This window comes from Lissotriton vulgaris, chromosome 2_1, assembly GCF_964263255.1.
Source record: "Lissotriton vulgaris chromosome 2_1, aLisVul1.2, whole genome shotgun sequence".
Classification (NCBI taxonomy): domain Eukaryota; kingdom Metazoa; phylum Chordata; class Amphibia; order Caudata; family Salamandridae; genus Lissotriton; species Lissotriton vulgaris.
This window is the reverse complement of record NC_141687.1, coordinates 1,185,716,603-1,185,788,691: the sequence shown is the minus strand read 5'-3', so window position 1 is coordinate 1,185,788,691 and position 72,089 is coordinate 1,185,716,603.

Sequence of the window (72,089 nt, the reverse complement as noted above, 5' to 3'; positions counted from 1 at the left end):
TGTATGAAGAGGTCATTGGCCAAATGCCACATTTTGCACATTCAATTTTGGGTGAAAGTCTCAATGAAGTCATGGCAACACATGACCTTGGATTTGCAAATGTATTATGCGACCCGCCTATTGATTTTAGTCCCACCTTCGTAGGTCATGGCCACAGCACTCTGATTGATTATATCATTTTTCCCAATCAATATTCAAACTGGCTGGAGGAGTTCATTACCCAACCTATAGGGATTAGTGATCACTTGACCCAAAGTGTTAATATTGTACTGCCTGATAAAGGCCTTGGAACAGTTGCTCAGAGTTTAGCTTGGACCCAGGGCTGTGTGTTGGCCCGGCAGAATGGTTACTCAATATGTTGGGCCAAGAGCGACCATGAGATCTTGAGCACTAGGATATTGAATCAAGCAAAAATCCCAATAATTAAGTGTCTACATGAGGATATTTCCTTCTGTGAGCTATTGAGTGCCTTTTCCGAAATAACCAGGATAATTCAAAATACCCTAAAACGTCCATTGAGGAACCAAAAGCCTTCAAATAAAGGGTGGTTTGATTTGCATTGCACTAAAGCCTATCCATTATTAAAAGCTGCCCTACACAAACCAGAGAAGGTTATGAAGAAATTAGGGGGCTTAGGAAGGCCTATAGCTCAGTAAGAAACAAGCGTATGAAATATATTAAGAACAGGCCTGGACAAATTTATATGAGGCTTCCCTACGAAAGGATTGTTCCTTGTTCTGGGAGGTAGAGAAGGCCCCTTTTTTCTCAAATGGTGGGGGGAGTTAGGATCGATTAAGTGAGGACACCTGGGTTCACTTTTTCTCCTCTGTATATGGTTCTGGGGGTGCAGACAGTGTGGAAGTAAATGAGCAAACAGTTCAAATTGACCAGGCTGACTTTGTCCCTATTGACATCCATTTTACACATGAGGAAGTCCAAATGGCAATAGGAGAGAGTAAAGGAGGCAAGGCCCCAGGGCCAGATGGGACTCCGATTGATCTGTATAAGTTCAAGAATGAGCTATGGTCCCCATTATTGACTCGAGTTTTAAATGCTAGCTGCGAGAGTGGTTTTATTGAATCCTGGTCAGAGTCTATGATAATTCCAATTTTCAAAAAGGGTGATAGAGAAAACCTGGCATGCTACAGACCCATCTCCCTGCTAGACTCCCTTATGTAAGTAGCAAGTAGAGTCATATTGAACAGGTTACAACTATGGGCAGAAGAAAATAAGATCCTAAGCCCGGTTCAATATGGATTTAGGGAAGGGAGGGGCACTGTAGAACAGGTTCTTAACTTTAACATGCTACATGGAAAATATACCCAGGCCAAGCAAGGGAATGTATTTGCGGTATTCGTTGACCTAACCGCGGCGTTTGATTGTGTGGCCCACAACAGACTTTGGCAGACCCTAGTAGGATTAAATGTAGAGCCATCACTCATATCATTCTTGAGACAAATATATGTGGGGCCTCTGCAAAGGTGAGGTTTGGACTAAAAGGAGAATGTACTAAGCCATTCCATGTAAAAAAAAACGTTAGACAAGGCAGCGTACTAGCCCCGTTCCTCTTCAGTTTATACACTAATGAACTGGAGGAGTCACTGGTGGCTAGTGTGAAAGACTCTCCGATAATTAATCACAGCAAGATCGTCTCACTTTTATATGCAGACGATGCAGTCTTAATGGCTAGAACCCAGCTCGGCCTACAAAAGGCCCTTAATACCTATATTGATTTTATGGAGGATAGGGGCCTGAGGCTCAATGTTAAAAAGACATATGTTATGTCTTGTGATAAAGGGAAAACTAGGGCATGCTATCTAGTAGCTGGGAAAGACAAAATTGAATCAACAAAAACATTCTCCTATTTGGGGATCTTACTAGAGGAAACAGGATCTTGGGGACCCACAATTAAGAACAGGGCGTTATTATTTAAGAAGTCGATGGCGGCATTGATGATGTTTGCTAATAAATTGGGAAAGAGGCCACCTGGAAATGTTATTGAAAATTATTATGCAAAATCCATAGTGTGGCTACATATGGAGCAGGGGTATGGGGCCACAGTGACGTTATATCAATTCCATTAAATGAGAACGCTTTATTAAGATTTATTTTACCAGTTCCCCTAAGTGCATCTGTTTTTAATTGTCACAGCGCACTGGGGATTCGCTACATTACGGATGTCATAAAAACACAACTGATGCTATTATGGCATAAAGTCTGGACGTCACCTGATCTAGGTTTGAAACTGGACATAATTAAAGATTCTATGGGTTTGGACGAGGCGAGTAAAATCTTATGGTTAAAGTACATCAGTAATCTTTCCAATGAAGAAGTAAAAACTCAGTGACGAAGCATCAACTTATTTTGACCTCAGTCACTATTCAGCCCTATCTTGCTCTGTGTGTTGAGAGGGTACGACAGGTATATTCTGACTAAGTTCAGATTTGATTATTTTTTCCGCCTGGTTACATTCCCAAACACTAACGATTGGTCTAGAATGCTCATTAAATGTCCTTGTGACAATTTATCAGATCAATCACCATTGCATGTGATCTTTTTTTGTACATTTTATTCAACTGAACGGGCAAGATGGCCAGATGGATTAAACTTTTCTGAGGCAGGGCTCATGGCGGCAATGCCGTCCCGGCCCTTTTGTTTTATAATATGAGTATTGTGTTGGAATCATGTTGGGTTTTTTAAAAAGTATATTGAGGAAAAGAAAATGTATTAGCTGTTTTTAATCTGAACATGTTTTGTATATTTCTGAATGAATTGTTGCTTTTATGGTTTTATAATACTGAAATCGAATAAAGCATTTTCTATCTATTTAAAACTGTTTTTTAAAACCATTCAAAGAAACAAGTCTATTGTACAAATTAGCAAGAAGCAGCATTTCAGAAAGAGCAGCATGCAGTAACTGCTGTGTTTCTGGACCTGTGAATATTCTGCGAGGAAGAAGGTTTGGTGTGAAGCTACAAGGACTGACACTCTCTCTGCTGGACAGCTTCTCTGAAGGAATTGCTGCCCTTCTGTTCTGACCAGATTCAATTTTGACTGGGTAAAAACGACAAGACCTGCATCATTTAAACCCAGAGTGACACCACAGGCTAGTTGGCTGGCCTCCGGATGTGAAACCTTAGGAACACAACATGCGTCCAAAAATCTTGCATTTGTACCAGCAACTTAAGAACATTTAAGTCACTGTCTGCCAAATGTGACATTGGCCTACTCCATCAACAAAACGGTCTAGACGGTCTGGCCTACTCCATCAACAAAACGGTCTACAGACTTTGGAGAATTTGTCAAATTGATATGAACTTTTTTGGGATAATGTCAGTCTTGGATAGTTTGTTTTGAATGCAGAACATGAAATGTACAAGAATTTTGTATTTCACATGCCTTACTAACACCACATTACTATGAATTACATTGACTCATTGCAGTTACATTAGCTGCCGTGAGTGCACGTTTTTTGAATCACATGAACTTGTCTTATTTATTAAAAATATAAATGTTTGATTCTTCCTGATCATGGCATATTAAATGTCACTGTAGAAGGAAGATCTCTTTATGTGGAAAAATCCTGTACTTTAGTGATGATTCAGTTAGACCACTTAAACTCACCATAAAAGCCATCCTTGGATGCTCTTAACTTACTTGCTGTGCAAGAGCCCAGGCATGGGTGTCTTAGACCCATTTGCTTCATTTCCTTTGTTAGCATTATTGAACTCATTTTACTATACGTGAACAACCCTGTTAGACCTGACATCTCTGACATGGTATTTCCCCAGACTTTACCCCTTCTAACAAGTGTAAAAGTGCTTGTGCTCTCTACCTTAAGCATGGCAAAATTGGTATACCCGTAACTGGCACATTTAATGTACTTATAAATACCTAGTAAATTGTACTATATGTATTCAGGGCCCGTAAATGAAATGCTACCAGTGGGCTACAACACTGATTGTGTCACCTACTAAAATAGCACTGTAACACGTCTCAAGCCTATATCTATAGCCTATAGTGCAGGTTTTACCTGCCATTGCGACCTGGCAACACAAACTTTTCAATTCTTTTAAGTTACCCCTAAAGTAGGCCCTAAGGGCCCAGAAGGCAGATGCATGGTATTTAAAAAGAAGTACTTACCTAGGTTTTACATGACCTGCAAGCGAAAAACTCCTAAAGTTGTTTTTCATTGTAGCAAAGCTCCTTCTCGGATAAACTAACATTGGGTTATCTTAGTGTACTTAATAAGTGATAACTTCGGTTTGGCGGTAGAAAAACAAAACATTCTTCCACTAATTTCAAATGTAATTTTAAATAATTTTTAATGGTAAAGTCAGAAGTTACTAGTCTGAAAAGGCCTTTTTCAGAATGGTGGTGTTTTTCTACCTAAACCATATGTGCCTTTCTTCCAGGTTCCAGGGTCACATGACTGTAATTGCTCTCATGTGGTCTGGTGTGTATTCCTTCTGGATAAGGAACAAAAAGGCCTTGGGCATGGGACAGGGTGTTCACCTCCTGAGCAGGATGGCCTGTAGGATTGCATTCAGCCCCAAGGGAAGGGACAGAATAAGAAAGAACTGGTTTAGGGGTAGACAAAGAGAGGGAACCCCACACACTTGCTGGCACCGCCCTCAGAACCACTCATCAAAACGCTCCTGGACTTGTGGAAGATTCAAAAGATAGACCACTCTGCTGTTCGAAGAAGGAAGACTGGGCCTACTTGCCTTGAACCCAGGATCCCCCAAAGTGACTCCAAGGGTTAGTTGGCTGACCTCCTGTTTGAGCTACAAGGACACAATTGGCTTCCAGAGGCCAACCGTTCAACTACCCAGATGCCTGCTGCTGGCCTCTGCTGGAGTGAGATCTGAGCCTCCACAGGTCCTGGATCCTTTCCTGATGTCAAAGTGTATTCCTGCTGCTTCAAATCTGCATGAACTGAACTCCAGAAGTGTTGGGCCAATGCTGAGATCTGATAGCAGCCTGGACCTCGCATCAGCAATGACCATTGCTTCTTACGCCAAACTCTAAGCTACGACGTTGACCTCCTCTTCACACCAACATAGACCACCCAAGTCTCGCGCCAATGTGAAGTTGCAGCGGCGACCAGCTCTTCGCCCCAACAACAATCTTTTTGCCACACTCACCAGTATGAAGCTTTGGCTAAGGCTGCTTGCATAGACTGGGACTGTGAGAGGGTAGACTCTATACCGGGATGAACATGGTTCCTGTATCTGAACAGCCCTCCATCACAGTTGGCCAAAACATGTGACTTTGACCAGGTGCAGCATGACCAGATAACTGCGAGTATTGCTTTGTGCTTTTGGCTCTATTTTCACCTACAGCTTAAAAATGTAACATACCATCACATTTGTAAAGCACGCGCCCACCCAAGGGTATCTTGGCGCTCAATAACATATATTTATTGTTGAGCAAAGGTACTACTTTTATCAGCCTAAGCAGGATGAAAGGCTGAGTGGACCACTGAGATTTGAGCCTGTGACCATGAGGTCGAGCACAGGACCCTACACTAGGCACATTAGTCCACTAAGCCACCGGCTATGTGCAGCTCCATTTCTACATACTGTTTTTTTGTCATTTTGGTGTCATTTTATTTATTAAAAATTATTCAATTTTAATAAATTCTTTTGGGACTTTTCTTGTGTTGAACTTTTGTGGTTCACCCTAAGTAGGATTGCATTTATTACTTGAGTGAGGCTTTTACCTGCTCAACTAATAACTTAATTTCTTACACAGCCATTTTGGAGTGTGTGGACAATAAAGAGCCTAAACTTCAATACTACTATGGGACTTCTTTGACTACTAGCAATAGCGTGTTTGAATGAAATGCCATAATAAGGATTGAAATAAATGTGTAGAAATTAAAGGGCACGCATGAATAGAAGAAAATGCTTTAAGTGATGAAAATGTAAACAGGTTTCTAAACTACACATGCTGGGGCTCAAACTGTTTTATTGCAACGTTAAAAGCAATTCATTTAGAAATGTCAGAGAAACAAATTTCCTTTGTGAAACATGAGCTCATGTACAATGAAGATTTAAAAAGAATAAGTACTCTTGAAGCTTGCCAAAAGATGCATTTTCTTTAAAAGATTAATATTTTATAACACAATTTACATATTTTGTTGAAATTCTGCTGTTTGCCAAAAGCTAATTGGTAAAACCGATTAGGATATAGTTTTAAAATGGAAACTGTGAACCTTAGATGGAGAATCAGCAGAAAATCCTGAATGCTGACCCCTTGAACAAACTAGTTTTTCCTTTTCAGGTCATGTCATTGCAAAAAGTTTATAGTTTTTCCTAGAAGATATTTCAAATTCTGTATAACTTACTTTAATTTGAAGGATAGTCTAGTTTAAGTATTTGTGCGAAAACTCAGCTGTAAGGGGGCTAAACGTGGTTCGATATTAGTTGCAACAATTTTAGCATGCATTTTTTTTCTGCTCCATACTGACACAGTGGCCAAGATCCTTTGGCCTGAAGACGGAGGAACTCTAAAAATAGGGGTTTTTTGTTGTAAGTCCTTTGGGTCTGCACTGGTCATCAAATAAGCACTCCCAAATTTTGGGAGCTAACACCTATGAAGGAGCCCAGCTCACCAATACAATTGCAATATGGATATTTTCAGGATGAAAGGTTTGATTCTGAAAGGGTAATTGAGAGAGTCAGTAATTGTCAGTAGACACCTATTGCAGCTGGTACAAAATAAATTAGTTTTTAGAAGAAATGTCAGGTGGGGTTTGATCAACGTGACTCAGTGGATTACCTTAATGCTCTACTCCTGATATTGTCTCATATTCCCCAAGAGACAGATGTAATAGAGCACTGAGGAGTTATGGATGAATGAAGTGAAATGAAAGGAAATGAAATGAAATGAAATGAATGAAATGAAATGAAAGCTGCATCATAACATCAATAGTCACACAGTCAATGCTTTATAGGAAGACTGGAGCAGATATGTACTTTGAATTGTACTCTCCTGGACTAACAGAAGCATCATGAGTGTCCAATATTTTGGTGGAATGCAAGATACATTTTCCAAAAGCAGGCTAGCTTCTTGACAGTTTGATGACAGAAAGAATGTGCACAAAGGGGTACTGCTTCCTCATTTGATCTTTCAGGTGAAATTCAGAGAGGCTGGACTTGTAGCTATGTTGGTGGTCAGAAAGGCTTATTTCTGCAGCACACTTGATTTCGAATGCCTTCCCTGGAATTGTTGGGCTCACTGAAACTCTTCATTTTTGGAAAGATTTTAGACATATCCCTTTCTGATTCCTTGAGCAAATACTGAGATGTATCCTAGCATACATTCTGTATAATATCTGAATTTTCAGATGCTTCTTCTTAATTCTAGTGAAATATCTAGCTGCTTCATTGTAACTTACAACAGCTGAAACTGAGGGTGGGAGTACAATGGAGCTGGTGTGCACTCTATTACATTTTAAATGGTACAGAGTCATTACAAGCATTTATTACAGCGTTTCTTCTTATGTTAGAGGTATCATTTGGAGCTGATTGTATCATTCCTCAAGCATCAGTTGGCTGGTGCTTCTCTAATAATTCCCCTTTTTGACTGGATTGTTTTACTATCACAGAGCTTTCACTCAATAGTGGAGATAACATTTGAGGTTTCTCAATGCTACAAGGGAGGAATGTAGGTACATAGTCAGACCAATGTGACAGATTTAGAAGCCCAAGGCTATTAACTGTTCTGCTGTCATAGATTCCAGGAATTGCTAATGTCAGCACCCAAAAACGGGGGCCAATTGATGACCAGTGCAAACCTAAAGCACTTACAACAGCAGCCTCCTATTTTTGGGTTCATCCATCTTCAGGCAACTGGAGCTTTGCCACTAATATAGAATGGAACCATAATACATTTTCCGTTCAAATAGAAACCTCAACTTTCAGTATCTTAAAGTTCAGTCAATGATCAGAGCTCTGGAATAATTTCAAAGCTTTATTTCTCTTTAAAAGATTAGTATTATTTTTGTCAACTGTATTCCGGTTAGTCAAATTGCAGAAATATCAAAAAAGGTTTTGTTACAGTTAGCATGAAGAAGACAGCATGTATTTCATAAAGGAAATTGTACCTATAGTAGTCTAAGGGCCATATGTATCATCAAACCCTTTTGCGATTCCTAAATAGCGATTTTTAAGAAATCTCTATTTAGGAATCGCAAAATGGTATGTATGAAGAAATTCGGTTTTTTTTAGCGATTCCTTAATCTTCCTTATTTGCGAATTCGCATTTTGCGAATTCGCAATTAAGGAATAATTTCAAATGCATTCCTATGGGCCAGGAGGCCCATAGGAATGATTGCGAAATAATTCTCAAATTGCGAATTCGCAATTTGCTAATCGCAATTTGAGAATTATTTCAAGGGTGCAGGGGTGTCTCAAAGACACCCTGCTGCACCCCTGAAATGTACATGAGTGTGCATATGGGGCACATACATGCCCTATGGGCATGTGTGTGCATCACATGACTCATTAAAAAATGCCAAATTGTGCATTTTTTTAAAGAATTCGCAAGTTACCATCAACTACAAGTTGGTGGTAATTTGCGAATTCTTAACCATAATTCGCAGCCCAAAAATGCTACATACATAGCATTTAAGGAATCGCAAAATTGCGATTCCTTAAATGCTATGGCAAAATAAGGAATCGCAAATCTTTGCTATTCCTTATTTTGCGAATATTTCATACATACCAAAACATGCAAAAAGGCCTTTTGCGATTCGCAAAGGGTTGATACATATGGCCCTAAGATTCCTAACCTAAATAAGAACACACAAAGAGTTCTTTCAGAAAAGAGCTAGATTCTGGAGCATCTAGTTAATCTAGGAATTAACTCCCCATAAAGAACAGTTCCAAAAACTCAGCTGAGTACCCCAACAGGTTGCAGTAGCCACTGTCAATAAATCAAAGAAAAGTTACCACAGCACTAGCTATGATTGACATGAGGAGATAATCTCTTTGCAAAAAGAGTCAGAGTGAAAGGAAATCGCCGTTAGCAGTAGCACACAGCAATCTGGGCAAGAAAGTACAGCAAATGACGCATAAAGCATAAAAGAATCAAAGCATAAGGTCGTACTGGAATGGATTGGAGTAAGATCTCATGCCTCACTAACTGGGAACACATATATATATAAAAACATAAAACATTTGCAACATTCAGCACGGTATAAAAATATAAAACATTTGTAACATTCAGCACGGTTAGTCATCTCTCCTCCAATTTCTTATAGTAAGCATCCACACCAGTAAGCAGTTATCTAAAAGTTTCTAATATGTCTTGGACTAGATACACAATGGAAGGTTCTGATGAGAGCCTATACAGGCTTTATTTTGTTAGCTGTTGCCATTATCCCATTGTGTGGAAAAGAGGCTAGTCTAAAGCAAAGTGAAACATTTCTATCAGTAAGTCTTTATGAGACCATTCAAACTATTTCGTCAGAATGCTTAACATTACTAATAGGCCTGGGCAGAGCTCACAGACTTCTGCTCTGTGGAATTTCACGGAGTTATGTAAAGATTCTGTAGAGTTCCGCCTGAAGCGGAGTGACAACCGGTCCTAGCAGAATATGCGTTCTGGCTGTTGAGTAACAGGAAGAGGATTATCTGCACAGTAACTTGCTAATGGAGCTTCAGTTCTAATGACAGAACTGCGTCGTGGATCCGAGGCTGAGCACCAAATGACCCTAATTACAAAGCAAGGAATAAAATAAAATAGAAGATGCGTGCCATGCTGGAGCCCCCATCATCTTTAAGGAAAGGCTCAGCAGTGTCCCCAGACTCCTTCCAATGCACTGACTTCTTCAAGGTCTTGGAAATGGCTGGGGACCTATCAGGAGGAGCTCTCTCGCACCGCACGCAGGACTGGCAGTGACTGGACTCCCGGTGAACTGCAACTCCACGTACCCCGGTTGTGCTTAATGCATAACCCCTGTGCTTTGTACAGGATGCAACATGACACTGACAGGCCCCTACTACATGCCCATCGCTTAAGCCCTCACTTTTAGCCATCATCGTCCACCCCAGTTCCTCCCCACAGATGGTTCAGCTATGGCCCAAGTATATAGGGCCATATGTACCATTGAAATTCGCATTCGCAAAGGCCGAAATTCTCAGAATTTCGGCCTTTGCGAATGCGAATTCTCAATATGGTATGTATTAAGCAAATTTGTTTCAAAATAAGGAATCACACAATTTGCGATTCCTTATTTTGCGATTGCATTTAAGGAATCGCACAATTTGCGATTCCTTAAATGCAATGTATCATGCAAAAAAACATTGCTAATTGTCCCTAAGGAATCGCAAATTACCACCAACTTCAAGTTGTTGATAAGTTGCGAATTCCTTTAAAAAAGCAATTTTTTTTTAAACAAAAGGTGCCATGTGACGCTCATACATGCCCTTAGGGCATGTATGTGCGCCATATGCGCACACATGTCATTTTCAGGGGTGCAGCAGGGTGTCCTTTGGACACCCCTGCACCCTTGAAAATATTCTCAATTTGCGATTAGCTAATTGCTAATCGCACATTTCCCCTTCATTCCTATGGGCCTCATGGACCATAGAAATGAATGGGAAATTATTCCTTAATTGCGATTAGCAATTTGCTAATCGCAATTAAGGAATTTTAGGAAATCGCTAAAAAGAAGCTGATTTCTACATACATACCATTTTGCGATTTCTAAATAGCAATTCGTTAAAAATTGCTATTTCGAAATCGCAAAACGGAACTATGATACAGATGGCCCATAATCCTAAATATATCCCCAGTTGCCTTTGCACTCACTGCTGTTGTGCATGCTCTGCAATCCTAGGTTCTAGGAGGCTCAAGGCTACGATACCTACTCCGCTCCACATGTGGCCCATTGTGATGTAGAATTATTCTCCTCTGGTTCCCCCTCTTCCCACAAGATGAAGCAGCACAAACCACTTGCAACATCATCAACAGTCAACACTTTCAAACTTTGTCTCGCGCCTTACCGGATCTAGTTAAACACACAAACGTCGTTGTTGTTTCAGGCAGAATGCATGGTTAGACCATCATAACGCAGAGGTTCCCTCTTGTGGAAGAATGCCATGCCTTGCTATGTGCTCCTCATGGGGTGAGTGCCGAGGCGTGCACTGGCAAGCTCCACACTCCAATCGGTGCAAGGAGTACCACAATTCTGCGAAATCCAAGGACAGAGTGGAGTTTGCTGCCCACTCTTAATTACCAATACTCCATTCATTATAAAATATAGTGAATTACACTGTTTAGAGAAATAAGGAATGTATATGGTGTGAGCAATTAAATACATACATTTCTAATAGAGCAGCACATTTTAAATTGATGAACAGTTTTGGAGTCAGTTGATTAGGTCAATAGTTCTGAAATGCATTTCATTTAAATGTCAAACAGAAGTCAAAAGATATTTTCAGGCCTATAAGCACATTAGGTATGATAGCCTACTACTTATTTAAGCTTCACATTGATTTTACACATTCAAAAAAGCATCTTCTTCTACATTATAAAGCTGCATGATTTATTTATTGCATTCTTTTAAGAATAATTTACTATGTTTTTTCTTTGATTAATACAAAGTTAAACACATTGTGTAATGTCAGGCACATTTTCTTCAATGTTAACTAAGATCAATTGGCATGACATTTTTAGACTTAAACAGCACTTCCATTCTGATGATCTTTAAACCATAATCCATTAAGGTTTCACATCAATCATGTTTCAGAATGCACTTTCGTAATCAGTTAAGTCCTATCATTTTCTCTTTGTCCCCGTAAATTTTAAGGAGTTCACATTGTCATCATTCATAATTCCATGCATTCCCATATCGCTTTCATATAATTTCTGTTGGAGATTTACCTGTCTTTTGCATAGGAAATATTTACAACTCAGTAATATGGCATAAAGAAATATTAGCCAAAGTCACACTATTACTATTGCCATTTTTATATTATATTTCAATATACCTTTCCCTGCTATTGAAAACCAGTTACTGTTTGCAGTCAATCCTTTTCCAAAATGTTCACACAGACTTGGTGTTTCCATTTCATGTAATTTGCGTCTAGAACTGAAATGTTTTTTGCATAATTCTCTATTTCTTAGCTTTTGTCAGGTAGAAGCAGTGAGGGAACTTAAGCATCTGGCAAACTCTTCCTTTCTCTGTGAGTAGTATGTCTAAAGCAAGACGATCCTGCAAAACCATAGACCTTATAGCCACTAATTCTATGTTAATAACAAACAAAGCTCCATATGCGCTGGTCACCATTTTATCGACAACTGTTTCTAACTTGCTAATCTTTTCATCATTTACAATTACACCTGCAGGTGGAATCATTGCTCTAAATATATCTCCTTCTAATCCAGTTCCGGTTTCTGCACTATGTTTCAGTTTATGTGCTTGTCTTAAAGTTAGTGCATCTAAGCTTGTAACATGATACATCTTCAGGGTTAATATGGCTTAATGACAAATTCCCTCCTAAGCAGTTGGCAACAGGAAATAAGCCTTTTGTCCACAAATATAGTTATCCCTTTGAATTGCATTGTCGTCTCCCTGTAATATCTGACAAGACCCCCCTGTGAATTCGAATGTGTGTTCACAACTACCAATCCCTACATGTCTTGCCCTTTTTGGTGTTCTCTTTTTATAAATGTAAATCTTCTCTTTTTTTGTCAGCTGTCTAGTCTGAGTTTAGGGTGAATCATCTTCTTTCTAAATTAATTGTATTCTTTCTTCTATACATTCTCTAAAATATCACCTTTTCTGTCTGTAGGTTTTGTCAAGTTAATGTACCTCTCTTCTAAAGCCATTATGTATGCTTTTTTTCCAGGTTGCAACAAACATGTTAAATTGTTTTTATAGGCCTTTACACTATCTATAGGTGTGTGCATGTGGAAAGAAATAATACCAAGCAGCGCCTATCTCTTTTGCTTGTGTTTGCAAATTCATGCTTTTTATCAAGAGTATTCTAGAAAGTACTAAATCATGATAAGAATAGAAGATTTAAAAATGTCCTCATCTATAAACTAGGGAAAACAGCCTTTTCAACGTAACCATTACAACTCATGCAATTACATCGCATGCTGTTGCAATGCAAAATGTGTGCAGCAGTGGGTAGAAGGTGTTGGATATAACTCCAATACCTTCCCTACTGTTGTACACACTGGAGTTGGAATAGAAAATTAATCTATTCCAACTTCCAGCGCTCCCTTGACAGAAAGTCGGGGTAAAGATTTATGTTGCAAAAGTATGCGAAGTAATGGCATGCGTTGCAACGTCACATATTCATAAATTAGTAATGGTAAAATACTATAGGAAACAGCATAAGACAGAGGTATACGATAATATGTAATTTAATCAGAAACACAAGTGTGTAAATAAGCACAAACATAGCAACCCTTTGCATCCATAGCATTAGTGTATTATTGAACTAGTCTAGAACAAACGTTGGTAGAACACTCGTCCTTTTTATAGCTCACAAATGTGTAACTAGTAGAGTTTCCTCCAAGGTTAGAGGTGTGTATGTTAGTAAGATACTTTGCTTTAAGTTGTGACTCAGGATTAAATAAAACCGTATTAGTCCTATAGTGATCATTATCATTGTTATCACAAAAATCAATCCCATGATACACTTACACCTATTTCTAATGCAACACATTCTCTATGAGTCAGACAAAAGCTTAGATCAGTCATTTTAGTGGATAGCTTTTTTTATACACTTAGTGTTCTTTTTTCTTAATAGACAATCCTTAAGCCTTCTCTGTGTTATTTTAAAAATGTAACCCTAATTCTTCTATAGCTTTTTCTCTTGCCTAGGTCAGTCTTCTATAAAACAATTAACTAAAATATTGAAACTATCAGGTATAGTTCATAGTCTTTCTCACTGTCTTTCAGACTTCTTTCACTTCAAAGATTTTCAAATTCATCAGCGATATCTTTTGTCCTTTCAGGGTGGCACTAATAGTTCAGGATTTAAATTGCACAAGTCTTCTAGTGTAACATTTAGAGCATGTTCACATAATAGGACCATTCAGGTGTAGAATATCTGCAACAAGGTACCCATGCTCTTTTGGATCTCTGTCTTACTTGTTGATTTGGATCTATTCCACTTTCAATGGCTGTTTAATTTTCTCAGGTATAATCTCTGGAATCCGAGCTATTTAGATACTTATCCTTCGGTTCTTGTGTTCACAACTTTTTGGCTATTCTTGTTGTGTATTAGTTCTCCTTACTCTAGTGCTTGTTCAATCCAGTGCTTGTTCAATCAATCAATCAATCCGTCACCTGGGTCATTTTTGTCTCCTTGCACCACTCCTTCAGCACTCTCAGCCTATGTTTTGATCTCTGCTTCACTTTTGTCAGAAAACTCAATGCTACTTTGTGTTACTTTAGGCAATTGCGCTTTTCTCTCCGTTAGCTGATATTCACCCCTTTCTTCTTCTTGTGGTTGAGTTGGTACTAATTCTACTGGTCTGGGTGGTCTCTCAAGTCCGGTCTTGCAACCACCAAAAATATTCTCCAAGCATCCAAGACCAAGAGCACTTCTTCTGGACTGTTGACTATTTTGGTGTGTGAGGCATGAATCCAATTTGCAACTCCAACACACTTAACGGCAGTGTTCGTAGTCAAGATCACTTGGAAGGGGTCTTTTCATCTGGGTTCAAGACAAGTCTTTCTGACGTGCTTCTTGATTATTTCCCAATCTCCGGGTCTTGAGTCATGGCACGTTTCTTGGTGGAAGTCTGCTGTGGCAGCTGATACATGATGAGAGACAGAACGAACCACATCAGCCAATTCTTTGAAGAAATCCAATATTATGTTGTCTGTAATATTCACAAGGGCATTTGCTGGCACAGCAGGTAGTCTCATTGCCTTACCGATTAGGATTTCATGTGGTGATAGTCCTGTGTCCTGTCTTGTGTACTTCAAATCCTTATTAACACCAAGTTTGAAGCATCTGGCCATTTCAAGGAGGTTGAAACACACACCTTTGCCAATTTGGACTTGATGGTACAATTAATTTGTTCCATGATACCTGATGCTTTTGGTCTGTAACTGCAACGGTATCTTTGCTCAATCTGTAAGGTTGTACAAAGGATCTGCATCACATAATTGTGCAGGTGTGTTACTCTATCTGACTCAAAAGTAATCAGCATGTCGTACCTAGGGATCAGTTCCGACAATAACAACTTTGCTACAGGCAGGCTGTCATTTCTTCTCATTGGGTAGGATGACACCCATCTGGAGAAAATACAGACAATCACCAGGAGATATCTCAACACACGTTATGTACAGGCCTCTCAATAAAATCCATCTGCATACTGTTAAAAGGACCACCTGACCTCCCTACGTGTGTCACAGTGACATGCGTTCTTTTCCCTGCATTTTATTGCTGACATATAACAGACCTGTGACAGATGTCTTCTGCAAACATTTTGAAAACTGGGGTTGTACCACCTCTGTCTGAATACCCTCACTGTTGCTTCTCTTTTCAAATGTGTGTACCCCTGATAATATCTTATCATTGGAAACAGCAAGCTATTGGGCAACACTGGCCTCATGTCAGCTGACATCCAAATGTCATTGGCATGTTTCTTAAATCCTCCTCTTACCCATCCATTCTGTTCTGCCTCTGACACATTTTCCTGTACACGTTTCAGTTTATTCCACGTGTCAGTATATTTCATCAACATGGCAATAGAACTCTTTTCCTGAGATTCATATATGAAAGCTCCACTCAAAGAACAAGCCAGCGGTGCACAAATCCTTGCTACTAAGTCAGTGTCTCAGTTGCCCATGGCAATGATCCAGATTCCCTTTTGGTGACCTAGACATTTAACTACAGTACTTTCTCCTGGAAATTGTAATACTTCTAACAAGTTCTTGACATGGATTCCGTAGGACCATAGTTGCCCAAAATCATGGACTACACCAACTCGTATTAGCTGTAAGTAGGAATGGTAAATCTAATTTTCATAATTAATCTGCAAGCTCTGGTAAGGGCAATTAACTGTCAAGTTGTGTGGAGAACACTGTCTGAAGCCATGATGCTTCTATAACATCATTTATTATGCACACAGCATATGCCACTCTAAGTGTGCAATCTTTTCCTCTTAGGCATGAACCATTCACAAATAACACATGATCGGGGTCAAATAGTTGGTCATCTTTAATATTGGGGCAGGTTTGATTCCCAATTCTGTGACATCTAGCCAATCATGGTCATATTCATCACAGTTATTTTCAGTTTCATTTGCAGGCAATAACGTAGAAGGATTTAAAATTGTACAATGTTTTAATGTAATATTGTCTTCGAACAAAATACTCTGCTCATAATAGGTCTTTTATTTTAGTCATGTCCTGCGTTTTAGTCCTTGTCATCAATAGCTCTAACGAGTGTGAGACCACAGCAGTTAAAGAGTATCCCATCACTATATTCAAATTATATTCTGGACAAGTACTTACCACGGATACCACTTTTAGGCAACTGATAAAATCTGCTGCTACAGGATCAAGTGTAGTTGAAATATAGGCTATAGGTTTTTGAGCTTCTCTCTGCATTTGTGTCAGCACTTAGACCTCTCTCGCTGCCGAATAAAGTGAGTTATTTCATAAAATCAGGCATTCCTAGCATGACACAATTTTTATTTCTGTTTCAGGAATGCTTTTGTAAATTCATTGTCCCATGGAATCTGATCTGATCGAACACATCTCTGTGTGCTAACCTCAGTTGAGGTTTTGCAGTTAAGGAAAAGTGTGGTATTCACTGCCTATACCAGCCAACAATTCCCAAAACCATTCTGACTTTCTTTTGAGTTTGAGGTGGATTCACCCTTTCTGGAGACACCTTTCTAGCTCCCTACACAGTAGTGTGTCGCAGATATTGAACTTCTATTTGAAAGTATTACAGTTTACCCAGAGACACTTTGTTTCCATTCTAAGCCACATGATTCAAAACCTAAGTGCAATGATGTAATGTGTACATGCATCATGTGTTTCTGTTGCCACAAGCAGTCCATCTATGTACTGAATGAGGGTTGACTTACAGGCATCTGCAGGGTTTCTAGATTTATCAGATTCTGGTTAAAAATAGATTGACTTTCAGTATACCCTTGCTGGACACAACACAACGTTAATACCTTCTGCTGGAACACAAAGGAGAAAATATATCGTCATGCAAAGGTGCTGAGAAGAAAGCTTGGCATAAATCAATGACAGCCAATCATTCTGCAGTACATGGTATTTGAAACAATACAATGGCTGGGTACGGTACCACGGGACAACAGGAACTCAAATCCTGAACTATCCTGTACTTGCCATTGGACTTATGTAAGCCCATCATTGTGGAATTACATGACTCCCAATTTTTTCCTCCAAGATTCCCTTCTGTAACTTATTCCCTACCACTTGTTTTATTCCTGCAACGGTTTCTGGAGTCAAATGATATGGTGGTGTTCTAGGGTAGACAGCATTTGGTACACATTTATTCGAACCAGTTCTACACGTTTGATAAGTCCGATATCTTTTCCTGTTAAATTCCATACTTCTGTGTTCGCAGTTTCTTTCTACTCTTCAGGTAATGCATCAATGGTCAATAAAAAGGATCATTGGTACTTCAGCTTGTTGTTTGATTAATTTGAAATTGACATCCTCAACATGAGTTTAAAACACAACACCATGTGGTGTATAATAATTGGTGCAATTTAATTGCACAGTAGATCCTTCCCTAATAGATTAACAGGACTTGTATTACACACAGATAATCGGTGCTTTTCGCTAAACATACCTATTTTTCCTAGGACATTCTCTGATGTTGGATTCAGCATCTGTGTATCTGTAATTCTAACTACTTTTCCCCAAGAGAGATAGGTCTGTACTTCCACTGTTCTCACAATAGAATGGGTAGCTCCTGTATCACTGGAAACAATACAGAATTGCTATAAACCTCAGCATCTACATATGGGCCACGTTGATCTACCTCTAAGACTGCGCCAAAAACGCAATCTTCCTCCCCTCTCAGGCTCCGTCATTGGGAATTATCAGAACCTGAGCCATCAGTTTCAAATAAAGGGAATTGTTAAGGTTAGTTTTGTATCAGATTTTGGAATGGCTGTGCAGCAGTCTGAAACAGTGGTATAGGGTTTTGAAAGTGAGGCATGGCATTTTGAAATGGGTTTGTGTTCATTTTTGACATTCGATTTAAGTTTAGTGTTTGATTTCACATTTGCGTTGGCACAGGAGCAATCATAGGGACATGCTCCTGCATTGGCATTTGCATTTTTTGCTTAGGCATTTTTGGAACCTACACCTCTTGGGGTCTTTGCATACTTTCTCCAGCATTTGCAGGACTAAATCTACATTCTCGCTTCCAATGTCCAGTTGTAAGGCAAATGTGACAAGCAGTATTCTTTTTTCTACACAACATCAGATCCTGATTCCGGATTTACAGGAGCACCTCTACCCTATCAAACATTCCTTCCCCCTTGGTCCTCCTGAAAACCAGGTGGTGGGGCACCAACCGCCTGCATGTTTCCCTGATTTCCTTCTAAAGGAGGATTTTGAATTCCTTTCCAAGCTAACTTGGTCTGACCAACATGAACTTCTCTCTAATCTTTTTCTTCCTCATATCCAATTATTCGCGACAATATTTAGCATATCGCAGGATCTCATCACAAGATTTCTTTTTCCAGCAGATCACACTCTGAGTTATATGTACACAGAATTCAGGCTTCAATCCTAAAACAAACTGGGAGACAAAAATCCCCATGTCCCTTTCCTTTAGATACTCATGTCCACTGTGCTGCAAAAAACCTGCAATAATCGCTCATAATACTCATGGACTGTTGCCTTCAGCTCTTGTTTAATTCTTTTAACCTTGAGCTAATCCATATATTTTGGAGGTACCCTGCCCTTTAAAAAGGTAACAACCCCTTCATTTTCTCTATTATCACAGGTAATGGTGCATTGATACCCTTATCTTTAGTTGGTTCCTCCTTTGACCATTACAGCGCTGTCTTACATTCAACCCATACATCACAATGACAAAGAATATATTCAAATCAGTCAACAGTACCTTAGACATGTTTATGAATCTCTCTACTTGTGCATACCATTGCAACAGCTTGTCTAGCAATTTTAGAAAATTCTTCGTAAATGCTGTCAAATCAACTCTGCTCCAAGGAACATGCACATATGACCCTCAGGCTATTTATCAAAGAGGATATACTGTCACTTCATTCTCATGTTGTCCATCTTGTGCCCCTCCACTAGCTCCTTCCTTCTTTTTCTTTTCATGGTTCCTTGTCCATCTAATTTCCAATGTTTCTGTATCCTTCCATCTATATATTCATTTAATCAATTCCACAATATGCAAACGCATTCTTGTACTTTTCATTTTTTCTATGGCTAGATCATCTAAACTGTATCCAGTAACTTCAGTACAAATGTATGTTATTGATGAGATCCACCTTGAATTTCTTGGCTATTTTTCTCAATTGTGTGAAGTGTGGCTCAATGATTAGAGCGGCAGACCCTGATGCAGAGGTCTAGCCCGGGACCAGGGTTCAATTCCCCACCTCGGTGGGTCTTGGGCTAAAAAAAAATTCCACGGACCTGATAATTCTTGCATCGGTGCCTATTCCAATCACGGAGTGCAACTCTGGGCAATAGTTTGCTTAATCTCCACAACGGCCCCCACAACGCTAAGGATGCCTGGCCTCCACCTTGGGGGTGCCCAGGTGTGGACGCCTCACAGGGAAAGCCAGGATGGGTTCCACAGCGGTATTCGTACAAGCGCCTTGAGACCCTTGCGGGTGAGTAGTGCGCTATACAAGTATCAATTTACATTTACAATCGCTCATGTATCAATGCTATCCTTCATGTAATTTTCTTGAACAGATAAATTAATTATTTTCTCTGGTATTTAAATGTTTCAATTCGAAAAATCCCCTTATCATCTATTGCAGTTGTACCTTTAAATTTGGTAAATCTAAAGCTTTCTCTTTCTCTGTGCCTGAATTCTTTGGTGATTCTGAAGATTTAGTTTTCTTCTCTCCTATAGCTTCCTCAAGCCATGCAGTTATACACCCTTCACCAGTAACATTTAAATAACTAGGAACATAGGGCCCGATTCACAGAACTAACTTAAGACAAAATCCTAAACTTACTACCATTTTGGTATTCACAGAAGGCACTTACTCATTTTGGTATTCACAGAAGGCACTTACTCATTTCGGTATTCACAGAAGTTAGGCGTCCTAACTCTAGGACTCTTAAATGCCTTCTGTGAATACCGAAAGTCTTAAAATTAGGATTTTTCTCAACTTTACTACTACTAAATTGACAATTTAGTAGTATTAACAAGCTGGCGGGAAAGTGCCTTTCCATTGCGGCGTTGCCGCCATGAAAGGCATGCGGTTTCTGCATGTGGGGGCCTGTTGCGGGCCCCCCGATTGTTGGGGGTGCACATGGGGGGTACCTATGGTACCCCCCTGCATGTGCATGCACATGCACAAGCTGCATCCACAGCATTGTGACAGGCGGTGCTGTGAGCACCGCCCGCTACAATGTACAATGTTGTGGATGGGGGATGCTACCGCCACAGTGGCGGTGGCATCCTAATTGCCGGTGCGGGACCGCCGCACCACTGGCATCAGGTCCCAGCACCACTAGGGTGGCGGGCGGACTGTCGCCATTCTAATAGGTCCCTATGTGTGTAGGAGGGCCTTCACAAAGTGTTTCCTTTCCCTTACATACTGAAATAGTAACGTGTTCTCTCTCCAATTTCTTAAAATCCTTAGAAATGTCATGTTACCAATTTGGTTTCAGCAATTTTTCAAAAATGAAGGTTAATATTGTGTTCTGTATATGTTAATTGCCAACTACTCAATGAAATTTCAGCTAATATTTTGCATGAAACTTATTACCAAATCCAAAGACAATATTAACTTTTGAAAAATCCAATCCCAGCACAATACTGTGACATTACCAACCAATCCTAGCACAAAAATACACCAATCAACCAATCCTAGGGCAAAAGACGTTTAACCTCATTCCTCACAAAGCTCACACTCCCTTACACTTTTTCTCTGCATTCACACAAGCACGTCACACAAGCAAGCAGAAAGGCTTAATTCACTTTCTTTCTTATTTTGTATATAGTTCTGCAGGCAGGCTCTTGTTTTTTTGGCTTATCACTGCTTTCTTTGTTTATTCTGTGATCCTGTTATATATCTACTTTCTTGTGCTTCTTCAGTCACCATCGATTTTGCCACCCTAATGGCGAGAGAATATCGCCCAAGGTAAAGTGACAGGTCCTTAAGGGAGGGTGCACCAGGGCGGGGAGCATGGGGGGGAAAGGGAAAAGGAAAAAAAGTAATAATCCTTAGATCACCAAATTACATCGTATTATACCTACACATAGTGTTGGGGTGTTCATGATGCACCCAAATAGTGGGAGGTATAGATTTCATGGATAATACACAAAAAATCCTATCATGAAATGTCAATGGCCTGCATGAAAAGAGAAAGTGGATGACGGTATACAGTATAATATGGATATAAATGCCCAAATAATTATTTGGGAGGAAACTCACCTAGAGAGAGGAGAAAATAGAGACTGTTTTTTTTTAACTTTCGTGGGTCCAAGAGGTTATTACCTCTGAACATCTTAGAACTGCAGTTGGGGTAGCAAATATTATTTATAAAGTCCTGGATCTGAAATGATTGGATTATTGGACAGACGCATCGGAAGATGGTTACTTGAAAATTGCTTGTAGGTAAGCTTGGGTTTCTTTGCTGTCGCCACTATGGCCTAATATTGTTGATCACCTATATTTTGATATTTTGAAAGAAAGACTCTTGGAAGTCAATTTTCCTGTGGTAATAGGAGGTGACTTCAATGTTATTCTCAGTGAGACCTTGTATAGAAGGTCCAAGCATAAGGGGTACATGATAAAGAAAATGAGATCAAAGTTACTTATAGGATGAAGGAGCTTGATTTTGCAAATATCAGCAGGAAGGTATTGGGTAAATTGAAAGCCTTTACTTTTCATAGTAAAAAATATGGCTCCAAATCCTGCATTGACCTCTTCTTCTGCAATCAAATACAAGCTCTGGTTCATCATCCGGCCTCTATATCAGATCATGCAGCAGTCATCCTTTCAATCGCCTTCCCAATGCATAGGCCAAGAACCAGGTGGACAATGGTTAGAACTTTATAAAGATTACTTGGGTTCCATCGTCATATATGTTGCATGAGATGCCTACAAACCATCCATGAGGGGGTACCTGTTGCAGCATGTAACCATCGGAAGGTGTTTCCAAAGGAGGAGGAACTAAGGAGGACTTTGTATATAAAAACTAGGGAACTGCAACAATGTGTTATCTCTATGCAAGCAACTCTGGGGTATTAAGCAGTGAGCATGAGCAGTTACAACATGATTACAAGTACTACCTTGATAAGAAGTAGCTAGCTAAATAGAAAGCAAGTAAGTTACAACACTTTGATTATGGGGGAAATTGTGGGGAAGTTCTTGCTTGAAAACCAAGATCCGATAACAATAGGAATTTTATCTACTCAATGAAGGAGGCTGGACCGGCAGCTCTTACTTCAATACAGCGAAGATCAAGGAGGTACTGGCTAATAACCTAAGTTTGGTATGCCAGAAAAATCTGCAGCTTGATCTCCCATACATTAAAAGCTGGCTTTCTGATAAAAATCTACCCAATCCCTAAGAACTCAAAATTCAAGAGATTATGGGAGCAATCACAAAAGAGATTATTGCCCAAATTTAGCTACTAAAGTACCGGAAAGTCACTGATCTGGATGCAATACCAGCAGAATATTATAAAATATTCACTCTTGACCTTACCCCTTATATGAAAGTACTGTTCAACACCATCTATATAAGTGGGCATCAACCGCCAGCTTCCTGGGCTGAGGCAAAGGTTGTGATCATACTAAAATCAGGAAAGTCTACAGCCTGAGCTGATTCATATAGGCCAATATCATTGTTGAACAGTGATTATAAAATCTTTGCAAATAAAGTGATGGAAAGGATAGCCAACCATATGTGACAACCAATACACAGGGACTAAAAGGGGTTTATACTGGGCATGGTTACTGAACAAATTAACTTACTTGTTAGTGAGGGTCATAGATTTTGCAACAGCTTTTGATCATTCGCTAACAATTGTCACTTTGGAGCAGCCAAAGCTTTTGACTGGTTAACCTGGTCTTCTCCATGGGAGCTCCTTCGATGTTTTAAATTCATAGTTGCTGCACTTAAAAAGTTATATAATTTGCCATGGGCCAGGGTTTTAGCTAATGGAGAGATTTCCTGATCAATCAATATAAGTGGAGGTACAAGTCAGGGGTGTCCTCTTTCTCCTTTTTTCGCATTTTACATCGAAACCTTTGCACAGATGATTCACCTGGCTCCCTAGTATTATTCCCTTTGAGGCACAGTCTCTATATACTGCGGATCCTCATGTCACAATCGCCAAGCTTTATGACTTAGCTCAGGAGTTTGTCCCGCTCTTGTGATACCAAATCCACCCTGATAAAGGGTTAAAGATGATGAATAGACCTGTGATGCTTATGGTTGTCTTCCCTCAAATCTTTTGCCCCTCCTCCTCCATTTTGCTAAATCCATTTTGTTGGCCATAAGACTCTGGGTACTTCACCACTGTAACCAATGGTGAAGTGCTTTTGCTCACTCCCTTAACCCCTTTGCTGCTAGGCCTCCCCCCCCTGTGCTAAGCCTTTTTTGGCAATTTGGGATAGTGCGCGCTTAGGCCCCTGTGACTTTTTGACCACATAAGGTATCCACGCCAAATGTGTGTCCTTTTCTTCCAACATCATGGGGATTCTAAAGGTACCCAGGGTTTGTGGATTCCCCTGGAGGGGTCCCAGAAATTATCCAAAAATACAGCGGCATTTTTATTTTGGGGGGAAAATGGGAAAAACTGGCTGCAAATGAAAGCGTCTGGGTTTTTCCCTGCAAATGTAATCAAAAAAGAGTTTATGGGGTCGAAATCACAATTTCCCCAGATTTTAGGGAATGACAGACTTTTGTCAGAAAACCACATTTTTGCCAAAAATCTTGAGGTAGATCGTTTTTCCATTCAATAAGTCTGTGGGTATTTTATCATGAGGCTTTTAACTGATTCAGCTCAGTCACTTGTGAGGTCTAGTGAGATGCTTATTTTACTTGACAAGCTTGTGGTTTCCATTTGTTGTGTGTCGGGACCAGCTAGGTAGCGGGCTAGTTCGGTCGGGTCTTCAAAGGTTAGTGGTATTCCTTTGTTGATAATCTTGAATCTGGCTGGTCCGATGAAGGAAAATAGGGGGAGAAGAACCTGTCCCAAACCACATAATGGACCAGAAATGGTTCTCACACTTCTCAAAACTATACTCTGGGGAGATGGATCAAGACCAAAGTCAAGGGCCAACGAAAGAGATATCTACGGATACCACTGAGCCATCCAACCCCTTCACCACTAACGAGGTTGAAGCGGCCATAAAGAGAGTAACACCGGGAAAGGCAGCAGGGCCGGACAGCCTTCCCGGTGATTTACTTTTACATGACCCCCCATTATGGGCCAACTTCATCACCCTCCTCATGAACTTAATTGCACGGGGACACCCGGTCCCTGAGTCATGGAAGGGAGCTGAAGTTGTTACCATATTCAAGAAAGGCGCAAGGGAGGACCCTGCAAACTACAGGCCGATTAGTTTAATCAATGCGGTTCAAAAGGTTGTGGGCAGGGTTGTTGTATCTAGAATAGGGGCTTGGATCGATGCGGGGAACATTTTGACACACTTTCAGGCGGGTTTCAGGGAAAGGGTGGGCACGATGGACCAGGTCTTCAGACTCTTTGCGGTTTACTGGAAAACGGTGTCCATAGAGAAAGGAAGCTTATACCTGGCCTTTATTGACCTGAAAACCGCCTTCGACTTGGTCCCTCGTGCAAGACTTTGGCAGGTTCTAAATGACATGGGCTTTCCACGCTACCTCCTTGAATTTGTCAAAAGGCTCCATGAGGAGAATTTTGCGAAAATCATATGGGGGAACCAGGGACAGCTGACTGGCAGGATTCCTGTGAATAGGGGGGTCCGCCAGGGCTGTGTGATGGCACCGACCCTGTTCTCTCTCTTCTTAAATGGGTTGGTAGCCCATTTGGGGGAGAACCCGGCCGATGCCCCGGTCCTGGCGGGTGAGAAAACACCTACCCTTCTTTTCGCAGATGATACCCTGCTGATGGCAAAAACCCCTATGGGGTTACAGAAATTGCTGGATAGTTTCAAACTGTTCTGCGACTCCCGGGGCTTGCTTATTAATACCTCTAAAACCAAGCTGATGGTATTGACAACATCCAGAAAACCAAGGAAGATTAATATTACCCTAGATGGATCCCCATTAAAGGTAGTGGAGGCGTTTGATTATCTAGGCATTAGGGTGAATAATCGAATTAAGTGGAACTCTCATGTGACCAAAATGCTTCTGAATCTTAAAAGAGCATCAGGGACAATACTGAGAAACCAACAAATCTCAATTAGCAAACCTATAGCCCCTGCTGTTGTGGTATACGAAGGGAAAGCATTAGCCTCCGCCATGTATGGTTCAGAATTAAGGGGGTTTGGAAATACCATGGAACTGACCAAGGCAGAAAATAAGTTCATGAGAGATATGGTGTCCCTCCCTCTTTCAACACCCTTAAAACCCCTCTTCCATGATCTAGGAAAACGTTCATTAAGGTACATAGCACGCCTTCGCCCATTATTATTCTGGGTGCGCCTAAGGAGGACACCGGAACTGACGAACTATGCTTTAATATTGGACGAACTAATCAAATTGAACACCTCTAAGAAAATTAAGTGGCTGAACAATCTAAGGAACCTGCTCATAGATTTGGGTCTTGAAGATACTTGGTTGGCTCAAACACCCCCTGACAAAGGAAGAATGAAGCAAATATATCGGGAGTGGGTTCAGACAGAGGATTTACGTAATACTAAGTGGGGGTCCCTAACCAATAAATTTCTAGAGCATAAGCCCATCAGGAAGCTGGAATCTTTCTTGGACTTCATACAAGTACCAAAAGATAGATCTCTCTTTTTAAAAATGAGATACAGGACTCTCCCATTAAATGATTTTACCGAGAGATGGAAGAGCCTGGGGGTAGAGCTAGCTACCTGCCCGGGCTTTTCTTGTCCCAGGGAGTCCTTGCCACATTTTCTGTTTGCTTGTAAAGCATATAGGGACGTTAGAAGAAGATGGCTAAAACCAGTCTGTAAAGAACTTGGAGTAAGACAATGCAAGACAGCCCTACGCATTCTTACATCCGACACATCATCCCTTTCCATGATCTGTGGGGTTGCAAAGTTCTTGGGCAGGGCTTGGTTAATTCGTACCACCTGTTTAGATGATTGGTCATGTTGATGAAATTGTATGGCCTATATCCACTGCTGCACTTTAAACTATCTTGTTCTTTTTATTGTAAATAAGCTTTTTTAACGTTTTTAACGGTTGTATTTTATACCATGTATTTTTTTGTTGTAATAGATAGGATGTGTACCTACTTTTATGATAAATCTATCAAATAAAGTATTTCAACAACGAAAATAGGATACTAGAACCCCTGATCAAAGACATCCTAGCAAACAGGAAGATAGAAGGAATAAATATCAACAACACTACATTGAAGCTTTGCAGCATACGCAGACGACCTGCTCATAGTTACTGGAAAGCCAACTGAGTCCATTCCAGCACTAATGCACACAATTGAAACATACTCCAAACACTCAGGCTACAAACTCAACAGAGACAAATCAGAGTGCATGCCCCTCAACGTCCATACAACTAGAGAAATAATAGGGAACTCCGGGTTAGCATGGCAATCAAAATCCGGAAAATACCTAGGCATACCCTTTGGAAAAACCCTGAGAACAACACTTGAACTGAATGAAAAAGCCACACTAGATAGGATCAACAGTTTACTTGAATGCTGGTCACCCAAGTTCATTACCTGGTGGGGCAGGGTAGACACAGTTAAAATGATGATTACGCCCATTGCAAACTACATGGCAGGTATGCTACCCATAGCGCTCACCGACGACTTCCATAGAAAAATCGATAAATTGCTAAACAAATTCATATGGAGAGACAAGAAACCAAGACTAGCCCTAAAAAAGCTCAGACTAGAGAAAAAGTTGGGAGGGCTCAACATAGCAGACCTAAGAACTTTCCAAACAGCTTACATAGCCAGACAAGGAATACACTGGGTCCTCCCTAGCCAGAAATACAAACCAACATGGCTCTCTATTGAAAGAGCCATACTAAACAACACTGAACCCCTAACTCTCCTCACCGCCAACAAACACGCACAACTAGCCAACCCTATGTTCAAAATCACAAGGCAAACATTGCCCAAAGTAGACCAAAAACTAGAACGCAGCATCAAAAAGTCACAATGGAAAGCACTATGGGCAAACCCGAACATTAAATACAGAGGGAAACCCCTAGAAATAGAATGTTGGCAACAGTTAGACTTCTCATACCCTGCACAACTAGAAGTAGATACACATACCTTCAACAACCTGAAAGCCCAATACACACTACCCGAGAGTGAACTATATAACTTCCTAGCCATAAAAACAGCAGTAACAAAGTCGAACCTAGCCAAACACAGACCCTCGATCTTCTACTACATGGACACAATAAATGCAAGTGGTCACCAGGTGGCACACCTGTACAAACTCCTTCGCCCCACCTCCACCAAACTCAACTCCAAAACCACCAAGTACTGGGAACAGCAACTAGGAACCAAACTTGAATGGAAAGAACTAGAAGCCTTCTGGTCAGCCCCATCAAAAAACATAGTATCGCCGGTGCTGGCACAGAAGATAATCTGGCTGCTACACCAAGCGTACTGGACACCAGCTCGTCTAGCATCGATGAGGCTCAAAGAGAACAAAAAATGCTGGAACTGCGATACAGAGAAGGGTGACCTTGCACACCTACTGTACAACTGCAGCAAAATTGACAAATTCTGGGGGAAAGTAACTGATTTCATCAGCCAAACATTAGGATGCACACTCGAACAAAAGTTTGCCACAACAACCCCCGCCCATATCACAACAAACGTTCCCACCCATCACAACAGACTCCTCCTGGACTACAGCAGTCAAAATTATCCTAACGAAATGGAAAAACACCGCCAAAGTCACATTTAAAGGATGGCTGAACTGGGTAACATTCCTTAGGGGACCACACAACACTGCACTCAGCCACACACCATGGAAAAACCCAAATAGGAAAATGTGGGAGAAACTAGACGCATACCTTAACACATACAAGTCGCCATGAAAACCAAAGTATAATCCGATCCAAAGGAAAGTGACCGCAACCTGACTGACTGACCGGACAACAAGACCCATCCGTCATGTATATGTTCTATGTTTATATGTTAGTTTTATGTTCCAACGATGAAGAAAACGAACATAACAACAGAAGCTCAAAAAAGGGATAAAAAAAACGGGGGGGTGGGGGGGGCAGATATAAGCTGACCCGCAGCAAATGACGTCAATGCCTACAAACACTTAAGTGTAGTATGTCATGTGCGATGTTTATTGTTGATTTCTGTAACATGTAAATAAAAAATAAAAAACATTAAAGAAAAAAAAAAAGAAAACCAACATTTTGTACACAGTTTTGCCATTTTTTCTGGGACATAGCCCATTTTTGCTGTTTTTTGTGCTTTCAACCTAGTCCTTTCAGTTAAAGGTAGAAATGGGTGTGAAAGCAATAATGGATCCTAGAAAGCTATATATTTTAGTAAAGTAGACAACATTTTGAATTCAGCAGGGGGTCATTTGTGTAGATCCATCAAAGTTTCGTTATAGAAACTAACAGTTCAATATAGGACAAATTGAAAATTAGTTGAAAAAACAGCTTTTGTGTCAATTTTTTAACCTGTAACTTCTTGTAATTATAACAGCTCTTTAAAAGCAATATATCGTTACATCCGCTGGACCTTCCTGGTTGTGGGGATATATAGGACTTGTAGGTTCACCAAGAACCAGACGAACCCAGAGTCAAAAATTGAGCAGCAATTTGCAATAGCTTTTTATTATGTACTGGGTATGTAGCAATTATTGTGGGGAAAATGTATACATGGAAAAATCGGTATGAAAGACACCTATGTATTTCTGAAATGAGAACAAATTATAGAGTTTAGAAACAGTACATATTTGCACACTTTAGAAATTGGGAATACTCATACTAGCATGAGAATTATCAGTCATTTTTCAAAATGACTTCTTTTTTACACAATGTCTTTTATTTGGAAGGCAGAAATGCATCAAAAATCAATGGGTAATAACAGTTGCTTTACAAATCTGAATTACCCTAAGTCTCCTGATACAAATTGGTACCTCACTTGTGTGGATAGGCATAGTGCCCATGACAGGAAATGGCTCAAAACCCAACGTGAACACACCACATTTTCACAATGAAAATTTACCTTTTTTTGCAAAGTGTCTAGCTGTAGTTTTTGAACACTAGCTCTGCTGGCACCTAGGGAAACCTAGCAAACCTATACATTTTTAAAAACTAGACAACCAGGGAAATTCAGGATGGGGTCACTTGACTGCCTCCCACTAGGTTCTGTTACCCAGAATCCCTTGCAAACCTAAAAAATTGTCCCAAAAATAAATGTTGCCCACATTTCTGTGGTGAAAAGTTATGAAATCTGCGTGGATCCAGAAATTTCCACCCACCCCGCATTTCCCAAAGTCTTATGAGAAAAATGGTACCTCACTTGTGTGGGTCGGCCTAGTGCCTGCGACAAGAAATGGCGCAAAACGCAACGTGGTCACACCTCAATTTTGCAATGAAAAATTATCCTTTTTTTGCAAAGTGCCTAGCTGTAGTTTTTTAACCCTAGCTCTGCCGGCACCTAGGGTAACCTAGCAAACTTATAGATATTTGAATACTAGACACCAAGGGGAATCCAGGATGGGGTGACTTGACTGCCTCCCACCAAGTTCTGTTACCCAGAATCCCTTGCAAACCTAAAACATTGTCAAAAACACATTTACCCCACATTTCTGTGGTGGAAAGTTCTGGAATCTGCGTGGATCCACAAATTTCCACCCACCACGTGTTTCCCAAAGTCTTCCGAGAAAAAAAGGTACCTCACTTGTGTGGTCGGCCTAGTGCTCGCGACAGGAAACGCAACAAAACACAATGTGGTCACACCTCAATTTCGCAGTGAAAAATGACCCTTTTTTCGCAAAGTGCCTAGCTGTAGTTTTTGAACCCTAGCTCTGCCGGCACCTAAGGAAACCTAGCAAACCTATACATTTTTTAAAACTAGATACCCAGGGAAATCCAGTATGGGGTGACTTGACTGCCTTCCCCCAGGTTCTGTTACCCAGAATCCCTTGCAAACCTAAAAAATGGCTAAAAAAAAAAATTCCACACATTTCTGTGGTGGAAAGTTCTGGAATCTGCGTATATCCACAAATTTCCACCAACCCCGTGTTCCCCAAAGTCGTACGAGAAAAATGGTACCTCACTTGTGTGGGTCGGCCTAGTGCCTGCGACAGGAAACAGTGCAAAACGCCACATGGTCATACCTCAATTTCGCAGTGAAAAATTACCCTTTTTTGGCAAAGTGCCTAGCTGTAGTTTGTGAACCCTAGCTCTGACAGCACCTAGGGAAACCTACCAAACCCACACATTTCTGAAAAGTAGACTCCCAAGGGCTTCCAAGGAGATATGGCGTGCGTGGATTCCCAAACATTTCCTTACCCAGAATCCCCTGAAAACCTCAAGTTTCGCTGAAAAAAATCACTTTTTTCACACATTTTTGTATGGGAAATTGTGGCATCACTGGGCTCACACAAATTTCCAACCACCCAGCGTTCACCCAGGTCTCCCAATAAAAATGGTGCCTCACTTGTGTGGGAGCCCCAAGTACCCACGACAGGCAAGAGCCCCAAACGTAGTGAGGCGACATCAAAATTGCCTATCTCAAAACCACTTGGTTTTGCAAGGGGGGTCACCTGGGTTTTTGGCGCCGTGTGCAGCGGCAATCTAGGGAAACCTATCACACGAGTGGTGGTGGAATCTGAGACGGGACTGTGACATGAAAGAAAGAATCGAGTGAGACATAGGCGGCGTCTTTCCGCAAACAGATATACTGCTGAAAACGACATCACAGCCAGGACCAGCCAGAGAAAAATTAACAGTAAAAGAAGGGGTGTGTGAAAAACGACGTCCTTCATCTAAGTTAGGAAAATCACGTGTGGAAGGGACCCCGGATCGGGGGTCTTGAACAATCTGAGCCCGTCTCTATCAATATAAAGGGACCATTGATATAACCGAGTAGCCAGTAAAAGCTAAACACGAGTGCCAAGAAGAGATAGTTGGCCCATTCCCTGCAGATAAGTGACAAAGCCCTGATGAGAATCCATGAAGTATCTTACTTGGATTCGAAACGTGTCGGCAAAAACTTAAGGAGCAATTAATACCATTGGTTGGATGAACTAGCGGCTGCTAGCTCTAGAAAATTGGTCACCATTTGGTGATTTTTGTCTCCTTTTCCTGACTTTGTCTATCATCAATTTATTGAATATTGATTGTTTGAACATTAACGTACTAAGATATATTGTCTGTATTGCACGTAGGATGTATAGACTGTATTTATTTTGTGTATTAAGTGACGTCATGCAGTTGGTTTATGTGTTGTATATATTTGTGTAAATAGCTTTGAATGTGTATATGTTTCTTTTTTCATACATAAATGAGATAAAAAGTTTATAAAAAGAATTGTGTAAATCGGAGGGGTATAAATAAAAGTACCCGGCAAAACTGAAATTAACTTTTTGTTTTGGCCCTTAAAATAATTTTTTGAGATGCTTGGAGTGAGCACTGTTGTTGCATTTTATAGATTATAAGGTCCAGCCCACCCCAATGTTTTAGGACCTAACTCCTTAGCTTTAGAAAATCCCACACAAGTGAGGCACCATTTTTATTGGGAGACCTGGGGGAATGCTGGGTGGTAGGAAATTTGTGTCAGCCCGGTGATGCCATAACTTTCCCACACAAAAACGTGTGAAAAAAGTGATTTTTTCAGCTAAAATTGAGGTTTGCAAGGGATTCTGGGTAAGAAAAGTTGGGGGATCCATGCAAGCTATACCTCCCTGGAAGCCCCTGGGTGTCTAATTTGTAGAAATATATGGGTTTGGTAGTTTTCCCTAGATGGACGCCAAGCATGGGGCCAAAAACCCAGTTGACCCCCCATGCACAACCGGATTGTTTGGTGATAGGCAATTTTGATGTCACCCCAATACATTTTGGGCCCCTGCCTGTCGCGGGTACTTGGGTTTCCCACACGAGTAAGGCAGCATTTTTATTGAGTGACATGGAGGAAAGCTGGGTGGTGGGAACTTTGTGTCAGCCCAGTGATGCCACAACTTTCCCACACAAAAATGTGTGAAAAAAAGTGATTTTTTACAACTAAAATTGAGGTTTGCAGGGTATTCTGGGTAAGGAAACATTGGGAGATCAACGCAAGCCATACCTCCCTAAAATCCCCTGGGTATCTAGTTTTCAGAAATGTGTGGGTTTGGTAGGTTTTCCTAGATGGTCGCCGAGCACGGGGCCAAAAACCCAGGTGTACCCCCTTGCAAAAGCAGGTTGTTTGGTGATAGGTAATTTTGATGTCGCCTCAATGATAGGTAATTTTGATGTCGCCTCAATATGCCCAAAAACATATTGCCGGTCGTGGGTACTTGGGCCTCCCACACAAGTGAGGCACCATTTTTATCAGGAGACCCAAGGAAAAGATGGGTGGTAGGAAACTTGTGTCAGCCAGGTGATGCCACAACTTTCCCCCACATAAACTTGTGTAAAAAAGTGATTTTTTTGCAGCTACAATTGAGGTTTGCAGGCGATTCTGGGTAAGGAAACATTGGGGAATTCACGCAAGTCATACCTCCCTGAAATCTCCCGGGTGTCTAGTTCTCAGAAATGTGGGGGTTTGGTAGGTTTCCCTTGATGGCCGTAAAGCACGGGGCCAAAAACCCAGGCAACCGCCCTGGCAAAACCAGGTTGTTTGGTGATAGGCAATTTGATGTTGCCACAATATGTTTTGGGACCATGCCTGTCGCGGGTACTTGGGCCTCCCACCCGAGTGAGGCACCGTTTTTATCGGAAAGCTTTGGGAAACGTGGGGTGGGTAGAATTTTGTGAATCCACGCAGATTCTAGAACTTTCCACGACAGAAATGTGAGGAAAATGTGTTTTTTGGACACATTTTTAGCTGTGCAAGGGATTCTGGGTAACAGAACCTGGTGAGAGCCAGTAAAGCTATCCCATCCTGGATTCCTCTGGGTGTCTCGTTTGTAAAAATTTACAGGTTTGCTCGATCACCCTATGTGGCAGCTGTGCTAGGGCCCAAAATCAACAGGTAGGCATATTACTAAAAACAAATCTGTGCCTTGTCTGCTTTCTGCCGCCCTGGAGGGGATATCGGGTGGGTGGGGTTGCCCTGATATGCCCCCAAGGAGTCAGAAACACTGTGGTTATTTGCTTGGGGGCATTGGTATGCCCATTCTGGGCAGCCCCCACACCCACACCTAAAAAAATCCAGTGTAATTGTTGGCGTCTAGTGGGCGTTTTGCTCCCCGTGGGGGGGGGGGGATGGTTTGGGGGCTACTGCCCTAATCTTCACCCCAGGAGGGGCAGAAAGGCTGTAATTGTAGCAGGTGGGGGTGGGGGCATTGGCATGCCGGTTTTGGGCACCCCCACCCTAATTAACATTTGCACAAAAAATCCCTGGCGTTTAGTGAGCTTTTAGCCCCCCAGAGTGGGGTAGGAAGGCTATCATTTCTGTGGGGTAGGGGTTGGGGGCATGGGCATGCATGTTTTGGGCAGCCCCACTCTAATTCAAATTTGCCCCCAAAAAAACCCTGGCGTCTAGTGGGCTTTTTGCCCCACCGGCAGGGCACATTGGTGGCTAATGCCCCTATCTGCCCCCCAGGGGGGGCTGAAAGTTGACTACACACTAGGGAGTTTTTTGGACACATTTTTATTAGGATGGGGTTGCCAAAATCGGGCATGCCAATGCCCCCACCCTAATAACAAATTTCCCCCAAAAATCTGTGGCATCTAGTGGGCTTTTTGCCCCCCCCAGGGGGCAGATTTGGGGCTACTGCCTCATCTGCTCCCCAGGGGGTTCAGGAAGGCTGCAATTTTTGTGGGGGAGGGGGTGGGGGCATGGGCATGCCTGTTTTGGGCAGTCCCCACCCTAATTCAAATTTGCCCCCCAAAAATCCCTGGCGACTAGTGGGCTAATGCCCCCATCTGCCCCCCAGGGAGCAGAAAGCCTACTAGACATCAGGAATTTTTTTGAGCAAATTCTAATTAGGGTGGGGTTGCCAAAAACAGGCATGCCAATGCCCCTACCCTAATAAACATTTGCCCCAAAAAATCCCTGCCGTCTAGTGAGCTTTTGCCCCTCCGGGGGAGCAGATTGGAGGCTACTGCCCCATCTGCTTCCAGGGGGGCAGGAAGGCTGTAAGTTTTGTGGGGGAGGGGGTGGGGGCAAGGGGATGGCCGTTTTTGGCTGCCCCACTCTAATTCAAATTTGCCCCCCAAAAACCCTGGAGTCTAAAGGGCTTCCCCCCCCCCCCCCGGCAGGGCAGATGGAGGCTAAAGCTCCCATCTGCCCCCCAGGGGGTCTGAAAGTCCACTAGATGCCAGGGAGTTTTTGGGGCAAATTTTACTTAGGGTGGGAGCTGCCCAAAACTGGCATGCCAATGCCCCCACCCTAACCAAAAAATTCCTGGTGTCTACTGTGCTTTTTGCCCCCTGGGGGCAGATTGGGGGCTAATGCCCCATATGCTCCCAGAGGAGGCAGGAAGGCTGTAATTTCCGCGGGGGAGGGGGTGGGGGCATGGGCATGTCTGTTTTGGGCAGCCCCCACCCTAATTCATATTTGCCCCTCAATAACTCTGGTGTCTAGTGGGTTTTTACCCCCCGGGGGCGGATTGGGGGCTAATGCCCCATCTGCCCCCCAGGAGGGGCAGAAAGGCTGTAATGGTGGCAGAGGGTGGGGGTATTGGCATGCCCGTTTTGGGCAGCCCCCACCCTAAAATAAATGATGCAAAAATAAAATCCCTGGCATTTAGTGGGCTTTCTGTTCCCCAGGGGGGCAGATAGGGGGCTACTGCTCCAAACAAAAGACTGTAATTTTGTGGCCAGGGGGTGGGGGCATCGGCATGCCCGTTTTGGGCAGCCCCACCCCTGATAAATATCCCATAAAAAATCACTGGTGTATAGTGGCCTTTCTACACCCCCAGGGGGCAGATTGGCGGCTACTACCCCATCCTCCCCCCAGGGGGGGCAAAAAGGCTGTAATGGTGGTGGGGTGGGGACATTGGCGTTCCCGTTTCAGGCAGCCCCCACCCTAAAAAAAATGGTGCAAAAACAAAATCCCTGGTGTTTAGTTGGCCTTCTGCCCCCCCCCGGGGGGGGCATATTTGGGGCTACTGCTCCATCTTTCCCCCAGGGGGGGCCGAAAGTCTGTAATTTTTTGGCTGGGGGTGGAGGCAATCAGGATAACCTGCCTAGGGCAATGCTGGTCTTTTTGGGTAATTTCTTGGCAAGGCAAGAGATAATGGATAAAGCCAGACCAGATTTAAAAAAAAACATATGAGGGGGTTACCTTTTTTGCAAGACCTGATTTTCGCCACGTGACGGTGGAGAGAAGGTGAAAGCTCAGGCAACTAATTGCACCCTTCCAAGGTCAAGGTTCAGAGGCATACCTACTGTTTCCAGCAAGGTTAAGAGTTATTACTAGAGGCTAGTCAGGATGTTTCACTCAGAAATCAAGGCAAGCCAGTTCCTAGAGGAACTAACAGAACAGGGAAGGGGACAAGCAAATAGAGGGAAAGGGCCACCTTCAGGTCCATAGGGAGGACACAGCAAAATCTAGCTGGGTAAGGGAAGGAGAGGGAAGCGATACTACAATCCATAGCAGCCACACATAGGTCACGTGTGACCTATTTACCTGTAGAAGGGGGGGATGCCAATGGGGAGGGGGGAGAATCATGGGGGCAGGGGTAGGGGGGCTGTTGGTGGTGGCAGGATTGGTACAGCACAAAATAGGAGGACACAGAGACACGTCTTTTTGTTGTTAATTGCACAAGGAAAGTCGAGAGTGAAGTTGACATTAAGAAAGAAAACATCTAGCAAATATACATGGCGTTAAGGATTGCCTCAATAAATATATGCAGCCTTAATGACCGAGGTAAAAGGTTGAAGGTGGCTGCTATGCTGAGAATGCTAAAGCTGGATATAATATGTCTTCAGGAGACCCACATTGAGGGGAATAATAAATACATGTTGGATCAATTAAGTTTTGATGTACTTGCCCATTCAAGACAGGGTACCAAGACAAGAGGGGTCGCCATTCTAGCCAAGAAGGGAGGGGTTAGGGTCAAGAGGAAAAAAGAGGATCAGTGGGGGAGATGGGTAATGGTGGAGGGGGAAATGGATGCTGGGAGATGTACAATTGTTTTGATTTCTGGCTCTACAGATGATGAACCAGGTGTTTTTGAATTTGTAGATGCAGAGTTGCCATTATGGTCAGAACCAATAATTTGTTGTGGGAATTTTAATGTTAATGGGATGGATGGACTAGGCATAAGGGGAGGGAGTTTATATGGGGGAGGAAAGAAGAGGACATGCCAGGCTATTGGCAATTTAGTGCAGAATAATGCATTAGTTAATCTATGGGCCCAGAATAACCCGCCAGGTACAGGTAGTACGTATTACTCAGCACCCCATAGGGTGGTGGCCAGGCTAGATTATTTTTTCATTTCAAGCTCCTTGGTAAGCAGCAGCCAGCTGGAAAGGATGCCAAGGATATTATCAGACCACAACCCTCTTATTTTAACATTAGCTCTCTGTAACAGAAGGAAGAAGGAGCATGTATGGACCTTTGAGAGAGGGCTTCTTAGCGAAGAAGGATATATCAATCATATGCAGGAGTGGATTGCATTCTTTTGGGAGACGAATAGGGGAACGGCACCTACGGGTACGACCTGGGACGCTTTCAAGGCTGCAGCTAGGGGGGAAACCCTGAGCTACACATTGCATAGGGATAGGCAGGAGAGGATTAAGATGGATAGAAGGATTAAAAACATGGCAGACCTAGAAGAATCGCTTATTGGGGCCATAATCAAACACGATTTGATAGAGGACATATTATTTAAAATGGAAATATCTAAAGCAGAAACAAGTGAAAGTATAGCAAGAAAGGCTGCGGGTAATTACCTCTCCAAAAAAGAAAAATGTTACGAGTACAGTGAGAGGGTTGGACACCTGCTAGCAATTCGTACGAGGCAAAATTTGGCAGCGGGGGAAATAAAAGAAATTAATGATGGGTTAGGTGAGGTCACGAATAAGGTGGAAGACGTCAGGGAGGTGTTTAGGAAATTTTACGCAAATCTTTACGATCAGGGCCTCCTGAGCACAAATACAGAGATCATGGATTACTTGGCAGACATACCACTCGTAGGACTTGTAGATGAGGGGAAAGAGGAGTTAGACCTTCCACTTAATCTACAGGAAATACAAGCGGCCGTGAATAAACTCCCTTCTGGCAAAGCTACAGGTCCGGACCAAATTCCAGCAGAAAATAATTAAACCTTTTGGAATATGCTGGGGGGTGATATGCACGAGACGTTTAGGCAGGGGCAGTTAGGGCTTTCAGTCCCACAATCTTGGGCGGGGGCAGACATTATAGTAATACTTAAAAAAGATAAGCCTCTGCTAGAACCAGGGTCCTGTAGGCCAATCACGCTTATGAATGCGGATGCCAACATTTTCTCGAAATCACTGGCACAAAGGTTGGTCAGGGTCATTGAGAGTCTGGTCAGCAGCATGCAGCATGGGTTTATCCCTGGGAAGGGGACCACTCAACATACACGGCAAATGATCACCCTACTGGATGCCGCTGAGGTTGCAGGAGACCCTGTCGCGGCCGTATTCCTCGATGCGGAGAAAGCTTTCGACAGGGTCTCCTGGAACTATCTCTGGAAGGTTATGGATTGGTTTGGCATTGGCCGGGGCTTCATTAGAGCAATTCAGGCCCTATATATAGAACTAACGGCAAGGGTTAGGATCAATAAAGGATATACAGAGGCTGTACGGATTAAGCGCAGAACACGACAGGGGTGTCCGGCCTCACCTCTCCTGTTTGCCCTGTATTTGGACACTATATTACGAAGGCTTGCTGGCAATAACAATATCCTTCCAGTTAAGCTGCATAGTAGGGAATACAAAGTATTCGCCTATGCGGATGACGTGGCAATGATTACACCGGATCCAGGGAGGGCCATTGTGGAAATTGAGCAGGAGGCAATGAATTTTGGGGCAGTTTCAGGGTACTCGATTAATAAGGGAAAGACGCAGATCGTACAAAATAGCCTCACAGTATATCAGGATACTAGGGTGGTTGCCTCGGCAACCTACCTAGGGATAAAAGTGCCTACTAATTTAGACAGTCTGGTGGAGATAAATATGGAGCCCTTAATAGCAAAAGTAAAGAAAAACACCGAAAGATTACACAACCTACATCTAACTCTAATGGGCCATATAAATGTTATTAAAATGATCGCATTCCCCAAATTTTTATATATCTTTAGAGCTATCCCGCTATTCTTTGATCATTCATGGTTTAATAAGCTAGAATTGATACTCAACAGACTTATCTGGGCGCAGGGAAAACTAGGAGAGCATATCGTCATCTTACACTCCCTAGGGAAAAAGGGGGCTGGGGTGCCCCAGACTTTAGGCTCTATTATTGGGCGGCGGCCCTGCAATACTTTCAGGGGCTGATAGGGGGCAAAGGAACTGAGCAAGGGGGTAATGGACTTGTCTTCACAAATGTATATATTGCACTGCTGGGGGGTGATGCCGTGAATGGTTTCTTAAACACAATTGACTTTAGTTATTTTAAGCATACAAGGTTCAAGACGTTAAAACAGCATATAATGTTTGGATGGCAGTTTCAAAAAAACTAGGGTTGGGAAGATACAATAGGTATACTCGTCCATATACAAATCACTCTCTTCCAGGGGACATTTTTAGGGATTCAGTTATGAGGGAATGGGAGAAAAAGAGCATTAGGAAAATAGGGGACCTGTGTGATCAGGGAGGTATCCTTCAGTTTCAAGAATTACAAATAAAATATAAGCTATGTGGAAGGAACTTTTTAAGTACTTACAGGTGAGAAGCTACTTCGCAAATAAGCAGGGAGGTACATTAGGGTTTGGGCAATGTCGGATAATGGATTGGTGTGGCTCACTGGTTAGAGGCGGCAGACCTGTAAGCAGAGAAGGGCCCGGGACCAGGGTTCAATTCCCGACGCGGCAGGGTCGTGGACCAGGGTCAAAACGGACTCGATAATTCTCGCCTCAGTGCCTACTCTAACCAGGGAACACACTCGGCAACTCTGGGCATTAAGCTTGCCTCATCTCTTCAACGGCCCCCCACAGACGCCAGGGATGCCTGGTTTCACCTTGGAGATACCCAGAAAAAAGGGACCATCTCACAGGGAAAACCAGGACGGGTTCCCCAGCGGTCTTCAGCGCCAGGATACTCCGTTGGAGTCACAGTGCGCTTTACAAGTACACCTACATTTACATTTACATTACATAGAGCGCTGTGGACATTGTACGATTCGGCAGCTGAACGCAGAACTATATGTACTTAAAAAGGATGATAGGGAGAAAATTGCTATAAAGTAGGTAGAGAAACTAGGCTCCTTGCAAGGGGGTCTACAGGATTCCTTAGATTTGGGATGCACGGTATTATGCTCAGTAACGCTACAAGTACAGCACTTCAAAATGCTGTACTCGTTATATCACACTCCTGCCAGAATAGCACAATGGGGTGGCACCTCGGGAATAACCTGTGATTCAAGCAATGCTGATGTTGTCCATATGTTCGCGGAATGTCCACAATTGTATTCCCTAATAGCGGCAATTAGGAATTTCATAGTAGGATCATTAGGGATTGAAGTGACAATCTCACCTGAATTAATAATGCTTGGGGTGATGGGGGGGGGGGGGGGTTCTGTTTCTGGCCATGGCAAAGTACCGAATTTGTAGAGCAAAGGCCTGGCTTGATAGAGCTCCCCCAACTTTTCAAATTTGGATCATTAGGCTACTCTCTGCTTATAATCTGGAGAAAGCAATTAATGACAGGAAAGGTCAGAGAGCCAGAGTGTTGGGGGAGAAGATATGGCGCCCTATAGAACATTGGAAGAGAGGGATGGTTATTGCTGCTACGTCTGATGATGCAGTTACACATACTGTTTAGTAGCCCTGGATAGGGATGATTTTTCGGGGTAATAGTTCCACACTGTTTAAACTGGCTACTTGCCATGTAATCTTTTTTGGATGTAGGAAATTGAAAGTGCATGTGTATAGTTGTGGGCACGGAATGTCTAGTGTAAAATATGTTATGATATGTTAAATTTCGACCAAGTGTGCTGTAACATTTGTTGGAATATGTATAAAACCTAAAAACGTTCAATAAAAAAGAATGTAAAAAAATTAAAAAATGAAAAGGAAAGGGGAGATTCTCCCCTTTCCAACGATACCTCTCCTGAGTTTCTACGTGCTCAGGGGGCTGAGATAGCCCCCTGAGCACGTAGAAACTGAAACTGAAATGAGCCTCTTCAGTTTCAGTTTCACTGAAATGACGTCAGCACGATGTGCACACTGATTGTCATTTCAGGGAAACCAGGGGGGGCCTCGGGAGCTGGGGAAGCTCTTCCCCAGTTCCCGAGGCTCTTTTGGTAAAAAGGGAATCCCTCTGACGCCCGCACCAGAGGGATTTCAAGTGCGATGTTTCATGACGAACTGGACTCGTCATGAGCACACGAGCGCTGTGTGCTTTGCAGAGTCCAGCTCGTCATGAGCATGCAAGGGTTAAAACATGGTTAAATTGTCTTATTCCAAATTGGCATACTTAATGTACTTTTAAGACCCTTGTAAAGTGATGCTACCTGTACCCAAGGGCCAGTAAATTAAATGCAACTAGTGGGCCTGCAGCACTGTCTGTGCCACCACCTTAATTGGCATTGTAAACCTTGTACCAGGCCTGCCATTGCAGCATGAATGCAGTTTTAAGTAGACATGTCAACCTGGCATTAAAACCCTTTTGCCAAGTGTGAGGTTGCCCTTTTATGACACATAAATCACCCCTAAGGTAGGCCCTGGGTAATCCATAGGGCAGAGCACTGTGTAATCAAAAGGTTGGGCATGTACTTTTAAGTTTTACATGTCCTGATCGTGAAAAACTCCCAAATCTGTTTTTTTGTACTGGAAGGACTATTTCTCCCACAGGATAGCATTGGAGTTGACTTATTATATTTTATAAGTACAATTTCCAAATGAGAATAGATAAGCAGTTCAAGTTTGGTGTCTCTGGAATTGGGATTTAAAATAACAATTTAAGGTAAAGTCAGAATTTAAATTACAATGTTTTGAATGTCATTTTTCTGTCCATCACCCCCCCTTTTGTACCGCTTTTGGCCACCATAAGTGTGGCAGGGTATGCTCAGACGTGAGTCCCTTGCTCACTTTGCCACTGGATTCAAGCATGCCGGGCTGAAGACGGCTGGAATGCCAGAAACCGGTCCTCGGACGCTTGTTTCCGGTCCAGGGAAGACATGGCTTGGTAGTTCGGGCTGGACTGTTCCCATGAGGCACAGGGTCAGACTGATTTGCATACAGCCATGTCTGAACTGGGGTGGCAGAGTGGGCTAAAGAACGGTGATGGATTAAACCCAGATCTTTTGACTGGGTGTGAGTGATTCAGATGCTCCGTCCATCACCACCCCCTTTTGTACCATTTTTAGAAAGTTGGCCTTTTCCTGCCTTAGACTTTTTGTGCCAGTAGTCTATCTTGGTTCAAATGACTGTGTGCCACTGACAGTTTGACTTTGTGAATTCTTCACAGACAGGCACACAATAGTTGGATTAGGTATACCTGACAGGGCCGTCTACTGGCAGGATGGGAGGGTGTAGCAGAGCCTAGCCCCACCTGAATAGCCTATGCTTTGCCTTAACACAAAGGGCCTAACAACCCTGCATTGTCACTTCAGATAGCTTGGAGCCAGGGGGGGCAGAAAATTCCATGCACTTCGCAGCCACTGTCTAGAAGCTTTCCTCACCTTTCAGCACCAGGGTAGTATGATTGAAAGTCTTCAGACACTAACTCTCCAATAGACTTTGAACCTGTGGATACTCCTCCAGCACAATGGATGTCTGTGCTGTTACAGAGACTGCCATTCTTCTGGACAGATACTATAAAGGGGTGAACAGCCATGACAACACGGGGATTACCCCACACTGCCATTACAACGCAGGAATTACAACGAAAGTCGTTACAACGACTTTCGCTGGAGGGCGCTGTTGGATAGAAAATAGTTTTATTTTCTATCCAACACCTTCCCTACTGTCAACGTGGGCTGGAGTTGGAATAGAAAATTAAACTATTCCACTATCCAGCGCCCTCCAGCGAAGGTCGTTGTAACAACTTTCGTTGTAATTCCTGTGTTGTAATGGCACGCGTGGTAATACCAAGCGTTGTCATGACAGACAACCCTCTGAAGGAGCTGCTGCCCTGCTGTGCTGACCTGCTGCCCTCTTGCCTGGGAAAGAAGAAGGGGGCCTGCAACCTCATCTTGAACCCAGGATCCCAAAGTGACTGAAAAGACTAGTTTGTTGGCCTCTTGCTCTCAGACTCAAGAACATAAAAGGTTCCCAAACAGCTCCTGGATCTGTCGTCAGTGAGTCCTGCCTCTCAAGTAGTGACCCTCAGGTCCTGGATGAATGGTGTGGCTTAAGGGGGCTCTTAAATCAAGCCTATGGGCTCTTTGCGACTGTGAAAGGGCCAGTTAGCACTGGAACATGTTGCTCAAATGGAAATTCAGCGCAAGACACTGCCAGCCAGTCTCTTCACACAGCAAGCATCGAACCCCACAGAGGACTTCCACTGCAAACCTCCAGCCTGCCCATCTGTGAGGTCCAGCCTGTTCTTTGCGCAACGCCGACCACAGACTGCGACACTCTCTTTGCTCCCTGCGGCCATCTCCAACACAAACAGGACTCTTGCCACAAAACTTCAGGAGGTAAAAGTTCAGAGGGACTGTTTTGGAACTTTATCCAACCTGCGGTCCATTGGGGTCGGCCTGTACTTTGGACATTGACCTAGTCCAATGCGACCAGATAGCCATGATTGGCTCTTTTTGCCTATAGGTGTTATTTGACAGTTTATTATTTAAAAATTCATAGCTCCGGTTGTACTGACTGGCTGTTTGTCATTTGAATCTTGTTTTATTTATTAAATCAAGCTCTATTTTTCTAACATGGTGTGGGGTCTTTTTGTGTAGCGTTTTCACAGTTTTATTGTTTGAAGTGTTGCACAAATACTTTACACATTGCCTTTAAGTTAAGCCTGACTGCTCCTTGCCAAGCTACCAGAGGGTGAGTACATGTTTATATGAGGTTTGCTTGTTTCTTACTCTGACTAGGATTGTCGTTGCCACCTTGGCCAGGGATCAAACTCCAGTCAACCAACAACCCTATTTCTAACAATGATCATGAAGACCCAAACTGTTATAGTAATGGTGGGACAGAATTGGGTACCAAACCAGGGACATATATCAAAGATGTTCACCTTCAAATGGTTCTTCTGACTTGGTTTGTGGATGGTTCTTGCTTGAGGGACCATCATGAAAAAATGAGAGCAGCTTTTACTGTCTGTTCCCTTTCCAAAATCATTCGAGCATCATACTTGTCAGTAAGGGCAGTAAACTCTGTTCCGTTGGTGGAGTTTGCAGAGTTTTGCTACTCCACGCTCCGCTAAGAATGCAAATTTTTGCAAAAAAAACTCTGTCATCTGCTGGCAGAGCGGAAATTAACAGTGTGCTCAGGTAACTCCTATCGGACTGGTCTTGTTAGATAGAGATGGCTTCTACACATTGATGCCTAGGGGGAAGCAAAGCATTATCTGCAGCAGAGCCAACAGGGACCATCAGAACCAGATCAAAGGATGCATCCACACACAGCATCCAGCTAGTCTAGGCAGAACAACCGCCTCCTCAAGAAGCCCAATATCCTGAACCTACCTTTTGGTCCACTGCTAGATTCCTGAGCTCTCTGAAAACATCATTGGATTGTTAATCAGCATAAGGAGGAAGACCTAAGATGGACTATCATCTCAAAAATTGAGAATGATGCCCGTGGAGGAGATATCGAAGGCAGACTTAATCAATGTGAGGCACTCCTTATAATGAAATTCAACACTGCAACCACAGGTCTCAATGAAATCTCGGAGATCGTGAGAATGGAGATCTAAAAATTGCTACTATCTCAGACATTGTTAAGCCTTCAGATATTTTTTTGCGTGGTTTCTTTTCAAGCTAGTTTTACTCTAACATGACTTAAAATGAGCTACATGGGTTATTCGAAGTAGGGACCCAAGGAAGATGATTCCATCTACTTTGCGGTATTTCAGACGTTTCTTTAAACATTAGGCCCCCCGAATACAGGAGTCCGTTAATGGAATGTTTTCATCATGTTTTGGTAACAGAGGATCGAGTTCTATCCAATGAGAAGAACTGGGATTGTCCCGTTCTCACAACTGCCCCATCGCTTAAGGTCGGGTTTATGCCGAATCGCAGAACGTATGCATCTTACATTAAGTTATATGGCTAGCATGCATGCTCATTGCAATTCCTTTGGATCAGAGTCCAAGCAGAATGGGATACACTTTGAATATTTTGAATATTTTGTTATATTCAATAAACTTGCATTTGGACAACCAACATCGGCATGGCCCCTTCAAATTCTTAACAACAAACCGGCAACTCGCGATCACATGGTATGCTGAACTTCCAATTAAAATCCTTGTTCTATGGCGGGCTTTCGAACACATTTTTTCCGAAAAATGAACTACGGCCGAGCAAAGACAGTGCTGCGGGTGAGGATTGCAATAAGCTCTCGCCGTCACAATTTCTAAACCGCTTGTGGTTACCAGACTAATACGACGAACTTCTATTTTCCTGAGTAGGACGCTAGCACCTAACGGGTGCCCAACAATTCACCGTTGTGGCATATATGATTCAAATACCCGGTAAGTTGATCGCCAGCCCTGATTTAGCACGCTTATCTGAAATGTCAATTAAACATTCCTGCAGCATGCAGTGGCTCCTCCCAGCTGACGTAGATATTTTTCTCTTTCTTCAGAAATAACACATGAGCCTCAAAAGAGGTAAGCAGTCCATTTGAACCCCGTGTACACCAAATATGTTTTGTGTAATACGTGTGTGGTGTGGCCTAACTCCATATTGTTCTGTTATATTTTCCTCATCCACAGTGGCGGATTGACTGCATGCCATCTACTAGGAAGATTGTTCTCTGTCTTATAAAAAGGTATGGACAGAGGTTTTGGAATGGAGGTGCTACTGCTAGTAAGAGCTTTTAGAATAGAAATTCTTAATGATTCTCCGTTTGTTTTTCTAGATTTTTGGTCCTGAGGAGAACTCCGAATAGGGGAGTTCGAAACGTGTCGACCTGTTTTTTTATCGTTCTTCCGTCAAATTGAAATTAGTAGATAAATAGTGTTTATGAAATAGGACTAATACTAACGTGATTGTGTTTAGTACATTGATTTCCGTCTGTATCTATTGTCTATTAATTTATATAAACTCACGTTGCTTGACATTAGGCCCTAATCATTTTTTGCTTTGTAGTATGAATGTAGATGGATGAATGGTTTGGCCAAAGTGAAAGGGTGGATGTGTTGTAAATATTGTATAAATTGTTTTGTATGGTATGTTTTCTTTATAATGCTTTTTTCAAATTGTTCGTATATACACATGAATATTGTTTGTTTTTTGAAAATAATCATCTGATTCACTAGTGTGAAAATAAATGAATAAACTAGTGACGCAAATAAAAAATCAGATCTTTAGGTCTTGTCCATAGGGGTCATTCTAAAAAACAGTTAATCAGATTCAGTACTGGCAGTTGTGTTGTTGTTTAGATTCCTGAGCTCAACACTCATGCAACGCCCCCAGGGTGCATTTTCGACTCCTTCCTGAACTCAGCTCATTCCTCTGCCTGCAACCAATTCAGCATGTACAATCACATATATTGTAAAGCAGCATAGAGCTTCAGAAGCATATTGCTCATACACACTGTATAACACATGAAAAAGTGTACACCGAGACGTGTGTGAGCATTTGCTGCGTTTCTCTTCTCCCCATATCCTAGTCTTACCTCCACTCTGAGTCTACTGCTGCACGCAGTTTGACTTTGGTTACATTACTGTTTACTTCCAGTGCTTACAATACTTCCGCGTTCTGCAGACATTTGAAATGCTTTGGTCTGGGTGAGAAGAGACACACAGGTGAGTACTGCTAACCTTTCACGAAAGAAAGAAATGGTAGATCACTGCTCAACGCTCAAAGACCGCCCCTGACCTTGCTGCGCATAGGAACTTGATCCCGCACCAATCAGGGATCGATAATCAATCAATAACACATACAACCCAGGCCCATACTCATTTACCCAATCATAAATCCCTGTTGATGCAGGTAAACATAAATCAGTTATTGTAACACAGGTTCCCACAGTAAATACATAACTAAGCCTGTTTATCAACTTCTTTCCTCTGTTCAACAGACCTAAAGTTGAGAAGTTGATGATGATTATTACTATCTATACTTCTAAATAATCACAAACTCTGTGTAAGTTTAACAATGTTTATTGCAAAATAATGTGAAAGATAAATGCTCAATATGTACAGGTCAGAAGGCAAACAAAGAATCAATCACAGAGATAGAGAGAACAATATCAAATGCAAACAGGGTCAAACTAATATCAAATGAAAATATGCAAATGAGGGAGAAGTTAGGCGAAGAGACAAAAGATTCGGAGACAAAAATATATTTGCAAATGATTATGCAAAGAACGAATCATTTAGCTATACTAACCTAAGAAAAAACTACCCCTCTGGCCATAGAATAGTGGGGTTCTCGGTGAAAAGTTTCAGGGAACAAAGAATAGATCAGGATACAGCATTCATGTCAGGAAAAACAAAAGAATGGTTTGCCTCTATCAGCAAACTGACGGACAGCGATGATCTTCCTCAAACTCTGGGCATCATCAACCAGCTAAACTAACCACACCCCCCAGGATACCTCAATTATACCCTAAAACTTACATGTCCAACCCACATTTTTTTTAACATTCTCAGAAACGCGGTCTCTCATTGGCTAATTCAGGGGGTGTTCTATCACACAACCATAGTCACGTTCATAATTTTCACTGCATTCTTTGTTTGCACTTTTTACATTACGTTAACCACCTCTTATGAATACATGTTTCCTCCACTAGTAGCACGTTACGAATCTCTACATTTTCATTGTCCACCTCTGCAGCTTCCACGGGAGACGTTTGTACTTTTGCACTTGGTCCCACGGCCATCCTTCCGTTACTTGGCAGACACACTATAGTCCTTGCCTTCTCCGTCTCTCTCTCAGAGTTCGATTTTTCATTTTATTTGTTCGTTATTTATTTAAGCCCGACAGTCATGCAAAGATGTAGGCCCAAACTTGCTTCACTATAATGAATGAAAGATAAACATTATTAGTTTCATGAAATATATTTCTCACTGTTAACCACCTACCATTGCACTATCCCACATTCTATTTTCTAGTAAGAGCATTAATGTCCAAAAGCGACATTATTTTATTTTTATTCTCAATGCAGAACGCAAATGCGACCTAGTCTTTTATGTGTTAGACCACACATTAGTGCACGCATGCGCAAATCATTTCACCATATGTTCGTGTTTTTGCCCATTATTTTTCACAACACACTGTTAGTAAATGTTATGGAGGACTTAATTCGAACAGGTTTTACTTTTCTCATAAACCTGCTCCATCAATTCCCCCCTTTGATGGCATTTTTGAGCTATCATTAAAATAACCATCATACCAATTGCCACCTTTATCTTTATCTAAAGGTCTGTACTTCTTTCCCGTTTCACCATTTTCTCATCTAAATTGTTGATCATTTCATAATAGTTTCCTCTCATATCTTCTAGTTATATGTCTTGTCCTTTTCTCTTTCTTACTCTAAGCTTATTGTCTCACTCTGTTGTCTCCTTCTTCCCACATCTACACTTGCAACATTTATATGTCATTATTATTGATAGTATCACTGCAGCTACTGAAATAATTGGTATAAGTATTTTTCCTAATAAGCTTCTCCCAAATGTAGAAAACCATTTACCTACAGAGGAAAACCCTTACCAAGTTTCTCCCAAACACCATCAACCTCCAGTTGAGTCAAATCTTCATGTAATTTCGTAATGTTTTTAATATACCCCTCAAGACTTTTACTTTTATCAGGGATATAGGTACAGCAATGTTGTATTTTCAACATGCCACAGACTCCATCCTCTTTTTCCAATAGAATATAAAGGGCAAGTCGATTTTGCAAAACCATTGATCGAATTGCAACCATTTCAGTATCAATCAAGAACCCACCTGCAGTATCTCTTGATAAACGATCAACCACTGTGAACAATTTTAGAATTGTATGCGAATTAAGAACACCGCCAACTGAGGGTATCAGTGCACCAAAGATATCACCAATTATTTCTAAAAAACGTGCTCTCTTTTTCGTATTAGTCCATGCTTTATTTCATTGATTTTAATATTTCTATCAACTTGATAAACATTACGAAAAAAGATTCCAAAATAAGAACTACCATACCAATGTGCAGGCAACCTGTAGTAGGCATTCCTACCACACACATAATAAACTCCTGGAAAAACAGGATCAGTCCCACCTTTCAATCCCTATCCCCCAGTTATTAAAAAGGTATATTCACATTCACTAGTACCAAAAAAATAATAATTAAAGTCAGTTTTAGTCTAAGCAAACAAAGTTTCCCTTTATGCTCATCCCCTCTGCTGTTTAACTGATCCTCTCCGCTCCTATAGTGACCCACCCAAACCAGAATGGATGGTCCTGGCCTAACCGCGACCGGGGAAAACTCATGTACTTTGGCCTACCCGCCACCAACGTTTCCAAAACTGCTGCAAATTCCTTCAAGCACTCCACCCTAAAAAGTCACCCTGAGACATTGATCTCTGACCTGCGCTACACCGCAGACAACGGCATAGTCATTATTTACCTCATTTTCTACTCCAGAAGAACCGCCTCGTGGCGCAAAACCTATGCGCACCTCCTTAATGTACGCGTAACCAGGAACATTCCATACAACACTAAGCGTAAAATAGCGCCCTCCTGAACCCTGCGAGCTGACCTCACCATCACACTCTTCAAACACAGCATCGTCTTAATCCAAGCCTCAACCAAAAACCTTAATAAATTTGCGGACCTTTTCACCCTCCTCAGAAACCATGTGCACAACACTGGTGGAGCTACTTACACTCATCCTGGCAACCGTCTGACCAGCCTGTCATGCGTGTCTAGCTACCCACAAACCACCCCTCCATGAGTTTCCAACAAAGATCATCCTAACCCCTATTACCCGCCTCCCAGCCTTGCCCACAAAAAAATTCCCTGGACTCATCATGGTCTCCTCCCCCCTAGCCCCTCACTCTGACTGTGAGACTGGTATGCCTCCAAGGACCCATGATTCAGGTGGAGATATCACTACTAGCCCACAAATTACCCCTCCAAGGTTTTCCAACACAGGTCATCCTAACGTCTGCAGCACGTCTCCCAGCCTTGCCAACAGAATCGTCCGCAGTCCTTTGGTCCCCTCCCTGCTAGCTCCCCACTCTGACCGCAAGATTGGTACCGCTCCCAAGACCTATGATACTGGTCGAGCCAGCCCCCCCACCTAGACATATTGACTGAACAGCTCCTGCACCATTGCCCCCCTGTCCTCTAGTGCCTCCCTAACATATGGATTTCGCAACCATGCACTCCAGAGCTGCCAAATTAACTCACAGCATCCATATATCCATTCTGGATCTTATGCACCTCCTTCACCTCGCTGAACTCTCCCTCGCTAACCTCAAATCCCTGCTGAACCCCACCGCCCTTATCTCTCAGAGGTACCCAAGCACCCATTACCGCTATCCCTGAGACACCTGTGCAAGCAACCTTGCTACCTCTTGGAGGAGGAAACCCTAGCTCTCGCCCTCTCCTACGACTCCACCATTGCAACCTCAAGTCCACTGGACCTCACTGAAAAGGAAATCCTTGCCATCCTCCATGACTATAACCCTAGCCTACTGAAGGTGAGTGCAGATCATACCATTTGCACAGTTACTTTCAACCCCAACAGATCAGCTACCCTCCGTAACAGAAGTGTGGTTAAAAGCAATCTAATGCCTTTATACCTGTCTGCCCGACTCCCAACACTCCCTCGGACCCCTCTCTGTCCGGTCTCTCAATCAACTGCCAATCTGCAGTTAAGCACGCTGCCGATATTGCTGATCTCATCCTAAACAAACATTGCGACTTAGCGATTCTTACAGAATCATGGCTTAACGAATACTCCTCTCCATGCCTGGACCTCTTATTCCCTCCAAACTATAACATTACAAGGCTGGACAGGCAATCTAGCAAGAAAGGATCACCTGTATCTACCACTCTAACCTCTTTGTCACTGAACTCATGATGGATACCACCGACTCCTGCGAATACTTTGCCCTCTCCATTTGCAGCAACTCCGCCCATCTGTGCAACCTACAGATCTTTTGCCACCCCCCAGTGATGAATGACTCCTTCACTGACCACCACATGGAAATCATCACATCTAAGACTTCCTCCAACTCTAAAGATATTTACCTTGGTGATTTTAACCTGCACTGGAACGACCCCAAGGATCCTCATGTCAATGTCTTCAAAGACCTCCTGGCCGATCAAGCCCTGACCCAAGCCTGTTCACTCCCAACTCACTCAAAAGGGGCCACTCTTGACTGGATCATCTCTAAGGAATCAACATTCAAGCTCACCTCCATAGATTCTTGTGACTGGTCTGACCAACACGCCATCGCCTTCCTATTATCTGGCACCCTCAAGACAAAGGCACCGCAACAGGTGATTCCCAAACACTGAATCAGAGACACCAGGAACCTAGACCATAGGGAACTGGAGACTTGTTGCAAATCTGACCTCCCCTCCTCACTTACCTCTACAGTCACTGACCTCAATGATCACTATTCTACGACTATATCAAACATTTTGGATGATCTAGCCCCATTTAAACAAAAAGGAACCCAAATTACAGACAGAAACACCTGGCTCACTGGATACCTCAACAATGAAAGGAGATTCCTCCGGCAAGCCGAAAGAATCTGGAGACAAGACTCCTCTGCTGCTCATCTAAAATTACTCCACCAGGCCAGAAATGCCAATAACAAGAACATCCTCAACTCAAAAAAAGGATTCCTTAGATCTGAACAGGGGAACACCATGAATAAGCCCCACAAGATCTTCGAACTGGGCAAAAATCAATCCACTAAATTGGCCAAAACATCAAAAGAATTCCCTAAGTCTCTAATCTTATCCGAAGAATTTTCCTCTTTCTTTGCTGAAAAAATCACAGCCTTAGGAAAAGAACTGTTCGGCCACATACTCCCAACCCCTTCCTGACCTACCTCCTTCATCCACGCTGCCCCCTCTGGCTTCACCTAAAAATCAAGCACACTGCACCGACTTCAAATTCTATGAAGAGGACTCAGTCTCAAAAATCCTATCCACCTTAAACCCTAATAACCATTTAAATGACCTGCTCCCCTCCAACTGCCTAGCTGTCATCGCCCAATCAATTATTCCTAGCTTGACTGCAACAATTAACGCCTCTCCCCGGCAGGGATCGATTCCCGATTCTTTGAAAGCCGGCCAAGTCCTCCCCATTTTGAAAAAGCTGTCGCTGGATCCAGCTGCCCGACAACTTCAGACCTATCTCTAACATCCCTCTCTTAGCCAAAGTGTTGGACAAGTGTGTGCAACAACAGCTAAAAGTCAACACATCAACAACTTCCACCTACTAGATTACTTCCAATTCGGGATCAGACCTGGGCACAGCACTGAAACAACCATGCTTCACATTGTTGATGATGCCCTCCAAGCCCTGGACCAAGGCAAAACCTGTCTCCTAATACTCCTAGATCTATCCTCAGCCTTTGACACGGTCAACCATGAAAAACTACTTAAACGCCTCCAACTCAGGATGGGGCTGGATGGCTCTGTTCGATAATGGTTTAGACCCTTCCTACAAAACCGATCACAGAGATTCCTAATTAATGGTAACCTGTCTGCTCCCTCTCTGGTCACGGTCGGAGTCCCTCAAGGATCAACCCTGTCCTCCACCCTCTTCAACCTTTACCTAGAACCTCTTACCGATGTTCTACGCACCGCGAAAATCTCCTACCGTGTATGCTGACGATTCCCAGATCTACATAATAGCCTCTTCTCTCGAGGAGATTCTCTCCCTGAATGACACCCTGAAACTGACTGTCTAATGGCTTGCCTCTAAACAACTTAAACTCAACGCAAAGAAAACAGAATTTCTCCTAATTTCCCCTACAAAAACCAACCCTGAGCTTCAGTTATGGATAAAGTCTATCACAGCCTTAAACTGCCCACCGACCATCGTGGAATCAGTCTAATCTCTGGGATCAACCCTGGACTGCAATCTAAACATGCAAGATTATATCAACTCGATGGCCACATCAGCCAGGTTCCACCTGAGCTACCTAAGAAAACTGAAACCCATCCTTGATGCTCCCAACCTAAAAATGGCAGTCCAAGCACTTGTCATCTCTAGACTGGAATATGGCTGTACCGCCCTCTCTGGGTTACCCATGACCTCTCTGGCACCTTTGAAAGCCTGCCTAAAAGTGGCCGCCAGACTACTTACCGGCACAAGGAAGTTCGACCACATTTCTCCACACCTAAAAGCTCTGAACTGGCTTCCTCACGAGGCCAGAATACAGCTGAAACTGGCATGCATCACGCACAAGACTGTATACGCAAACTCTCCTGCAAATCTTGCACAGAAACTTGTGATATCTGGAGGAAGCAGAATCTCCCGGTTTGCTAGAGAACTCCTGCTCCAACCTGCACATTTTCAGAAAAAATACCTTACAATCAAACCTTCTCCGTGGCCACACCAAGAATATGGAACTCTCTCCCACCTGCCATTAGAAGAATCTTGTCTCTGGAATGCATCAAGAATGAAGCCAAAACCTTCCTTATGGGTAAATTCCTTGTTTAACTTCTGCCATCAACCACCACTGAGATTCTGTTCAACTTCTGGCTTTGGCCTCCCCCCTGACTTCCTAGTCTCTCCCCCAAGATACTGGGGGCCCGTCTTATGTAACTGTAAATATAAATTGTACTTACATGTTCTTCTATCTATTATATTTCTAGCACTGTCTTTATACTGTGTGATGCTAGGCCTTTTGTATATCTATGACTCCTGTAAAGCGCTCTGATACCCTAACGGGTCAAGTTCGCACTCTATAAAACAATAAAATAAAAATTAAATAAATTATACCAATCCAGAGACAGTACAGCGTAAGTCTCACCCTTTTTATAATATCCCTCTCTGTACGCCCATGGTGGTACATGTGACTTATGTTCAGCAGCTTTTCTTTGGAAATCCTGTCTCCTCTCCTCTACCATGTTTAGAAAATGTTTTTTCTTCAGCTCGCAAACTACAGGTAAGATAATGTCTATGAGCATATACTATATTTTGGGGTCGATTCGTATTCAGGAAACAAATCCGTACGACGATTCGTATTCGTAGCCGTTCCGTTCCAAGAAAATACGTACGAATCTTTGTGAACCGTACGAAAATGAAGGGTAAATCCGTACGACATCGACCTGCACAGTGAACCGTACGATTCGTAAAAATGCTGTACGACCCGCCAAGTACAATCCGGACCGGGGAATGAGTACACGATTTGTACGGTAAACGTCACGTATGAGCAATTCGTATGGAGGGCAACACTATCACATACGCACCATACCCCTACAATCAAGGGGTATATGCATAGGGTGTACGCACCGTACACCTACGACACTGGGGTTTACGACCCGTACCCCTACGGTCCGTACACCTACGATCATGGGGTGTACGCACGGGGACATACGCACCGTACCCCTGAAATCCAGGGGTGTCCGCACTGTACCCCGATGCACCGTACCGCTGTAACCATGGGGTGTACGCACCGTACCTGGGGGGGTCAGTTTCATATACATTTCGAGGCAAAATCTGCTTTTACGGACGTTTTAAGCTCCTGTAGAAAAAAAGAGTCATACGGAGTGTTGTCGATACAATTCGTACTTGCTGGGTCGGAAAATGCAGCTTCGATCCGTACAGACATCGCGTACAGCGCGTTCCGAATGCGATTCGTACAGATTAGTGAGTTGTACGGTCTTCGGTACGATTCATATGGAGAACTGCTTTGGGTACACATCATACTACATCGTACATACGGGTACGGTTCTGCATACGATTCGTACGGGAAAAACGCTGCGTACGGCTATTCAGAGGGCATTTTACTAAATCAGAATCGGCCCCTTATGTCTGAGTAATATGGAAAAATTGTCCCATGAATCCTGCATTTCTATTACTATATACTATATTCATATCTTTTCTAATTGGAATTTCTGAAATCACTAAATCTAGGTTTGAGTAGTAGTAATGTAACTTCCCCGTCACATAAAAAAGACTTGTTAGTACACTGCACGACGCACCATATGTTAAAGGTAAGTGATCGTAAGTCACTTCCTCTGAGACAGGCAAAGGTAATTGCATGCACACGTAACAATCTTTCACATCCATTGTCTCAACATACTCGTACAGTAATTTTGTAAAGACATTCAACGAGAAGTCATTAATCGATTTATCATGATGATAAATACTTTCATCTATCTCTTCTGTTTTAGTATTAGGTGTTTCATTAGTAACGTGTTTCTCTCTCTCACTTGTTACATTATTAGTATCATTTTTGTTATCAGTCACCATTAGGACAGGGACAATGAAAGTCAGTATCAATCACATCAACATTAGTAGTAAGACACTACATAAGCAGGAGTTACCACATCTAGGTTTTAGACTAGGTTTTGGATGTCCACTCACTGTGTCTTCTGCCATTTTTGTACACGGTAGAAAAAAAAATCTAAGAACATTTTTAAGAAAAAACTTTAACAACTTTCAAAATTGTTTTTTTTTCTGACAATCTTGTCCAAAAACCACAGGTAAAAAATATTGTATCCCACACTTCAATGATTTCTTCTTACCCCCCCTTTTTATAAAGTAGTCTCCTCTTCAAATTTCTGGATCTTTCAATTTATTTTTGACTGAATTTGATGAACCTTAATTTTTCATAGTTCCTTTTAAGGTGGTTTCAATTTGCTCTCATCAATCTGTTCAGTACCAGTACAATTTTCTCTTTTTATTTGATCTGTGCTTTCAATTCCTTCCAATATCACATATGTCCATTCTGGAGCTGTGTATTTCTTGCTCAGAATATTCATTCTCTTTGTTCTTCGGACTAGATCTTCTTCTGATTCTTCTTATTCAGTTTGACTTGAACCTCCATTTATTTGATCTGGTTTTCTCTTTTCGAAAGTGTATTTTAGTCTTTTCACCCCACTTGGCTAATTTTGCTCTCTTAGCTTGAATCGCTTCTTCACCTTCTTATTCTTGTTCACAAGTTCTTTTATTTAGCCCTTTTCTTTGTTGTACTTGCACTTGTTTTCCAGTACATTTTTCTTATTCTTGCTCAACAACAGTTTTATGAGACCCAGTAGCTGGTGCCCACTCTACTTGACTTGTGATTGGTTGTTGATCATCCACTTGTTTGTCAGAATCTGTCAGTCTAGACTCTTTAGCTTCACAACCTTCTGCTTCTGGTTTCTTCTTTTCATTTGCCAGTTGCTGCTCACCTTCTCTTTCAAGTGGACTTGGGACTCTTCTTGTATGACATGCATGTATCCAATTTGGCAAGTCACCACACTTCACTGCTGTCGTTGTCACCAAAATAATCTGATTTGGTCCATGCCAACTGGGTTCTAAACACAACTTCCTCATGTGTTTCTTGACAAGAACCCACTCTCCTGGACTCAGATCATGTGCTTGATCCAGCTGTGTTGTGGCTGCAATTTCTCCAACCCGATGAGACACAGAATGCAAAGATCAGTCAATCCTTTGCCATAATCATGCACTAGATCATCAGAAATATTCATCAGTTTGTTTGCTGGTACAATCGCTTGTCTCATTGCTCTTCCCATTAGGACTTCATGATGACTCAATCCAGTCTTTTTATCTGGAATGCTTCTAAGACTTATCAATACCAGGGGTAAAGCATTAGGCTATTTCAGTGTTGTGGATGCACACACCTTTCCCAGTCTAAACTTTATAGTGTCATTGATTTGCTCAACCACTCCAGACGCTTCTGGTCGATAGGCAAAATGCAGCTTTTGCTCAATTTTTAATGCAACACAAATCATCCCGATTATCTCATTATTGAAATGTGTTCCCCTATCTGTTTCCAAAGTGACTGGAAAACCAAACATTGGTATTAGTTATCTCAAATGTAATTTCGCAACTGTGAGGCTGTCCTCCCTTCTTTTTGGATAGGCCTCTACTCAATGAGAAAACAAACAAACAACTAAAAAATAGTTTATTTCATTACATGGGGGAAGCTCTATAAAATCAAATTGAAGTATGTTAAATGGATCTGCTGCCTTTCCAATCGGTCCCCAGCTAACAACTGTCTTTCTGCCTGGGTTTTGCTGCTGACATATAGCACACCTCTGGCATAGACTCTCTGCAATGACTCTGAATTTAGGGTTATTCCATGACTGCTTGAAGAGCCTGATCATTGCATCTATTCTAACATGTGCAATTACATGGTATACCCTTGCCATTTGAGAAAGCAAACAGTCTGGCACGACTGGTCTTTCATCTATGTACACCCATACTTCATTCACTGCTCTCTTTTTACAGCCTGATTTTATCCAAAGTTCTTTCTCTTCATCTCCTGCCTCTTCCTGCAACTGCCTAATTTCATCCCAAGTTTCCAGAGAGGAAAACATCAAGTGGCAATTTGTATTTTTCTTTCCCACCACTCTGTTGATTGCAATTGTATTGTGCGCACAGAAAAGCGCTATTTGATAGGCGTATCTGTTACTGAACATTTGACCACAGCAATCCTTTTGGGCAATTGCAAAGCATCCAATAAATCTTTCACATTTTTACTATTCCTGATCGGAGAACCTGAAGAAGTCAGAAATCCCCTTTGCATCCATAACTGACTAAAATCTTGAACAACCCCAAAACCATTTTGACTGTCAGTAAATATTGTTACTCTCAGATTTTTGCCAATTGTGCATGCTCTTATCAGAGCTATTAGCTCGGCAATTTGTGCAGAGTTTTTCCCCTTTAAGATGCTTCTAGAACTTCAGCTACCATGCACACTGCATAGGCAGAACTCAATTCACCTCTTTCATCTCACAGACATGATCCCTCAAGAAACATCACACTATCTCAATCCTCTAGCGGAGTATCCTTAATGTATGGCCTTGATTTCGTGATCAATTCTGTCACATCCAAACAATTATGATCTGTTTCATCTTTCACTTCCTCAACAAATGGACTAGGTAGCAGGATTGCCGGATTTATTTCTGTATATTTCTACACAGTCACATTTTCAATACCCAAGATTACTCTTTCACCTAGTCAGCCGGTCATGTGTTGTGTACGTGTTCTTGAAAAAAGAATCTTAACTGAGTGTGGCACATATACTTTAAGTAGATGTTCCATCACAATTGTTTCACTCTGTTCCAGGCTCACACAAGTAGCAGCAACTGCTTTCAAACAACCAGGTAACGCTGTGGCTACTGGATTTAAAGTAGCAGAAAAATATGCCACTGGACGTTGTGTCATTCCAAGTCTTTGAGTTAAAACTGAAAGTGCATACCCATCTCTCTCACAACAGTACATTGCAAAATCCTTTGTATAATCTCGCATTCCTAATGCAGGTGCTCAACAAAGACTGTCTCGTAATTCAATAAAAGCTTTCATATTTTCATCATCCAACTCAATTGGATCAGTCACATCCTTGTATATCAGCCTCTGTAGAGGTTTTGCAATCAGTGAAAAGCCACTGATCTACTATCTGCAGTATACAACCATTCCCAAAAACATTTGAACTTCTTTCAGCGTCTTAAGAGGACTCATTTGTTGAATCACACTGATCCATTCTGGTGTCACCTTCCTGACACCCTTCTCTATCTTGTGTCCCAAATATTGAACTTCTTGTTTACAAAACTGCAATTTAGATGGTGACACTTTGTGCCCACCTTCTGCCAGATGGTTCAATAAGGCAATTTTATCTGTCACACATGCCTCTTTTGTTTTTGATGCCACCAGTAGGTCATCAATGTACTCTACCAAAAATGATTTTTCTGGTGTGACCAAAGTCTCCAAACACTTTTTAAAAATCTGATTAAAGATTGAAGAACTCTCTGTGTACCCTGGAGGAACTCGGCACCATGCCAAAACACGTCACCAAACCGAAAAGCAAATAAATACTGGCTATCCCGATGTAAAGGAATCGAGAAAAATGCTTGACACAGATTAATTACTGTGTACCATTCTGCATCACACAAAATATGATAAAGAATCACTGCTGGATTTGGCACTACTGGACAACAGGGTACCACAATCTTATTAATTTTTCTTAAATCCTGTACTATTCTATATTTTCCACTTGGCTTTTTAATTCCCATAATAGGTGAATGACATGGACTGCTTAGTATTTCTCGAAGAATACCCTGCTCAATCATTTGGTCAATCACAGGAATAAATCCTGCTGTTATTTCAGGACTCTCCTTGTACTGATGTGTGTTTGGATATGCTGCACTCTGTTTCACTGTAAACTGAACAAGATCCACACCTTTCATCAGGCCAATCTATTTTCCTGTAAAATCCCATACATCAGACCTTACTGTATTTCTCAACTCTACAGGCAAGTTTTCCTCAGTGAGAAGTGAAAACAACTCATCCACTTCTGTACCTTGCTTCGCTAACATAATTTTAAACGCAACATCCTCATATGGTATTTGAAAAGCAATGCCATCTGGTGTACAATAGATTGTGCAGTTCATCTTGCAAAGTAAATCTTTCCCTAAAAGATTCACCAAACTCGTATCACATACCAAGAACCGATGCATGCCTCTGAATCTCCCAATATGAACTTCTATTAGCTTTGTCATTAGGGTTTTGATATTCTTATTGGAAACTCCCACAACTTGAATAGTTTCTCCAGAGAGGGGCAGGTTTGGAATTTCTGCTTCTCTCACAGTAGAGCGGGTGGCCCCAGTGTCCACTAGGAATATAATATCATCACCTTCTGCTTTTTCATCTACAAAAGGACCTGACTGATCTACCTCAAGAGTTGCGCCAAGCACGCAGTCTTCCCCCCTCCTCAGGCACCGTCATTGAGATGAGTCTGAATCACTCTGCATTGCACTGCAACAAATATTGCAAAACCATTCACACATTTTGATCCTTACCAACTTGTTCACCTGCGTGAAATCAAGTGTTCACATTGTTTCTCTGTAATTGAGCATTCACATTATTTGGCATAGGAGCTTGTTGCACCTGCAATTGTGGAGTGACAACCTACTGCTTCTGTTGCAGTTGTTGATTCACAACCACCTCATTCTGCATCTATGAATTTAAGTTTTGATTCATCCCATCATTACTTTGAACAGATCTACACTCGTTCTTCCAATGTCCAAACTTTCCGTACCCCCGACAAGGAAATTTATTTTTCAATTTATCTTTACTCATTTTACCTCTACCTCTACCACCACTGAATACCTGACCATTCTGATTCTGACCTTCAATCTGATCAGTTGTCTGAGAACCACTGTTTCCTTCATGCTGCTCTGCTACTTTCACCTGTGCCCACATCATATTCTCCTTTAACTTTTTGTGTCTTGACTCAATAACATCACTAAAATATTTTGCATACCTTAAAATCTCATCAACTGTTTTACTCTGCCATCAAATTAATGTTGCTGAATCATGTTACTAATTTCTGGTTTCAATCCGAACACAAAACAATACACAAAATGGCCCATATCTTTAACATCTATGTTCTGAAACCCACTGTACTGTTTGATCACCTGTAGCAACCTTTCACAGTAAGCGTGTACTGTCTGTTTTGGTTCTTGGGTTGTCCTGTCAATTTTAACCCAATCAGTTTCCTTTGGATACATTTTACCTTTCAACTATGTAATTACCTGATTGTATTTTTTCATCAGCGCATCTGAAGGTGCACCTGTTTTGAATATTCGTCTTTAGGCCAATCAATAGCAATCTTACACTCAGTCCATAAATCAGCTAGAACAACAATCTCAAGCAATCCATCCAAGTCTTTTAACAAAACCTATGAAACCTTCACAAGCCTCTCTACTTGTTTGTACCACTCAACCAGTTTTTCCTTCAATCTTGGAAAGTCATTAGTAAAGGATAATATATCCTCTCTTGTCCAAGGAACATGAACTTATCCTCCACCTGCAACTTCTCTCATCGGACACACCCTTTCAGCCTGTTCTGCCTCTCTTAGTAGAAATAAAGATACATTTTTATTGGTAGCCATTTCTTCTTTTTTTTTTGCCCATTTATCTTTTCACATTTCTACATCTCTCCATTTCTGCAGAATATTCATAAATTCTTTTATCTGTAATCTTTTGCCAGACACATTCAAATCTCTAAATTCTTTTCAGTAAAATCTAATATAAATGTTTTCTATAATACCCTTGACTTTTCAATGTCTACTCCATATTCACAAGCAGCCTCTGTCAATTTCCTATGAAGATTTTTTGCTTTCCAAGTGATATTTTTACACAAAAATTAAAACTCTTCATCTCAGTAAGTACTCCATCTGTCTGGACTTATTTTACCAATAATCATTTCTTCCAAATCCACTCTCAGTTTACTCACATCTTTCCTCTGTGGTTGAGGTTGTCACTGTTCCATCCCCCTTATCCAGTCTTCTAACTCATCTGGCAAAGGATCCATCGGACTCCCTGACACTATAGTAACATTCTACACTATTCTCCTTGGATCCATTTGCAAACATCTTTTAGGGGTTTCAGTTATCAACTCACAAACTGGAAGGTCAATCAAAGATGTACTTGTTTCAGCTTGTCCAGCTTGATCAGTTATCGTTACCACCTTATTCCTGTCACTATTTATCGGGACTGTCTATGCATGTACTTTCGATATATTCTGTTTTTCTCCATACAATAGAACTATAGGACCAATTGTTACAGGCACTGTTAATGCTTCCGCATTCAGACTCAATTGTTTAATTTTCTGAGTCAACTCTTCTCTTGCCTTATTCAACATGTCCATTTTACTTTCTTGCACCACTCTAGTAGCTACCAGGACTTTTGAAACCTGCAGAATTAGTGGTGTTTCCATTAATGGTGAATTTGAAACTGTTTAACTTGAGGTTTCTTGATATGGTGGAGGTCTACCAACTCATCGTCAGATTCACTTGGGTCGAAATGTGATCCTGATGTCTCTACATTGTTCTTGTTCTCTTTCCATTTGCCTCCGGCTGCTTCTTCAGCAACTAAAACTGGATAAAACCCTCTGTTACCACAGCTCTCCTCCATCTTTTCATTCTTTCTTCCCGACTTTCAAAAGGATATCTAGACATTATATTTCTGTATCTCTTTCCACCCCTATACTTCTCTCCCTCATACGCCTCATATTCCCATTCCTCAAGGGCTTCATACTGAGTAGGTCTAAGTCTTGGTTCCAGAAAATTCATTTGTCCTCTCAAATTCTGTAAAATCCTTACATTACTATACCCTGGAAAGACTAAGACACCATCATCTTCTGTGTATTTCATCCAATTCTCTAACCAAGTACACGTATGGTAACCACATTCCAACATCACGTTCTTGGAGGTGGAATAGGAATTCCCTCTCTAGTCACTATTAGTTTGTCCTTTTTAAAGAAACCCTTTATCTTATTAATCAGCTTCATTTTTCTGACTCTTCAAACTAAAATGTATTTCAGTAAAAAAAATAAAAATCTTCATACGTCTGCTTATCCTATTTGCTAACAATTGACCAATGCCAGCATGACTCCCACCAACCAAGCAATCAGAGCATACTACGTAGGTAGTACCTCGACAAATAATAGCAGGACTTACACCAACCAACCAATCACAGCTCTCTAGGAGTCCGCTATCTGGCAAATGCCAGCACGATCTTTTGTAACGTTAGTATTACTCCAACTACTGACCCTCCCATTAAAAAATAATAGAGCAGTATATTTCTAAGTTTTTCTCAACAAAACTTGTTAGAAAACAAAATTAAACATTGCTTCCTTGTCTGTTCCTTTAAATAAAGAGATAGTCTTTACTTCAAAAAGAGAGATTCTTTCACTTCAAGTAAAATAACGACCAGCGCTATTCTATACACAAACAAGCTACAGGAGGACTTGGTACTCCTCAAGGGATATTAGCCAAAGTTTCGAAAGAGGACTTTCACGTGGAAAGAGGTCTTCGTACTCTTTTGAGGATGTAAGGCCAGAGTTTCGGAAGTGGACCCTTCACTATTTCAAGCAAATGAACCTCCCATACACATAGTCCCTAATATAACACCAACAGCCTTTTGCAGTTTAGTATTATGACAACAGACAAAGTACTTCAGCAGTGTGATACTTTATCCACACTATTCTTCTGCCCCTTGAGGCTAAAATAACATTATCCCCTGATCTTAGGTAACTCCGTACCCACACTTCTAGACAACATATAACAAAACACTAACTTTTAATGTTAGGTACAAATAATCAAGAATTGATCATTATTACCAAACTAATCAATAAGTAACCATCCTCTGCTACCAAAAACTGATCCAGCGCCAATCAGGGATCGATAATCAATCAATAACACATACAAAACAGGCCCATACTCATTTACCCAATCTTAAATCCCTGTTGATGCTGGTGAGCATAAATCAGTTATTATAAAACAGGTTCTCACAGTAAATACATACCTTCGCCTGTTTATCAACTTCTTTCCTCTGGTCGATGGACATAACATTGAGAAGTTGGTAGAAATAATTATTATCTGTCTATCTATACTACTAAATAATCACAAACTCTGTATAATTTCAACAGTGTTCATCGCAAAATATTGTGAAAGCTAAATGTTCATCATGCACAGGTCACAAGGAAAATGAGGAATCAATCACAGAGAGAGAACAATATCAAATGCAAACAGTGTCAAACTCAGATCAAATGAACATATGCAAATGAGGGAGAAGATAGGCGAAGAGACAAAAGATTCAGAGACAAAATCACATTTGCAAATGATTATGCGTAGAACGAATCATTTAGTTATAATAACTTAAGAAAAAACTACCCCTCTGGCCAAAGGAATAGTGGGGGTTCCCCGATAAAAGTTTCGGGGAACAAAGAATAGATCAGGATACAGCTTTCAGGTCAGGAAATACACGAGACAGGTTGGCCTCTATCAGCAAACCGATGGACAGCGACGATCTCCCTCAAACTCTGGGCATCATCAACCAGCTAACCTAAGAACAATTATAATATATAATTATACCCTAAAACTTACATCTCCAACCCACATTTGTTGAAACATTCTCAGAAACTCGGTCTCTCATTGGCTAATCTCTACATTTTTATTGTCCGCCTCTGCAGCTTCCGTGGATGAAGTTTGTACATTTGCACTTGGTACCCCAGCCATCCTTCCGTTACTTGGCAGACACACAATAGACCTTGAAGGTTATCAGCCTTTGTCTTCACCGTCTCTCTCTCATAGCTCGATTTTTCATTTTATTTATTCGTTATTTATTTAACCCCTGTCATGCAAAGATGTAGATCGAAACTTGCTTCACTATAATGATTGAAACACAGACATTATTAGTTTCAGGAAATATATTTCTCACTGTTAACCACCCACCATTACCCTATTCCACATTATATTTTCTAGTAAGAGCATTAATGTGCAAAAGCGGCATTCTTTTATTTTTATTCTCAAAGCTGAACGCAAATTTGGCGTAGTCTTACATGTATTAGTCTATGCATTTGTATACGCATACGCAAAGCATTTCCCATTATATTAGTGTTTTTGCACGTTATTTTTCACAACACACTGGTTAGTAAATGTTATGGGGGACTTAATTTGAGCAGGTCTTACTTTTCTCAAAACCCAGCTCCATCAAACTAAGTCAAGTGTGCAGCAATCACCAGACTCCTTACAAAAATAAAGGTTCAGCTATAGATTCAGGTGTAGGGGATCAGATGACAGGAGAGTTTTCTCATTTCAGGACTCAGCTTTTTACAGATCAGTGATACTGGGCGCATTAGTCTAATTAGCTCACTTAAAATGAATCTAGACTACAACTCCCAGAATCCACTGATAGGTAAGCCTAGCCGAGCCCGGGAATAACAATTTGAGTCCGGGTGTCATAGAGTCATCGGGTCCCTATCCAGTCAGCTGCTCACTTGCTTCCTGTATGCGCCTCCGTACATATAGAAACATGTACAATAAAATGTTTTAGAACAAAGCACAAACTCTGCACGCTGTCTGTGTGATGTTTTTGCCACTGCTTTATGTCTGTTACCTTTTCAGAAGTGTATGAGGGTGATGTTTGCATGGCGCCATGAAACAGTTCCATATTTTAAAACTGCCAGGCCTAAAAGCAACAGTAAGGGGCTCATAATGATGGCGGACGGAAGTGCGACCGCAGCCCTGGAGTACGCGGAAAAAGCCGTTTCTGTGTCCGCCTGCCGCGGTCACTCCGTCCGCCATATCAGGATAGGAAAGAGTGTCAAAATTCCGTCCGTGACGGAGGAGCAGGCACCGCCGCCCAACTACACCCGACCACGCGGCAGACGTAACCAATCCAGAGACTCCGCCGTACGGACTGACGTCTACGACCGTCCCCCAAATCAAGATGGCGGAAAATACACATAAAACCGCTGCGGAAAAACAACCTGCCTGAACACTGCGGATTCCCCACAGCGAAGATACCATACATAGCAGAGATACTCACCACAAGCTGCTCGCGGTCATGGACCCAGCACTACACGCTTACCCGATACTCTTCGCGATCCACCACGTCCAAGTCTTGGCCCACTATCGACAACGACGCAGGTACGCTACTAACCATTCACTGTCTGGAGGGGAGTACCTGCAAGGCTCGTGACGTTGGGAGGGGGAGTGTCATGTGTCAGAAACAAATGATTTGAAGCAAATACAAATATGCAACTGTAGCACACAAGCAGGAATGACTACGACAAACCACAACACATGATTGACTTGCTTTATTACACATAATCGGGGTACAATCACAGTGTATGCTTGAGCATGGGCATTGTGGGCACCACAGCAGGTATATCAGAGGCAGCACATGAGGTCAGACAGCAGTATCAGAACATCAACAGGGCATTGTGGCCAACAGAGCAGGGACATCAGAGGCAGCACATGAGGTCAGACAGCAGTATCAGAACAGCAACAGGGTATTGTGGCCAACAGAGCAGGGACATCAGAGGCAGCACATGAGGTCAGACAGCAGTATCAGAACAGCAGCAGGGCATTGTGGCCAACAGAGCAGGTACATCAGAGGCAGCACATGAGGTCAGACAGCAGTATCAGAAAAGCAACAGGGCAGTGTTCGTAACAGAGCAGGGACATCAGAGGCAGCACATGAGAGGGGCTAAGTGTATCAACAGTCCATTGCACTGAACAGGTACATCAGAGGCAGCACATGAGGTCAGACAGCAGTATCAGAACAGCAACAGGGCATTGTGGCCAACAGAGCAGGGATATCAGAGGCAGCACATGAGGTCAGACAGCAGTATCAGAACAGCAACAGGGCAGTGTTCGTAACAGAGCAGGGACATCAAAGGCAGCACATGAGAGGGGCTAAGTGCATCAATAGTCCATTGCACTGAACAGGTACATCAGAGGCAGCACATGAGAGGGGCTAAGTGCATCAACAGTCCATTGCACTGAACAGGTACATAAGAGGCCGCACAAGTACGTGGTGCAAGGTACCCCTCACAAGGACAAGGACAATGCCAAAGTCTTTTCAGGTTTCAGGTTTTCAGGTTTTAAAGTCTTTATTTCGATAATAAAATCATAAAAGACAGAGTTTAAAAACATTTTAAGACATTTTAACCGCTAAACAATTGATTAGAAAAACAATAACCATATTGTTGTATTGCATTTCGATTACACTAGAATCACAGCTAAAGATGATTATTAAACATTCAAAAATTTCAAAGACAGAAATGAACCTGGTCTTAAAAAAAACTAAAATATGCAAATTTCAATTTACAGAATTAATAAGGTCATACACAGTACGGCTAATGTGAGTTCCTTCTGGCCCTTATTGCCCACGCCCAGCCTAAAAATGTAGCCAGGCATACCACAAAAACTTCAGAGGTATTAGTTTTTAGAACCCAGATCGCCTCAGAAGACCTTCTACATGAGAGACGCTGAAACAGGGGTTTTATCCATTTAGTGCGTGGTTCTGAATACAGCGGGCAGGCAAACAGGAGATGACCCTCGGTTTCCTTTTGGCCTGGGCACCAACAACAGGAACTTGTTGTTCCTTTAACCCAAGATGATGTAAATGAATTCAGCGGTAGGGCACCTACTCGAAACTGATGATAAAGTTTCTTATCCAGTGGTCTGGTGATGATATCCCAGTAAGTCTCACGGGAGGGGTCCAGCTTGAAGCTTAGGAATCTTCCCGTAAGACTACCAGAACTGGAAGCAGTTACCAAAGATTGGCGAACCGAGGCTCAATATAATTCTTTGAATTCCTTTTTTGATGGAAAGGTGTTGGAACCAGGGGAAGCCCACAGGTGTTCTAGTCCCATATCTTGCAAGCTCTTTTTTACAGAGCGAAGCCATGGGATTCTTTCAGATCCCCCCATCGACCTCACTTCTGCTAACTCCTTTGCAAAAAGAGTAAGATCCGGGGAGGTCCACAAACGCCTCCAGAGAGTCACTACTCTAAATTATGCCATATCATTAATTGGAAAGCATCCCATATCTTGGCAGAGAGGTATCGATGGAGAGGATTGAGGTAACCCTACCAAGTTACGAAGGAATTTACACTGAGTTTTGTAGAGGCTTGAAAGGTCCATGAATCCCCACAGGTCAGCGCCATAAAGTTTTTATTTTGGTGTCATAAATTTTCATAGCAGGGATAACCCGTTTTGTTATGGATCTCTTCTGCTCACGCAAAAGACAGCCGGTGAGTTGGGCAAATTTTAGCTGTTGAGCAGCAATTTGCTCTTTCCATAGCAAACGGCGGTCCAAAGTGACCCCTAAATAAGTCATGGTTTCAACTTGTTCCAAGTTGACCCCACTCATTATTACATTACTACGGACAAAGTTATTCCTAGTTAGAACCATGAACTTGGTTTTCCCCACGTTTACCTGGAGATCGTTTTTCACACAAAACTCCTCAAAACAGTTCAAAGCCCGCTGTAAGCCTTTCCGTGTCTTGGATAGGAGTAGAGTGTTGTCAGCAAAGATAAGCATAGGGAATCTTGTCCCTGCCAACGATGGGGCGTCGGTATGGGTAGCTGAGAAAAATGTAACTACCTGGCCAATGAAGAGCAGGAAAAGTGTGGGCGCAAGGACACACCCCTGACGAACTCCACGAGTGACCGGGAAAGAATCTGTGTGTTGTCCTTGGCCTCTCCACCTCACCCTCGCATAGTTGTCTTCATGCATTTTAATGATTTACTCGAGTAGTTCTCCTGGTAACCCAAGGTCCCTCAATACCTGCCACAGTTTGCCCCTAGGCACTAAATCGAAGGCTGACTTCAGGTCTATAAATGCGGCGTAGATAGTACCACCGCCGAGCAAGACCACCTTCCAGAAAATCAAACAGAATCGGAACACCTGGTCAATAGTGCTCGTCCCCGATCTAAAGCCTGCCTGCATAGGTGACAATATATTTTCTGATTCCATCCACCCTTGTACTCTAGCCAAGATCATTCGAGCAATGACCTTTTGGAGGCAGTCGATTAAACTAATCGGGCGATAATTGCCCGGATTTGACCTGTCTCCTTTTTTGTATATTGGAAGGATCTCAGCCCCCTTCCATGATTTGGGGATGCTTGCACCTTTTGCTATCGCATTGGCTATGTGGGTTATATATGGCACCCAGAGGTCGGTATTTGCTTTGAACAAATCTGCAGGTATTAGATCCAACCCCGGTGCTTCCCCCGCTGAGTCAAACCGAGGGCAGACTCCGCCTCAATGTTAGTAAAGGTCAATTTTTCTCCACATGTGGGCATTATGTACAACTTATCCAACATAGGGGGGGGTTCAGTGCCCACCATACTAAATTGGGTCCAATAGTGTTTTATCCAATCTTCCGGGGACACATGATTGGTTGGGGTACGGGAATCAGCATCCTTCCCCCATTTTAGTATATCCCAGAATTTAGTCTGGTTGTTCATCTTGGAAGCATCCAGGAGATCGGCCCAATAGCCATCCTCCCATTCCCTTTTAGCTTCCCACTGTGCTCTTTTGTACCGTGCCCTAGCCTCCTTTACAGCACACATGTTTCTGGATTTAACAGTGTTAACAAGATTACTATGAGCCTCCCTACATTTTTTATTATACCACTTTGCCCGAATACCGTGTGGTCGTACTGTACCCTTTGAGCATGGTTTGGAGAGAAAAAACCTGAGCTGGTCAAAACAGCGTACATGCAGGTCCATAATGGTGTTAGGTTCTAGGGTGCCTCTCCCAGTATCCTCTAACATCATTTCGTTTAATGCGTTCACAATCACATTCTCAATATTAGTCTGTAGGGTCTCGTCTCCTGATCAGTTTGACCATTTCAGCCTCCTGTGATCATTAGACAAGATTACAACCCCTGGCCCTGGGGGAACTGGATCTTCCTGTCTTTCCAATCCATGCAACCTTAGTTTCAATGACAGGGGATTGTGGTCGCTTTCTGGGCGAGGGACAACTTCCATATCGACCATCAGTGACCAGAATTCCATTTTCAAAAGGAAGTAGTCTATACGACTCTTCCTCAGACCATTATCAAAAGTGAAGTTGGCACCAAGATCTGAGAGAGAGCGTCCATTTACTGCCCTTAACCCCCAGGTGAGGCATAGTGCAGTACAGGTAAAGGCAGCCTCCGTTGCTTTGACAGTTTTACTAGTCAGTAAGTTCGGTATGTTCCATGTTGCATCCTCTGCGGACCCCCAACTATCCCCTGCGGCATAGAGCGGCTCAATTGTACAGTTCAAATCACCAGCTAGAAGGATTAGGGTGTCTTTGCTCAATCCAGCTAAATGTCTGTCCAGGACATCCACAATGGGAGGGCACCGACCACCTGGGAGGCCACGAGAATAAATGTTAATAATGATCATATCCTGTCCACCTCCCTTGCTCAATTTAATGGCCAGTGGGTCAGGATTATCCTCATAAAGTTCAGTGATGTTATATTCCGATGCCTGTTTTACCCACGTTATCAGTCCCCCTGATGCTCGCCCTTTACTACTCTTGATTGCGGGTTTAAAAAAGGTTATAAAGCCTGTCTTATGAATTGGTTCAGGTGCCCAGGTCTCTTGTAATGCCACAACATCATATTTATCGACAAACTCAAGCCAGTCCTCAGAGTCCATGCGAGCCTTCACTCCCGCAACATTCCAGGACACTATAATAAAGGTTACTGGTGTGGGTTCTGTTGTATTGTTTCCAAGATTAACGGGGGGCAGGGGATTCATTAGTATAGTCCTTGTAGGCTTGTTTCTCTCCCCAATTTCTTCTATGTCACTTTTCTGCAGACTTTCCCCCTCTACCCTAACCACTGTTTTTTCCACTGCGTCAGGTATAAACTGATCGCTAGATTCAAATGCCATTGGGGCTTGATGTGGTGTATGTGCCTCATTCCCACTAGCAGCAATAGGGTTGTTCCTCATTCTTGATGTATACAGTCAGTCTATCTGCTCCAGGTCAGACAGGGGCCCAAAGTGGTTAAATAGTGAGGGGTACTGCTGTGAATGAGGTGTTCTTAGCCCGTTATACCTCCCATCTCTTACTCTCAACTGAGTTGGGCCTAGAGGATAGTTGCTATGTCTATGTGGATAAAAATACGCAAGATCCAAGGATTGTACATCACCCTGGCGAGCATATCTGGCTTTCCGTCGTATGAAATCAACCACCCAGGGATCTTTAAATGAGATTTAGATGCAGTCCCCTTCCAGATCTTTGGTACCATGGCCCACCCAATCTACTCTCCTTACATAGAGAATTTCTGTTGGGGATGATGGTGGTAAGGGACGGTTCTTATTTAGCCAAAAAATCGCCTTATTACGCAGTTCCCCGTGTGTCTCCTTAATACCATCTCTTAGGGGAGCAACACCAGTTAAAACTATAGTGTATTGGGTCGCCTCCGGGGGTATGTTTACTCGGGGAGTAAGCGCATCCTTTGTTTGCCCACAAACGGCGTCCTGGTAGGCTGTTGGTTAATTTTTTGCCTACTAGGTGTCTGAGCTGGAGTACTATTAGATGGTTTTGTCCTGCCATCTGACGTAGATGGTTTCACTTTATCTCAGTTGGGTTTGGGTAAGTCTTTTTTCCTGGGAGCGTGTGTCAGGGGGCCTCCACTTACGGTGCTAGATGTGTCAATTGGCCTTGCCCCTGCTATAAGTTTATTAATAGCTACCCCTGTTGGTGCAGACTTGGTTACTTGATTAGCTGGGGGATTACTAGTTGGTTTAGTTTTACATAGTGTCAGATTACGGGCCCCTACAGCAGAACTAGGGGTGGATAATTTTTGCAATATGCCCAGATTTGTGTTAACTACAGTTTCCAGAGCATCAATTTTGGAGGTCATCAACCTTGTTCGCTCCAGAACAGGAAGCAGAATAGTCTTTAACATGGCCTCACTTTTGACCAAATGAATGTCATCACTATTGAGGCATGTTGGACAAGGATTAGATGACCCCAAGGGAGTGAAAGAGGGACAATACACATTAGGAAAACCCATGGGTGGTTTTGGGACTGGTAGAAAAAGACTTCGAGTGTCATTCAATTTAGGCTGTTTTAGGTCTTTTGCCCCCTGGGGACTCAAAATGTGCTTTCTCTTACGAGATATTAATCTCGGCCTCGTAAGATCAACCTCAGGCGGGTTAGATGAAGTGGAATCAATAAATTGGGAAGAGTTATCCAAATTATGTTCTTTGTCCCCATTATTCTGGCTTTCATCCCCCTCCCTTGGCTGGCTGACATTTAATTTCGAGACATTGTTGTCTGGAGATGTAAGTAGGGCCACCCCCTCTCCATCCACATGGACTATTGCCTCAGTCTTCATAGAATAAATGCAGTTAGATGCTGCATGAGGAACAGGACTTTTTGCTAGTGCCAAGCCACCCATCGAAGAGCGCTTACCAGAAACCCAATCTAGGGATAACCTTTTTTCCACCATTTCTATTTCTTTCACCAAAATCCCTGTGGCTCTAGTGATAAAAGCATCCAGCGGGCCAGAAACAACTCCTTTTGATGTTTGTAACTGGACTAAACGTTCTTTCCCTGATCTCAGAGGCATATTGGTTTCCAACTTATTTAACCTTCTACGCTTAAAGTGCGATATAACACCCTCCCTTTCAAAGACAGACTATGACAAAGTACCTTTTAGTCCCGGACAATAAGGGTAAAGAAGCTATTGCATGGGAAACGATTTTGCCAGGGGTTCAGGCCCAACCCAACCTTGTCCGACCACGGACGGCCACAGACGGCCCCGCCCTTGTCCCGGGCTTCTCCCGGCGCGCTCCCGCGCAGCGGGTACACGACGTTCTGATATAACAAGGGACGTGATTGGCGGGTGGGCGTGGCCGGCAGG